Below are 55,846 nucleotides of genomic sequence, written 5' to 3'. Positions count from 1 at the left end.
AGTTCAAAGTTTCATGGACCCTATAATACTTGGGTGGAACAATGACAGGTTTCAGCAACCGTCAAAGGAAATTGCTATATGTCCAATGGCTATATTCACTCATCCTACACAAAGGGTGTGTGCGTGGCGTGCTGTATTCACTCTTCACAGATGTCTGGATACAGCTATGGCTAAAAGTTTTGCATCAGCTAGAATTTTAGGACTCTTTTTTTTAAGATAATAAAAAAAATTAAATAATATAATAATAATCTTTATTTTATAAAGCACCTAAATGCACGCATCTCAAAGTGCTGTACAAACACAAAAAAAACACAGAGAACCATCTATATATACATCATATTAAGAGTATATGTAAAATAAAAAGAAATGACACAAATCAAAAAACCAAATCATGATAAAAATGCCTGATAGTAAAAGTGTGTCTTTAACTCTTTTTTAAAAGCATCAAGGGTCTTTGCATCCCTGATAGACTGAGAAAGGTCGTTCAAAGTTTGGGCACATAGCAGCAAAAAGCCCTATCACCCATGGAGCGAAGTTTAGTTTTTGGGTATTGCCAATAAACCCGAGGATGAAGAATGCAGATTACGTACGGGTGTGTAATGTGTAAACAATTCAGCAATGTAACATGACGCTAAACTGTTCAGAGTCTTATAGTTTAACAGTAGTTTTAAATCAAGCCTGCTTTCAACCGGCAACCAGTGCAAAGAAGCAAGAACCGGTGTAATATGCGCGCCGAGTTTAGTTAAAATGCGAGCAGCGGAGTTCTGAATATATTGTAGCCTGCTGATAGCAGTCTTGGAGACACATGCAAACAACGCGTTGCAATGACTGAGCCGGGAAGAAACAAAGGCATGAACTAGCTTTTCTGCATCAGGCACAGACAGCATGGGGCGCAGACAAGCAATGTTACGAAGGTGAAAAAAGGATACCTTGGTGACATTGTGGATATGTGACTCGAAAGTAAGGCTAGGGTAAAAGATCACACCAAGATTCCTAAATACATGAACATAATATAGATCTTTTATTTAACATCATGTAATCAAAGAAACTACAAAAAGATACAGCCATAGTCTAGGAAGGCATAATAGTAGTACAGTGGTATTTCATGTTAGATTAGGAAATGTTGTAGTGTGTAATTCAACATGTTAACGTAACATTATTCAGCAGGTTTCATTGATTTTATGAAGCAAAATGTAATTGTATTGGGTGGTTCAAAACTTTGCTAATCAGTACTGCAGCTGAAATGGAAGGCGTCAATAAGACAGCTGGCCTAGAAGATCAATTCAAACACCTTTTTGTGTCTTCGATCCTTTCCAATTAACATTAATTGCACAAAATGGGTGCTTGTTAGGACCTCTATCCTACAACTATACTGGCAAATCTTCTCAATAATGAGCCGCAATTATTGTAGTGGCTTCACCTTTCAATCCTTTTGAACATGTCCTGTTTTGTTATCTGCTGTGCAATTGATTTTCTGTTGATAAGCAAGACTGTAATCCATGTGCAATCTAACATTTACACATACACGTGCCTTTTGTTCCTATATCACTGATTATTGACTGAACAATGTAATTCTCACACACTGAGGTTTTCATGAAGGTATATAAAGGATGAGTTCTAATAAAATATGCACACTGCTGTACAGTCTATTATTTCTATAATGTTTTTGGAATTAGTTGATAAACAGAAAATTGTTAAAAAAATGACATTGAAAAGCTGCACTGTTTCGCCATGTTCAGGTAGCATGATGGAGTTAATTTATAGTGGATGGGCAGACTGATGATGTTATTTGTCAGTCTGAAGCTACTTGAGAAATCACACTAAGTGAAGGTTCTGCTGTTTATACTGATGACACATTGTACACTGATTACTCCTCTAAGAAAACAAACCATGTATATTATTATTATTATTATTGTTTATTTGGCAGATGCTTTTATCCAAGGTGACTTACAAGTGTTACACGGCAGTACAAGGTTACAATGCAAGATTAGTATTTAAATACAGTATAGTTTCCAGTAAGTGCAAATAATACCACTAAAATACAATATGAAATAGGATGCTACAAGTTAGGATTGCAACAAGTTATATCTACAAATACATATTAGTAGTGCAGTAGTGTAAGGACAGTGCATTAGCTGAAACACCTTGTGTTTTTGTGATTCTGAAGTCAGATGGGTCCAGTGCAGAGCCTCCCATATCCCCCTTGGAATTCAGTCTCCTATTTTATATTTATACATGTTAAACAGCTCTAAACAGTCAGCCCTTTCAAATCGCTTTCTTTTTGCATTTCCAGTCCCGTGTGTCACAGGGAGCTTTCATTTTCTGCACATGCAACCCATGATTAAGTAGCATTGGCCTGACACAGTATAATGGGGCATCTTTTTTTGCTGCATCTAAAGCAGTTGTTCATTAATACTGCATCAACTTAAAGGACAGCTCCTACATTTATTTTATTATTTTTATTTAGGTCTCTTCATCCTAAATACTCTGCAGCCATGGCCAAAAAATATCAAAACAATCAGAAGGATGTTTAAAAATATATTCATGCTGTACACAGGATACAGTAAAAAAAAAAAAAAAAAGAAAAATTACAAGAACGACATTGTGTTCTGTAACAAATCAATACTAAAAACAAACCAGCTGGTAACCCTTATACAAATTTACCACAGTATTTTTGCAGTTCTACCATGAGACGTAAAACGAGGTCCTATTGTAAGTGACTCTGCAGCAGCAGCGGCACATTACAATTAAACTTATTTATAAAAAGTTCCTAGCAGTATTTTCCATACTAAAAACTATCACAAGATGCTTCTGATTATTATTCCCCACCCCCCACCACGGTGACTTTTTGTAGCTAAATTAAAAAAACAACACATAATAAATCCAGTACATTGCTTCAGAACAGCAGACAACCATTGACAAAATAGATGCTGATGCAGAAAGCTTATACTGCACAGAATTATATTCTGTCAGTGGTGGAGAATGAATCCAGTGTGAAACAACAACAACTTTGATTTGTATAGCACCTTATCACGTGCAGACCTGCACACCTCATGGTCCTGGAAAATGTGCTATGGTGAGTATCATAGATGGGCACACATGCTGTCTCTGGTGATGGTTTCATACATTTATTAAGTCTCCATGCATTGAACCTCATTTGTTCTTGCTCTGGTCTGGATACCACCACCCTGGGAGAGCTGGATTGATCCTACATCTAAGACGTGTATAAAAAAAACAAGGTGTGTAACAGTGCTCCAGCTTTAAATGGGTGTTGGTAAGAGAATAATCCCATACATCCTACATGATGTGACTATTTTATAACATTCATTACAAAGGGCTTATGTGTGCTATTTTGAAGAAGAAAAAATAGCCACTGACTTGCTGTGTGTGTCCCTGAGCAAGTCCCTTAACCTCCTTGTGCTCCGTCTTTCGGGTGAGACATCATTATTATTATTTATTTCTTAGCAGACGCCCTTATCCAGAGCGTCTTACAAGATATCACATTATACACTATTTCAGATTATACAGATATCACATTATTTTTTACATACAATTAAGTTGGGTTTTTACTGGCGCAATCTAGGTAAAGTACCTTGCTCAAGGATACAGCAGCAGTGTCCCCCACCTGCGAATGAACCCACGACCCTCCGGTCAAGAGTCCAGAGCCCTAACCACTACTCCACACTGCAGCTGATGCATAGTTCACACACCCTGGTCTCTGTAAGTCACCATGGATAAAGGCGTCTGCTAAATAAACTAATAATAATAATAATAATAATAATAATAATAATAATAATAATAATAATAATAATAATAATAATAATAATAATAATAATAATGTATACATTTTCTTAAAGGAAAGAAAAAAAGTTTAGCAAAACATTTGCCAAACAGAAAGGTTTGAAAAATACCACTGGGTTTTATAATATAACAAATGTTGACGTTTTAAAACACTGTACATATAGAACACAAAACTAGTGGTGAACAAAAACACAGACACAAGTAGCAAAGACCAAACTACAAAATAAAAACAAAGCTACAGCTATGACCAATAGTTTTGCATCACCTAGAATTTTAGGATTGAGACTTTTTTTTAACTATATGAACATAATTTAGATATTTTATTTAACATTGTGTAATTAAAGAATCTACAAAATTATATCACAAAAGTCTACCGGAAGCCATAATAGAAGTACAGTAATATTTCATGTTAGATTTCGAAATGTCACACTTTTCAATTTTTTGGCAGTTTTTAGTTATGTATATGGAACTACGAAACAGTATGTAACTCAATATGTTAATGTAACATCATTCAGCAGGTTTCATTCGACTTTATGAAGCAAAATTAGTTCATTCTGTAGGGAGATGCAACACGTTTGGCCGGAGCTGTATGCTTTACCATGCTTTATTACGCTTTGCTGTTCATTTACTCTAGGAAACCTTTACAAGGATGGGAGTGGAAATCTGCAGCCCTCTGTTTGTCGGATCAGCTGTCTTGAAACCTTTCCTTTGAACGGGGAGATACAGTAATATTCCAATTACACACTACAGAAACAGAGCAGCAAATAGAACAAAAAACATCAGGGTGTTGACACAGAAGAGAGGCAGACCATTACATTGAATTCCCTTTACATTGAATGATTTATATAATAGATGTATACTTCTAAATACGTTCCACATTTTCACTGCCTCTCCACTTGTCCATTCATTCAGCCTCCATTCATTGAACCTCATTTGTTCTTGCATTGTTCTGGACACCACCGTCCTGGGAGAGCTGTATTGATGTATAAAAAGAACAAGCTCTAATTGGATGTTGGTAGGAAAATAACCCCATTATATATATATATATATATATATATATATATATATATATATATATATATATATATATATAAAACATTCATTACAAAGGTCTCATGTGTGCTATTTTGAAGAACAAAAAAAAGTGTTTTAGTAAGCATGTGTCTTTTTAGAACTTAATAGAATTCCCTCTATTAAGTTCTGTTGAACATGACTTTAAAATGTTTATTTATTTATTTATTTATTTATTTATTTATTTATATATTTATTTATTTTATTATTATTAGTATTATCGATGAAAAGAATGCATTGAGAAAATAAATTTCCACTCAAGAATACTTGCATGTTGTATCTTGTATTAACAGCTGCTTTTACAAAAAGAAAAAGCATTAGCATACTGTGTACATGTTTTCGAAGGCTTTTAGCTCATCTTTTGTTTGATAATTGTAAGTGCACTTGGGTAATTATGTGCTACAGAAAAAAAGAAATGCATCCAAAAAAGAGCCTCACTATAATAAGCTATAATTGCGTTTAATGAAGGATAAAAAATAACCCTGTATGCGCTAATGCCCTCGACCCCACCTCCCTCCAGAGCTACCGTCCTGTCTCCCTCCTACCCTTCCTCTCCAAAACCCTCGAGCGGACTGTACACCGCCAGCTCTCTGCTTTCCTGTCCAACCACTCTCTGCTTGACCCTCTCCAATCTGGCTTCCGCTCTGCTCACTCCACTGAAACCGCCCTCCTGTCTGTCACCAACTCACTTAAGTGTGCCCGAGCTGCCTCTCTCTCCTCTGTCCTAATTCTCCTCGACCTCTCTGCTGCCTTTGACACTGTTGATCACTCTATTCTACTATCATCTCTTGCTGACCTGGTTCTCCTCCTACCTCTCCAACCGCACTTACCAGGTAACCTGGCGTGGAGCAACCTCCACACCTCACCCTCTCTTAACTGGAGTCCCCCAAGGGTCAGTCTTGGGTCCTCTCCTGTTCTCTCTCTACACCCGCTCCCTGGGCCCCCTCATCGCATCCTATGGTTTCTCATACCATTTCTATGCTGATGATGCTCAGATTTTCCTCTCCTTCCCCACCTCTGACTCCACCATCCCCTCCCGTATCTCTACCTGTCTGTCTGCTATTTCCTCCTGGATGCACTCGCATCACCTCAAACTCAACCTCTCTAAATCTGACCTCCTTTTCTTTCCCTCCTCCTCCCCCTCCTCTGATCTCTCCATCTCTGTTCCTCTGGAATCTACCACACTCTCTCTCAATAGCAGACAGACAGGTAGAGATACTCTCTCCCTCTTCCTCCGCTAAGTCACCCTGGACCCCTGCCTCTCTTATTCCCAGCACATCTCCACTCTGGCACGCACTTGCTGATTCTTCCTGAGCAACATCCGAAGAATCCGACCCTTCCTCACCAACTATGCTACCCAGCTCCTGGTCCAGGCCCTGGTACTCTCCCGCCTAGACTACTGCAACTCCCTCCTGGCTGGCCTCCCTGCGTCCGCCACCCGTCTGCTCCAGCTCATCCAGAACTCTGCTGCCCGCCTGGTGTTCTCTCTGCCTCGCTTCGCCCACGCTACTCCACTACTCCGCTCGCTCCACTGGCTACCGATCACCGCTCGCATCCAGTTCAAGACTCTTGTACTAGCCTACAGATGCCTTGACCAGACTGCACCCAGCTACCTCCAGACCCTCATCTCTCCCTACACCCCCACTCGACCTCTCCGCTCCGCCTGCACTAGAAGTCTGGCTCTACCTCCGCTACGCTCCCCTGCCTCCCGAGCCCGCTCCTTCTCCACCCTTGCTCCGCAGTGGTGGAACGACCTTCCTACAGATGTCAGGACTGCCCAGTCCCTGACCACATTCCGGCGCCTCCTTAAGACTCACCTCTTCAAACAGCACCTGTAGAACTCCTCTGTTGTATCCTGGGACACTATCACCCTTCATTTAAATATGCTTTATTTTGCTCTTATCTGCCCCCTATTTTACTACATTTAATCCTGTACTTCAGAATATTGTAATCTGCCAAGTGTTTAACCTGTAGTATTTTGTACTTAATCATATCCTGATGTAACTATCACTATTTAATCATATCCTGATGTAACTTTCACTATCTGCTGTATTATTGAATTGTGGTTTGTCACACTTGAAAAAAAAAATAAAATTGTATTTCTTGCTCTTAATGTATGACTTGTATTGTAACACTTGAATGTATTTGTATTTGCTTGCGATTGTAAGTCGCCCTGGATAAGGGCGTCTGCTAAGAAATAAATAATAATAATAATAATAATGATTGTTTCTGACCACTGTCACATTGCATTAAAATACCAAGATTATGGACTATGAACTTTCTAAGAACAAAGAAGATCTTCAGCTGAGAAAAAAGTCCAGATGCTTCTGTACACATAAGAACATAAGAAAGTTTACAAACGAAAGGAGGCCATTCAGCCCATCTTGCTACACAAGTCAATGGAAGCAATATTATCATCTGATTATCAACAACGCATATGGTCACTTCAAAATGGTTTGTCCAGCAAATTTCTAGCAGTCTCTTTAGGAAGGGCCATTGTACTTTTGAGTAATGTAGTGCCGATGAAAGAATGCATACAGAGAACTACAAAGATCAAACAATCTCTTTGCACATGGTTCACTCTGAATTGCATGCACTAGTACTAAGTGGAGCTGATGGTTGTAACAATATATGTACAGTATGTGTCTTCCTAGTTTTCTTTGCAGTAAAGCCTGCACACCTCCATTAACCCCAATCATCACTGATGCACCGTTGAAGCACTGGCTGATGGTGTTGTCAGCATTAAAACCTACTTCCGAGAGGTGTTGAAGTATTTGAGTTGTAATGTATTCTGCATGTAACTGATGCAGTTTAAGAGGGTCAATCAGATGCTCCTCAGGTATTGAACCAGTAACAAATCTTACCATGATGAACAGATTTTCTACATTGCACTTATCTTGTGTCCCATCACTTTTGATACAGTACCCACTACAATCAGAATGCATATGGTAAGCTGGTGCGGGGTTGGGGTAAGTATAGATTGTGATAGACAGGTGGTAAGATGCAAAACACCAGACACTGAGAGATTGTAATATGGTTTGAATAGCACAGTGTCTGTATATTTAATTGTTTTCCACAGTTTATAGCCTTCCAATAAGGCAGCCGATTACATTTCTTTTTAAACTGCATAGCAGTTTCACCCGTTTCAGGTTTTGCTACACGCTTGATCAGCCACATGTATGGATAACAAGTTCAGGTGTATCTTTTTAAACTCGCCGTAAAACCAGGACTGGATCAAACTGCTATGCAATGGGAGTCTTATTTCCATCCCTGATGTACCGATGTACTGGCAGGGGAATTAAAGTAAAGTAATTACAATCTTCTACTCTTTCAATCTCTGCATTTCTGCCATCTTTCTTTCTCACATTCTCACTGAACTGGGATACATGAAACTTAAATGGAAGTATAACATTTATATGACTAAATCCACTAAAAGACAAAGTAGAAATGTGAGCTATATATAGAATGAGCTCTTGTGAGCTGTGTTGCAGAGGCGCTCATAAGATTACAATGGCTCACCACTGTTTAAGCACTGCAAACACTGCAAATCTCCTTCACTCTAACAGTAGTTTGAAATTATCATCCAGGACTCAGAAAGACTTAAGCACCCTTCTTCAGAAAAAATACATGTCATACATAAATTGTCGTCCCAGACAGAAGCACTTCCATGTTTATTTTAATACACTTAAAGGTTACTAACTGAACATGAAAAGTTCTTAAATATATACTGCACAGTACCTCTTTATTTAAGCTCTTCTTTAAGCTGGAAGGAAACAAATGTCCAGTTATGTTGTACCAAAAAATATCTGGTGCGACAATTCGAGAAAGTCCGGTAGCAGTATATAATAAGGTCCAATAATAAACACTTTATTAACTCTAGATGATGAATACATAGTATATGAAACTATGAACAAGCAGGTTATAAATATTTATGAAGCACCTTATTCAGCCATTATTAATGCTTTATAAGGTCCGCTAAAAAATCTCTATCAACCATTTATTAATGACTAATAAATGCTACATAAATATGAAAGAGCAAACTATAAATATCTATAACGCCATTTATAAATTAGGTTATTAGGGAGAAATCAGTGTAGGGAGCTGTGATTAGTCAAGCACATTATAAATGTCATTAATAAGTATTAAAGCACTAGAAAAATGTGACATTTTGAATTCTAACATGAAATGCTGCTGTACAACTATCATGGCTTCCGGTAGACTTTTGCAGTATATCATTTTGTAGTTTCTTTCAGTACATGATGTTAAATAAAACATCTAAAATTATGTTTGTATAGTTTTTTTTGTTTGTTTTTTGTTTTTTATTTTTTCTCAATCTAAAAATTCTAGGTACATGGAAAATATTTGGCCACAGCTGGTATGTAGCTCATGAAGTGCATGAGACATTGTTGCTTTTGATCTTAATTTTTCAAAGTGCAAATGACCATTTGGTTCCATTTTGGTCCAAATAAGATTCTTTTCAAAAAATTCAACCAGAACTGAAGTGCTGGCCCCTATTTGTTTATTTCCCATTGTACATTATCTCCCAGCTGTACTGTGTGCCCACTTAGAAAGAATGAGAATGCTAGCATCAACGTCACATGGCAGTAGAAAGAGTGGAACATTTTCTGAAGCAGCAAAACAAATCTGTTAAGTCTTCATTATTATACAAAACATTTGGAGTACAGCTCTCAGATAAATGGATTTCCTGATTAAAGTCTTTTTTGTTGGTAGCATGGAACACAGCTGGTATTTCTATAGACTTATTTAGCCAGATATGGATACGTTTCCAGGTTAAATGCTACCAAATAATCGTCTAATATAAAATAATAAATAAATGCAAATTTATTACCCTCTCACAAGAGCAATAGTACCCAAAAATGTTATTGCTTTCCTAAGAATGATGAATGACCGGGAGTGGGGTGTTTATTTCCCTTTTTAACCCCAATCGGACCCTTGATTACTACATTTCTCAGTATTGCTGAATAGATAATTGGCCCATCAACAGGCAAAAGACACTACCCATTTACTACCACTGTAGCATGACTGGGAGGAATATTTCCTCTACATTTGTATCCCAGAAAATTAATTTCTGCAATTATTAATTAGTCATTTTATCCAAAGCAACTTACAGAGACTAGGGGGTGAACTATGCATCAACAATTGCTGCTGCTGCAGAGTCACTTCTAATAGGACCTTGTTTGTTTTATGTCTCAAACAAAGGACGGAGCACAAGGAGGTTCAGTGACTTGCTCAGGGTCATATACACAGTGAGTCAGTGACTGAGCTGGGATTTGAACCAGGAACCTCCTGGTATCAACCCCCTTTCTTTAACAAGCTGAAACTTGGAGAAGCTGATTCAAATTCCGCGCCATTCTGAGGCACGGGGGAGGGGCGGAGCCCGCAGCAACGCACAAACAAACAAAAGGCTGCCAGTTTGCAGAGCGACAGCGTGTGGGAGCGACAGCGTGGGAGAAGTATAGTCGTGGACAAGTACAGCGCAGTTTGAAAGCAGGTTGACAGGTGCAGAAGCTAAACTGAACTTCCAAGAAAAAAAAAACAAAACATGGTCTTCAAGCCAGTAATCTGTGACAACTGCAAGATGTGGTAAATCCGAGAAAACCCAACAAAGCTCACCCAAGTTTGTATAAAGTGCTGCACGATCCAGGACTTGCTTCAACGAGTAAGTCTGTTAGAAATGCAGCTGGAGGAAATGAGACAGCAACAGGAGCTTGAGGAGCTGAAACACCCACAATTCATGGAAGTCTGCACCCCTAGCAGACTGAAAGCCACCAGGGAGATGGAAGAGAGTCGAAACAGCTGGGTTCAAATAGGAAGACGCAGGGAAAAAAAGAAACTTCGTCAAACACAACCACCAGAAATCCAAACGTCCAACAAATTTGAGCCACTTCAACATTTTGATGACCAAAACCAACATCAAGAGAATGAAAGGAACAACATCCAGGACCCTATAAACAGTGCTGACCAGGCAGCAAAAAGAAGGGAGATCATGATTGCTGGGGACTCCATATTGAGAAACACAGCAAGTTTAGTTTGCAGTTTGGACCCCCTTACTACAACAGCGTGCTGTCTTCCAGGAGCCTCTGTCACGCACATCACTGGGAACTTGGACAGGCTCCTAGAATGAACAGGAGACGACCCGGTAGTAGTCGTCCACATCGGTACAAACAACATTGGAAGAGACAGAACAAGATCCCTGCAAAACAAATTCAGGGAGCTAGGAAGGAAATTAAAAGACAAGACCAAAACTGTGGTATTTTCTGGGATACTGCCAGCACCTTGCAAAGGACCCTATGGACAGCTGGAAAAAAAGACCTAGGAGTTTATGTTGACTCAGAAATGTCTTCATCTAGACAATGTGGGGAAGCTATAAAAAAGGCCAACAAGATGCTCGGATATATTGTGAGAAGTGTTGAATTTAAATCAAGGGAAGTAATGTTAAAACTTTACAATGCATTAGTAAGACCTCACCTAGAATATTGTGTTCAGTTCTGGTCACCTCGTTACAAAAAGGATATTGCTGCTCTAGAAAGAGTGCAAAGAAGAGCAACCAGAATTATCCCGGGTTTAAAAGGCATGTCATATGCAGACAGACAAAAAGAATTGAATCTAATCAGTCTTGAACAAAGAACTATGCGGCAATCTGATTCAAACATTCAAAATCCTAAAAGGTATAGACAATGTCGACCCAGGGGACTTTTTTGACCTGAAAAAAGAAACAAGGACTAGGGGTCACAAATGGAGATTAGATAAAGGGGCATTCAGAACAGAAAATAGGAGGCACTTTTTTACACAGAGAATTGTGAGGGTCTGGAATCAACTCCCCAGTAATGTTGTTGAAGCTGACACCCTGGGATCCTTCAAGAAGCTGCTTGATGAGATTCTGGGATCAATAAGCTACTAACAACCAAACGAGCAAGATGGGCTGAATGGCCTCCTCTCGTTTGTAAACTTTCTTATTTTCTTATGTTCTAACCACTGGGCTGGCAAGTGTGACTGCCGAGACAGGTACAACATTCAACCACCACTGGCGTTAGTTTTTTCATCTAATTCATATATTTCATTCATCATAGTTTTGCCTGCATAGGTGCAGCTAACGAGCTCCAATGGACAAGGCCATGGGCCAAATTCAAATAACAATTCAATTAATTATTATTATTATTTGTTTATTTAGCAAATGCCTTTATCCAAGGCGACTTACAGAGACTAGAGTGTGTGAACTATGCATCAGCTGCAGAGTCACTTACAACTACGTCTCACCCGAAAGACGGAGCACAAGGAGGTTAAGTGACTTGCTCAGGGTCACACAATGAGTCAGTGGCTGAGGTGGGATTTGAACCGGGGACCCCCTGGTTACAAGCCCTTTTCTTTAACCACTGGACCACACAGCCTCCTAAATCATTCAATTCATTCCATTGGTGGTTGCCTCCTTTCTAAAATAATGTTTCCATTTCAAGGCTTGTGTGAAAAGCCTAGACAGGTTTATTTTTTGCTTTCAAATAATAAAGTGTTCTCAACGCATCAATTATTTTCAACCATTGGCTGTCTGTACCTTTAGATTTAGACTCGAGTGCTGTTAAGTAACATACAAAAAGATTTATTTTTCCTTATGACTGCTAACACCAGTGTGAATGATTGTTTATTTGAATCAAATGCTAACTCTTATTCCTGTTCCCATGCAGTTGTATCTGAGTGTTACTGTAAGCGTTCACTGTATTAAACTTGGGAAGACCCTGTCCTTTATTGTGCAACACCACTTGTAAAACTGTAACACACTGGGCTCTGATTCCACCTCCTATAAAGATAAGGGTGAATGGCACCTATTATATTCATCCAGGACGCTGACATAATATTTACACAAAGGCTGTGCAAGTGTGGAGTAGTGGTTAGGGCTCTGGACTCTTGACTGGAGGGTCGTGGGTTCAATCCCCAGTGGGGGACACTGCTGCTGTACCCTTGAGCAAGGTACTTTACCTAGATTGCTCCAGTAAAAACCCAACTGTATAAATGGGTAATTGTATGTAAAAAAAATAATGTGATATCTTGTATAACAATTGTAAGTCGCCCTGGATAAGGGCGTCTGCTAAGAAATAAATAATAATAATAATTACACATAAATTGTGCAAACATTTTGATAAGCAGCAAAGGGCGTCTTGCCACAGCTTAGTCAGTCACAGAAGAAGAAAAAGAGAGTCGGAAGTTTTCCTTGTTTCTCTTCCATTTTTTTATTCTTCATTTTATTTTTAAGGGTTGAAGCTAAAGGGGTCTCTAAGTATGTGTACTGGAAAGTGTTCCCGGCTTATTGGGTTGGTGTTGATCCCTGCAGCCTTTGCTTGTATTATATCAAACCTGCTTCTGCTGTTTCCAAATGCAAAGTCGCTCGACAGCAACCACATCACTCTGCAAGCATGGCTGATGGGAGGAATAGTTGGTGGCTGCTTATTCATAAGTATTGTTTCATTTTTAATTTCCAGATTTTCCGTACAGCTCTGGCCAAAAGTTTTACAGCACCTAGAATTTTAGGATTGAGACATTTTTTTTTAAAAACTATATGAACATAACATAACTTATTTAACATCATGCAATCAAAGACACTACAAAATGATATTGCAAAAAAAGTCATAATAGTAGTACAGTAGTATTTCATGTTAGATTTCGAAATGTCAGATTTTTAAATTTGGGTCGTTTTTCGTGAAGTATATGACAAAACTACAAAGCGGTGTGTAATTCAATATGTTAACGTAACATTATTCAGCAGGTTTCAAAATGTGTTCATTCTATAGGGTGATGCAAAACATTTGGCCACAGCTGTATATATAGGTTATGCTTCAGGGGACCCAAATATCTGTCCAGGCTAACACACAAAGAGATGTTTATTAAGGAAATTACTTTCAATCAAAAATCCAATTCCGGATTAAACATACGCTGAACTGTAAGAAAGGAAATGTATACATTGAAGATTGAATTCATACACAGAGTGCTTTCATTTTAATATGCGTCAAGTTACCAGTTTGAACACACTTTTCAAAATCTGTCTGTTTGTCTTCCTTCTCTAAACTTGATTTAACAGTGATTCAATTTGCCGGAGAAAATGTTAATTTTCTTAACAAAACATATTGTTGTTCATTTGTAGTTTGGACTTATGGTTACAACTATGTACAGCTATGGCCCTCAGTTTTGCATCGCCTATTTAGGACTGAGACTATATGGACATCATTTAGATGTTCAATTTAGCATCATATAATCAAAGAAACTACCGGAAACCATAATACTAGTACATCAATGACGTTAAATAAAATATCTAAATTATGTTCTTATAGTTTTATTTTTTTAAATACATCTCAATCCCTAAATTCTAGCTGATGCTAAACTTGTGGCCAGAGCTGTACTTATTTCCCACTTAAAACGTTTCCAGCACCAGCACCCACATTCTTATTCCCACGTACTTTCACATTTCATTATTCTATTTCCACTCTCCTCACTGTAAGAAGTGGCTCCCATACATACTAGTTTTCTTGTCTGGATGTTTGCTTCTGTGAAGGTTCCCGACTCTTATAAGCTCTGAACGGATTGATCTGAATTTTTTTTTTCTATATCTTCATAATGTTGGGGATTAGCAAAAACAGGCACTTGGCACATTTTAGGCAAGTCTAATTCTACAGGCATAATCATTTTTGTACTGCACATTGTATTCACTAGGATACACACTTCAAACTTTTTTTAAACACTTTTTTTTAAAAGTTACAACAACTATATGTTCAGAAATATGCGTTTGTGTGTTTACTGGAATAACTGTATACCATTTTAAAAAAATCACATCCATGCCACCTTTCTTATTCAGAAGTCGCCATCTAGTGGACATATAGTATACAATATTCTTTCAGTTCCTTCCAAAGGGGCTTGAATGACAGCACAAGATTAATCAGCTAATGCTCATTGAAACAATGTACCGATACTTTTATTCTGACCCCTAACATGGTATGCATTGAAAAACATAATACATAAATGTGCTAAAAAAAGAAACTACAAAATGATATTGGAAAAGTCTACCGGAAGTCATAATAGTAGTACAGTAGATTTCCAAATGTCACATTTTTCAATGTGTCAGTTTTTTGTTAAGTATATGGAAAACTACAAAGCGGTATGCAATTCAATATGTTAACCTAACATTATTCAGCAGGTTTCATTCGACTTTGTAAAGCAAAATTAGTTAATTCTATAGGCGGATGCAAAACTTTTGGCCATAGCTGCGAGTTTTGGTGACTGGTATTAAGTCAGGGCATACTAAAATGCAAATATTACTAACAGTAGGATTTTTACTAGCATTAAGGCAGATGATTATGCTTCTGTCAGTAACTACAAAAAACGTTTTTTTTTGTATAATTACCCATTTCCCCTTTACTAAACTTAAGGATGATAAAATACATAGATTTCTCTTTCTTCAGCCATGATTTTAACTTAGCAGTCATTTGTACTGCTAAACCCAAAAAGGCTGTTGCCAGTAATATTTTTTGCTGCTTCTAGTCACTAACAATTGACTATTAGAAAGAAAGGTACACATCTGTACTTAAAAAAGGTACAAATGCTTGTCTCTGTAGAGGTACCTTTCAAGGTACAATATATGTACTTTTTGGGAGGGTGCAAATTTATACCATCTAGTTTTGTACCTCATGTGGCAGTTCTGTACCTATTAATGGTACTAATGTCTTAGTATTTATAATAAACACCCACTGTGAACAACTTGTACCTCTTCCTAATGTACCATGACGGGTACAAACACTTGTATTTGTACCTTTTAAGGGAACTATAATAAAGGATCTAAAATGTACCCCATAAAAAAGATACAGATTTGTCACTTGGTAATGGTATTACTACAAGGACAAAACAATTGTATCATTATAGGTACTGGACAAGGCTCCAAATTTCACTATGTTCTTTAAGTACAGGCAGTCAACACTACCAATTAAACAGTCATAGCTGGCAAGTAAAAAAAGAACAAAGTTAAGAATAATGAAATTTAATGCATTCAAGTATATGTACAATGAATGGCAGCCAACTTTAATACCTCTGCAAAAACCATTCACTCAAGGACTATTCATAGTAAATATGGGGACAAACATATTGGAAATTAAAATAAAAAGCACACATTCTAGCTGTGTGTATTCAAACTCCATGGCTTTTAAAAATAGGTGGCATCAAGCGGCAGCTTTTCTACTTCACTTCTTATTAACTGTTATACTTTGATCATTGTAAAGATACAGAGGAAATGTATTATTATTTTATTATTTGTTTATTTAGCAGACGCCTTTATCCAAGGCGACTTACAGAGACTAGGGTGTGTGAACTATGCTATGAACTATTAGCTGCAGAGTCACTTACAATTATGTCTCACCCGAAAGACGGAGCACAAGTGACTTGCTCAGGGTCACACAGTGAATCAGTGGCTGAGGTGGGATTTGAACTGGGGACCTCCTGATTACAAGCCTTTTTCTTTAACCACTAGACCACAGTGCCTCACTACCAAATTAATTGCCAAGTCCAGTTGCTAGACAAAGGCTCTGTGGTCCAGTGGTTAAAGAAATGATCTTATAATCAGGAGGTCCCCTGGTTCAAATCCCACCTCAGCCACTGTCTCATTGTGTGACCCTGAGCAAGTCACTAAACCTCCTTGTGCTCCATCTTTCGGGTGAGATGTAGTTGTAAGTGACGCTGCAGCTGATGCATAGTTCACACACCCTAATCTCTGTAAGTCGCCTTGGATAAAGGCATCTGCTAAATAAACAAATAATAATAAATAAACAAATAATTGTTTCACAGTATTTATATATATCTATTTATTTTACAGACGAGTAGCCCCCACCTCAGAAGCACTTTCTTTATATTTACCCACCATCTCAAAAAGACCTGAGGGAGAAGAATTTGGCCACCGTCTTGTGTCTGACGAGCTGGTTCGCGTTGCCCGGCTCTCAGGTACCGGAGCTGCTCGTTAACAGTGACGGCACGTTCACGGCCTGGGGTCTGCTCGAGCTGAGCGGCGATGCTTGGCACGAGGGCGCGATGGTCACCTGCCAGGTGGAGCACGAGAGCATAAGCGCCGAGGAGACTCTCACGAGAACGATTGAGATGAAGAAAAAACGTGATTATTATTATTATTATTATTAGTTGTAGTAGTAGTAGGCACAATAGTATTTAAATAGGAGAAATGGAGAGAACCCGATTTCTTTATGTATCTGCGAATATTTTAGTGTTTCCTTTTTTTATTGCAATATCATTTTGCTGTTAAATAAAATATCAAAATTATGTTTATATACCTTTTTTTTTACTCAACCCTCACATTGTAATGCACTTTTTTTCTGGGATTCATTTGGTATCTCGCTTGCAGCTTATTCCGAATGCTGCTGCAAGAACTCTAACTAAAACCAGAAAAGGCAAACATATTACTCCTGTCTTGGCCTCCTTACACTGGCTTCCTGGGCAGTTCCGAATTGATTTTAAGATTTGATTTTGAATTTATAAAGCCCTTAATGGATTAGCAACCAGTTATTTACAAGAGCTGTTGATCCCATACATTCCTAAGCAGAATCTTAGCTCTGAACCCAAACCCAAACCCAATGCCAAACCACGGGGAACTTCACAACCCACAGGGGAAAAGCTCCAGCCGTGCCAAGAATTTAAATTATACCCTCTTGCTTAAAAATGCTTTTTTATTTTGTGGGGGGAGAGGTGTGGGGAAATGCCATTGCCTGTCCAGCTTTGATATTTCCCAATTTGCATACAGCTCTGGCCAAAAGTTTACCATCACCATGTAGAATGAACTAATTTTGCTTCATAAAGTCACGTGAGTCCTGCTGAATAATGTTACGTTAACATATTGACTTGCATACCAAAAATTGAATAATGTGACATTTTGAAATCTAGCATGAAATACTACTGTACTGCTATTACGGCTTCTGGTAGACGTCTGCAATATCATTTTAGTAGTTTCTTTGATTACATGATGCTAAATAAAATATCTAAATGATGTTCATATAGCCGACGCAAAACTTTTTAGCAATAGCTGTACTGTACTAGATTTTACATTAGAAGGACCTTTACTGTTTTCAATATTTCAGATTTTTTTTTTTTTTTAATTTAATTTCAAGTTCCAACAAATAGAAAAGTGTATATGGCAGTACATTGAATCTTGTATAGAACATCTTTTCTTATGTCTCTTTGGCTTAAACAACCTGGTACACAAGCCCCTCTGATAGAAATTATGAGATGCAATCAAAAAAAGTTGCATCACAACATCAAAATCAAGCGCTTCACTAAAACTAAGCTACTTAAGTTTCCTTAATTTAAAGTTTAAATGTTGAACATAATCCTGCATTAATAAAGTGTTAAATATGAATGGGTATTCATTTATTATTTGTTTATATATATATATATATATATATATATATATATATATATATATATATATATATATATATATATATATAGGGGCAAGAGAACATCAGGCATATACTGTGCCTCTAAGCAATCATTGCACCTAGAATTTGTATAGTACAAAAAATAACGGTTTACTGTTAAGAAATACTTTATATTTTTCAGTGTTTAAACTGTACGAGGCAGCCCATGGTGGTCTGTCAACACTGAAATACAACAGACACTAGAGGGCGCCCTTACTACACAATCCCTGTAGGCAAGCCCTTACAGCTATGGTCAAAACAAAGTTTTGCATCACCCTACAGAATTAACTAATGTTGCTTCATAAAGTCAAATAAAACCTGATGAATAATGTTACATTAACATATTGCATTACACACCGCTTTGTAGTTTTCAACTTAACAAAAAACTGAGAAAAAGTTGAAAAAAAGTGACATTTCGAAATCTAACATGAAACACTGTACTATACTATTATGGCTTCAGGTTGACTTATTACATTATGTTAAATAAAATATCTAAATTATGTTAATAGTTATTTGTATTATTTTAAATTGTCACAATCCTATAAATTCTAAGTGATGCTAAACTTTTTGGCCACGGCTGAACAGAACAAGCTGTGACGGTTTGCTTGCACTGTGTGATGCAGCGGGGAGTGTTACAGGTGTCACTAGGACAAGTTCGTAATACCGGGGTAGCAACACCGTGGAAATGCAGACAAGGAAGCCAGCCAGACAATAAAATTTTGAAAGGGATTAATTTAATTATTAAAACAATCAGATTAAAAACACACTACAATGGCCAAGCACATATACAAAATATAACTAAATATTGGTCGCAATAACAATAGCTGGATCAGTAGCAGCAGTATTCACAATGATTATCACAATTCAAATATAGATTTAGCTACAGCAATAGCAACAATGGACAAATAGCTATATCCATAACAGCAGTAACTATCACAACTTAAATATAGGTTCGGCTACAGCAATAACCAGCTAACTATATCAATATCAGTAACGTTGGAAATGGTTACAGCAGCAAAGGTAATGTAATTGTCTAACAGCAGCAATCAATAAGAAATGTTTATAACAATAAAAAGTCCCAAAGCCGTCTTCTCTGTGTTCCACGGTAGCATTAGCTGAGACTCGAGTAGGCTACAACAGCTCTGGTTAGGGAGGCCCGTCACTGGAGACGTTTCTCTAAGAAAGTAAAACAAAAAAGAACTTCGGCTAAGCAAGCCACATTGTTGAACGCACAAATTGAAACTCTCGTTTATATTTATTTATTATTACTACACAAGTAATCTACTACGTGTAAATTAACCCAGTTATTTTATAATTCAGTTAAATGCAGTACAATCTAAATGTTTATTTACTTATTTATTTGTAAGCAACTCAATTCCTGGCAGCTTTTCATAACTGTTACACACACAGACAGATAAACCAATAACAGAAATGTTGAACTTGAAAGGAGATTATAATTATTTTTTATTTCCCATCTGAATGCACACTCATCAACTTTTGTCACTCTGCTGTGCATTTGCTCTCAGTAAACAAGGGGGCACCATTTCCTCCAGGTGCACAGTTTTTTGCAGTCACTGGAATATTTGGTGTCCCCTCTGTAAATCAAGCAGGAGCTTGCCAAAAAATACCAAACTCATACTGTTAGTGTCTCTCTCAGCTGCATACTCAACTTTTTTGTGATCAAATGTTTTTATTGGAGGAGCAAACAGTACAACATAAAAAGGATTGAAACAAAAACTCCCCCCCCCCTTTTTTATTCCCCCCTTCCATAAAAATCTAGAAACCTAAGCATCTATTTCCAACTATTTAGTAGGAGTTGAAAGAAGAATCATTGAAGTAATAGAATTAACAGTAATTTTACTGGCGGGGGCACGGCTCTTGCGCGGCTGGCCCAGTTGCGCCTGCAGTGGAAATGAAGCATCTGTGTGTCCTCACATTGTGCATGCTGCACAAAAGCTGACCTAAGTTGATGGCCGTGAAACACGTGGAGGAACCACCTGCTGCAGCCATCGCACGCAATCTGAAAAATACAAAGGAAAGTAGAGGGTGCAGAAAAACTAATGCAGTGTAGAGTTTAATTAGGAAATCATAACGAAGTATGGAAACCATGGACATTTAATTTGCATAAACTTTTAGAAAACATCTACTTCTATTTCTGTATTTATTTATTTTTAATTTTGATTAGAAGATGTTTGGAGTTGCAGTTGAAAAAGTTTAAAAATACAACTAAAGTGTTCACTACTAAATTACCCATTCATCTTGTGACACTGCATCCCCCAGAGTGTCCTGCTCTCCACAAAACAGACAGACTGCTCAGATCATTTGTGCAATAATCATATTTGGGTGCATATTTTAGAACGTGCACTAATAGGTACATCTCAGGTACTCTTACCTGTATCAACTATTCATTCCTGAAAACAGCAACTTTAGTGGCCCCCAGACATTGCAGTCTCACATGCAAGTTAGAAATAGTTAGAAACTCCACCACCAGACTGTTTCACTACTGTAGATGAAGTAGTTTGTTCTTCATGTATGTATTTACCAGTCATTTTAAATGTTTAGCTGCACAATTTTTTTTATTCATGTACAATACAAGATTAACACGACAACGCTGCTGCTCACCCAACAAAGTGCAATTAAGTGATCAATTTTAATGCAATGAACCTGGCTAGATTTAACAAGCTCACTGAACTATTACTGTATTGTCAATTGTGAGAATTTAAGCTAAACCTAACTTAAAGGCAGCTTCATGATCCAGGCCCAAAATTAATCTGTGCAGTAAAAAGAGCTTAGAATATTACAAGTGCATCATCAGTGCCTTCGGTATTAACTCTCATACTGTACTATTACCCTTTATACCTGATTCCTTAAGAAGGCTGATTGCCATTTCCTTTCAGATAACGGCAATGGACTCCCTTCGGGGGGAAAAGTTGCTCTGTCTGCCTTCAAGAACATCCTCTACAAACTGAGAAAATAGAGGGGTTTTTTTAAATGTATTTTTTAAATCATAAACTGGTAAAAGCTATGTGGATAGTTTGTTTTATATTACTTCAAGAAACCCTTTAATGCCACCCAGTGTGGCTGTATTTAAATAATCACTGAAAAACTGATATAGTAGCTGTACTGTATGCAGACCTTAAACAAAAACACCCCACGATGTGTCATCTGAACCCACACACAAACCCACCATTTCTACCCTAACATGCCATAACTACCACCCCTAACACATCCTGCAATAAGATCTAGAAGTTATTTTTTTATTATTATTTTCTAGCATTTAAACTCTCCCCAGCCATACCAACCCTGTCCTTCCATACTTTCCCTGCAATACCACACCTTGTCATACTATACACCTGTACAATTTTAGTAGTATTATGTTAATATTAAGTCTATGAAAATGCTCTTACATGCACACAATGTATACTTTTGTGATGCTCCAAATGTAACATTGACAAAACATACATTTGTATTATTCTGTTTGGGAACTCTATATTATTATAGATTGCTAAAGAGTCTCAAAATAGCAATGTCATTAAGGGCAAAATGAAAGATTTATCTTGTTGTCTCAAGGCACTTCCTCACTTTCTTTGGACTCTCCCAGTGGATCCAAGAAAATAGTCTTCTTTTGGGATGGATACAGAACCTGAAAATAAATGAACTTGTTTAATATATCACACACACATGCACATACATACATATCATCCAAAAACACACACCATCTCTGCCACTCATGCTTATACTCACAGCAAGTGTCCAGTGGTGATGTTCATTTATAATGCCCAAAATCAAACTGTACTTGCTGGGATCAAGCTAAAATGGATGGAGATAACAAATTAATAACAGCACATAAGGTATCCAATATAAACTTTTTGTAAAATAACATATCCATTGATTGATTTTTATCACTCAAGGTGCTGTATTTTGAAGTGAGGCTTGACGTACCTCTCAGTGTTTGATATGAGCCCCGCCATATTTTGCTCATGGTGAATGATTCAATGAGGAAGGCTTTTTCGTCCCCTTCAAGATTAAATCTCCTCACCAGTGCTGTTATATATGCATTTATTACCTTAAAGGATAAACATGTACATATATATGATGGTGCATTTTTGTCTCTAAAATATGTCTTACATGCCTGCATTAATCTCTGAACGCAGAGGAAACCAAAAATATTCAAACCTAAATACCAAATAAAATATTTATAATGCTGACTAGACAGCAGGCAGTTCGTTTTTAAACTTATTTTATTCATAGCCTTTTATGTCTCACACTAGCTGCCAGGTAAAATCAATAAAAGAAAGCAAGTTAATACAATACATTTTACTTACTTGAATGCATAAAGTACATATGAAACCATTAATTGTTTGTTTCAGACAGAATCAAAATGCAGCATACATCACTCTCAAGCTCACTATCAGGGGCAAAGCGCCCTACGTCCAAATAAAATAATTTATATGGGCCAATTTTTGACAGCAACATATGGCTTCCTTTCCCAGACCAAGCTGCTTCAAGAACTGCAAAAAGTTTGCATATTTTGAGACACATTAAAAAGTACACTTACATCGTACTACAATTTTGTATTTGTTCTATTACAGTTCGTTTGTTCGAATATTATATGTGAATGGTTTATGTTGTCAAAAAAGTTACCCATGGAGAGTAATTTAATATGCACAGTTGTATGGCAAGAAAAACTTTACTCAACTCACATTTCTCAAGAATAACTGGACTGACTACAGCTGGGGCCGGAGATCCTCGTCTGACCACAGCTGGGGCCGGAGATCCTCGACTGACCACAGCTGGGGCCGGAGATCCAGGTCTTCCAAGAGCAACCCTAGAAAAGTACTTTGTGTGGTAAACGAGGAACCTCTTCTGTATAGGGCACCAAGTGATCCAAGCTGATACTTGGAAAGACCTTTCCTTTCTCATCAGTCAAATCTGCACTTTTGCCCTGTACAGCCGTAATGGTGAAAGGGCCCAGAAGGTCCCGATCCATTTTTCCCCCTTTCCTCTGCTGGCTCCTGCGGTTCTTCCTTAGTACCTTTTCATCTAGAGTGAATGTTTGTCTTGCTGCCACTGCTGCTTCTTTTCGGGCCTTTGTTTCATTTACTGCAGTTTGTGCATTTGCCCTCACAGTCTCAAATTTTGTCCTTTAATTTTATACCTGGAAACACAACCTCTTCCCCAAGCACATCCTCAACGGTTCTGTTCACCTATTGAAAAAGGTATACTTTAAGTGTAACTAGATTCTACAGAGGTGAAAGTTTGTATTGATTAAGATTATATGGCTTTATTTTTTTCTTCTCAGGAAATTTTATTCTTTGTCATTGTTACATTTTTATCTGTAGCACCATGTGGTATAATAGTGTTTAACTACAATGGACATTTCTGGATAAATGTGATCTCTGTTATGAAGAGTTATTTTTAAATGTTGCTTACACATATTGCACTGTTCAAAAGAACTGTTGCGTAAAAGTGAATTGAAATAGCTTTTAATACATTGATTCAAAATCCCATTTATATAGACATTTAAGGCACTACTTCATTTGACCTTAAGAAGAGGTGAGAGACCACAGAGTTATATAAGGTGTTGTGAGCTGTTACTGCATTGTTCTCCATGAAACTGAAACATTGTAGCCAGAGGGGTAGTAACATTTGAAATGTTGTTACAAAGTTTGTTACATTAAATACAATGTTACTAATAGTCTGGGGGGGGGACAAATAGATTTATTTATTTTTTTCACCTCTCTTCTTGAAAGCACTTTTGACGGATTAGAAATTGAACAAGTATATAAATGTACGGAATACCTATATTGATATACATTTCTGTGGCGGAGTGTCCCTCCCCTATATGTATTATTTGTGTTATTATTGTTTGCATTGCGGATGAAAGCCGTCATTATTTGATTAAAACCTTGTGAGGATGTGTGACTGATGAGCCTGCAATTTATTTTTCTAGCTGACAGTCACGCATCCTTTTTAAACTTGTGCAGACTATGGCCGAGGGGTAATAGGATAATTAATTAATTGCTAGTTAACCCCTCGGCCAGAATATAAAAGCCTGCAGCTGTCTGCGCTCAGGGTGAGGGTGTTCGAGAGTGGAGAACAAGTGAGGAGTTTGGAGGTAAAGAAATTAACACAAACTGCTAAGCGTGCTGGTTTTTACACCAGCACGATACTTATTTGTTTATTTCTGTTTGTTCGGCCGACACGCCTTTTTGTTTTGTTTTGTTTGAACTGTTGGTTTTATTATTTAATAAAACCCTGAGCGCAGTTGCGCTCCAGTTTTGCACCTCCATTCCTTATTTTGGTTTTGTGTTCCTGGTCCGTGATGTCACCACACCTGCGCACGGCAAGCCATACTGTCACAATTTTTAATGTTTATGTGGCTACACTATGTAACACAATTTTAGTTCCTGGGTAGTAAGTGTTATTTCCTAATTGCTTATGCCTCAAAAGTATAGAAAATGGCTATTATTCCCAAACTTTGCTTTTGTGACCAGGACAGTGATATTTTGAAATTTACCTATTTCCAATGAGAAAACGGGCGAATGTGTGTCTTTTTGTTCACATAAAGTCAGAAAAAAACATATGACTCCAAATTAACATGTATTTATACTAAAGTAATACAAAAATGAATAGAAAAGATTTAGAAGCGAGTAGTTTGAGATTTACGATTATACTGTAAATCACTTTCACGAATCAGCCCCCAAATGTAGTCTCCCATCATGTTCTCGTTATACTGTCCTTGGTAGCGGCGTTCAAAGTCCAGTATATCCTGGTGGAAGCGCTCGCCTTGCTCCTCCGAGTACGCTCCCATGTTCTCCTTGAATTTATCAAGATGATTTTCAAGGATATGGACTTTGAGGGACATCCTACAGCCCATTGTGCCGTAGTTCTTCACCAGAGTCTCAACCAGCTCCACATAGTTTTCGGCCTTGTGATTGCCCAGGAAGCCCCGAACCACTGTGACAAAGCTGTTCCAAGCCGCTTTCTCCTTACTAGTGAGCTTCTTGGGGAATTCATTGCACTCCAGGATCTTCTTTATCTGTGGTCCGATGAAGACACCGGCTTTGACCTTTGCCTCAGACAGCTTAGGGAAGAAGTCTTGAAAGTACTTGATGGCTGCCGACTCCTTATCTAGAGCTCTGACAAATTGTTTCATAAGGCCCAATTTGATGTGCAGTGGTGGCATCAGCACCTTCCAGGGGTCCACCAGTGGCTCCCACTTGACGTTGTTCCTCCCCACAGAGAACTCTGTCTGCTTGGAAGGGTCCACCATGCAGAAGTAGCAGTTGCTTGAGTGGTCAGTTGGTTCCCGCTAAATTCTTGGGATAGCGAACTTCAATGCTCTTTTCCCCTCTGTACCATCCTACAAAAATACATTTATTTCACCCATGACTAATGTGTAAGAGATTCTCGTAACATTTCTCATATATGATATTTTTTCAACAACATTGAAAATTGTAAAACATTTTAAAATTAAAAATTTACAATTTTAAAAATTAACAAATTTTATAACATAAAATTCCGAGCAACAATTGTCCATCTTACCTTCCAGAGTTTTTTTGCAGTGCTCGCAGGTGAAATGAGGTGCCCAGGGTTTGTCTTGATCCCCGACAGGCATGCCGAAATATGCCTTGTAGGCCTCGCACATCTTAGCAGATGCTTCCACAGAGTACTTTTTCACTCGTCTTGATAAATTGGCCGCAGACATAGCAAAATGCGTCTGCTGGATGCTTGCAGCCTCTTGATGCCATCTCAGAAAAATGCAGATATGTATCCACTTAGGCAGCTGGAACTAAACTGAACTGGTGGGCTTAAGGCCCCTGTATTTATACTACTATTTATATTACTGGAAAGTTCGATAAAGTTCTAGAAGTTACTCCAAGTTTACTCAGCACTGAATCTCTCTGGAATGTTCTGGAAAATAGGTAAATTTCAAAATATCACTGTCCTGGTCACAAAAGCAAAGTTTGTGGGGAATAGCCATTTTCTATACTTTTGAGGCATAAGCAATTAGGAAATAACACTTACTACCCAGGAACCAAAAAAAAAAAAAATTGTTACACGGTGCTATCATTAATAAATTATTTAAACTTGCTGATGACAATGCTACAGAGAACAACAAATACTGTTACTAATGTCATACAATTGTGTTTGTATTTTTAAATGATGATTTAATTGAAACCTTATGTTAAATACTAGTAAAATATATAGTACTAGTATGCTGAATTGCATGTTGATGGGTGCAAACCTGCAGGATGAGATGTGTTTACAAAGAGGTTGGAAACAACCATAATAATGAAGAAACTGAGAGTAAACAATGTCTTTGTTACAAAGCAGACTGAATGAATACCAAATATTATAACTGTGATCAAGTAAAGAAAATCAACTAACATTTACAAATTTAAACCTACCTCAATAAGATTCTGGAACTTCAGAGGGGTAGCGGGCCTCTCGTCCAAACATGATAAAATATGGTAAATGACGTGTGGTCAACTTTTTTTTGTCCTAAACCCAAAAATAACCGCGTCCAGATGTGTCCCAGGTCTCTGGCTTCTGCTGGCAAAGTTTGCTTAGAGCTCTGAAAATAAACAGTGTAGAATATATTTTTCAATTCTTATTTATATTTTACATAAAACTGACAACTCTAAACACATTGCATCATATTATAACTTTAGGACAGGGCAAAATATATTTTTCCAAATCTCCAAATACTTGGGCAACTGATGGCAAATGAAAACAATGCTTATTCTCATGGATAGCTAATCACAAATTGGTAGTGGAAGTTGTGGGATTATTGATGTTGTGTGTATTCAATATCATAAGGAGGCTGTGTGATCCAGTGGTTAAAGAAAAGGGCTTGTAACCAGGAGGTCCCCGGTTCAAATCACACCTCAGCCACTGACTCATTGTGTGACCCTGAGCAAGTCACTTAACCTCCTTGTGCTCCGTCTTTCGGGTGAGACGTAATTGTAAGTGACTGTGCAGCTGATGCATAGTTCACACACCCTAGTCTCTGTAAGTCGCCTTGGATAAAGGCGTCTGCTAAATAAACAAATAATAATCATGCTTCAAAATTACAGTTAAATCACTCTTACCTCTGTATGGTGCCATTCATTCTTTCCACCAAACCATTCGTTTGAGGGTGGTAAGGTGAGCAGAGGCTTCGTTTTCTATTCAGGAGTTCACAAACTCCTTTGTTGACCTTTTGATAAGAAAGTGAGTGGGGGGGGGGGGGGGGGGGGTTGAGGAGATGTTAAAACACAGTACAAACTTAATATAAACTGACAGTAGCTTAAAATAACACTAATATTTGTTTAAATATCTTTCATTTGTAAGAAATGTATACCTGTAAAACTTAGATAAATTAAAACAGAATAAAATAAGCGACGACGGCTAAAGTTATTTATGGAAGTTGAAATAACGCATACAATTACAGAGATCATGTAAAGTAAACATTTAGAAGTAGTGAAGACCAGATATACACCTGATTAATGATTTCTCTCCCTTGGGCTGTTAAAATCCTTTTAGGAGCTCCAAAAGTGTAAGAGGACTTTATGTGTAAGGGGGGGTTCTCTTTTGCAGTTAATTTTACTGGATAGGAATTCCTTTATACCTGTGTGTGTGTGTGTGTATATATATATATGCAAACAATAACTGCATACCATGGGCAAGAAACGTTTTCCTGTTCTGGCAATTGAATAACAAATGCGTTCTGTAACAATATGTTTTAGGATGAGATGTCAACGAGTAAGAAAATTGCTATTTTTTATTAAACTGCCCCAAATTTCTGAAAAACTTCTGAACGGCAAAATAGCACCACCTTGTGGACCGCAGTGGAACTTACGTTTTTCTTCGTTTAAACGTTCATATATTACCAAATGCAACGATGGGGCTGATTCTGCAAACAGGAGGAGAACACTTCTCAGAGAGAGAGAGAGAGAGAGAGCGAGCCTGCAGTAATGTGGTGAGAAAGATACTCAGGATTAGAGACCATGTGGTAAAAAAACACAACGTACTGACGGAGACTGACCCAACGTAATGACGGATATAATTAACCCCGCCCCTAGAGGAGTCCTTGCACAGCTGTCTCTGTCAGTGCCTAAACCATCCGGGCCACTTTGGTTAACCCTTCGTCTTCCAGGATGTGCTGTGGATGACAAATGAGAGGAGAGAGAGAGAGAGAGAGAGAGAGAGAGAGAGAGGAGAGAGAGAGTGTTAGGAGGCTGGACTACACAGCATGGGCAGCTCTGTTCATTGAGTAGATAATGCTGAACATGCAGCTCCTCCCCAAAGCTAATCTACAATTCTTTGGTTCCAGGCAAACACCACTGCTTACTCACCCAACCATTTTTGTTGGTAGTGTTTGAGGACTGTACATTGACTTCTATAGTGTAGATTTCCTATTGTAAAATCCAGAGGGGATCAATGCACAAACCCAGGGAGAGGCAGGGGGAGCAAAAGTGTTGGGGATTGTAGGTCAATTGGGATTACCTGGGTTGGGATTAGCCTGCTGTAATCCCCACCCCTCCTTCCTCAGGTTTTAATGCACCTTCACATCTGACATTGCCCTGTATCAGTCTGACTCCGTTCCCTCCCAGTGAGATTCAAAGCATGCAGTAATAAGATCATGGGTACACCCCTACTCTCTCTCCACTGCTTCAGGGATCACTAAAGAAACCTTAAAAGACAGACAGAAACAGCAGCAGACATGCAAGAGCTGGTGCAGAACGAGTCAGTGTGGAAGAGGGGTGTAGCGATATGCTCACATCATGATATGTATCACGATACGCAGGTCCTGATAGGATATGTATTGCAATACGCAAGTCTTGATGCGCTGCTTGTGTGAAGCACATAAGATCAAATTATTACTGTTCTTAGGAATTTAGCAGACTCTTATCCAATTTAGAGACTAGGGGGTGAGCTATGCATTAGCAGCTGCTGCAGAGTCACTTACATTTATTGAGGTAGGAAGTATGATAAACAGCTATAAAAACACTTTATAAAACAGCAGCAAAAGACAACAGACTTTGGTGATTTTTTTTATTAATTTATCTTTACAGAACATATAACATATATATATATATATATATTTTTATAGAAACTTACATTCAACTTTAAACACACGTGTATTGTAATATAAATATTACAAATAGAAACGATCCATTATGATCTTGCGGTATCACATTCTGATCTTCCCTCCCTTAGAAGACTAAACGTTTATTATTTTATCAAAATAACTTGGACACTGCAGACTACAGGATCAGACAGTGCTGAATTGGCTGGCTCTCTGGATATATTTTGAAGTGGAATGGGAAAATGATCCAGACATGTGCTTTGCATCTTTTGAACGGGGCCCAAGAGAACAAACAAATACACACTTGTGGGGGAAAAAAGTTCTTTGAAAAACTGCAGATCAACCAGCAAGAAGACTTTAAATCTGGGATTCAAGCTGGCGTTTTGGTGCTGATGTCCTTATAGCGGTAGGTTAGTCAGTTTTAAAAACAGATCCTTTTTTTGATTATTCAAGTAATCAAGCTCTTCAGCTCTGTCTAGCTGTCGGTGAAACACACAGCTGGATACCGAAGAGTGAGTGAGCAAGTCAAAACCGCCGACAGCTGGAGTTCGTTGATATTGATCAGAGAAGATTAGTTCACAGATTGTAGATCCCACTAAAGTTTTTGTACACTGTGTTGTATGCGCTCCGTGCGCTGCCATTGCTGGTAGAGTCACGTGAGCGGTTCAGTGTGTTGATGTGTAAATAAATCCTCTTCACCTGCGGGGGGCGTATCAACTTGTAACGGTCACCCTACACAGTTGATAGGCAACTGTACTGTCCTCCCTTAGGAGATACTACTGGCCAAATAATTAAAACTAAATAAGTCAGTAAGGGTGACTGACAGTAAAACAGGGTCGTCACAATGCGTCAATTTAACTACACAAACACTGGTTTATTCCAAAGAACACAAAGCTTGACAAAAAGAATGACTAAACAATTATAGAAGAAAACAACACAATTAGGGACAGAGTGACAAGGAAGAGAATATAGTGTAAACAAATCCAGGAAAACAGATAAATGAAGATACACAGCAGAGTTTAAGAATATAACCACAACAATTTAACAATTACTGACACGGAGGATGATTAATATACAGAATGAATAAACAATGCAACACAAAATATAAAAACAATAGTAATGGAGTCCCAAAAAGTAACAAAAGAAAAAAAACAACAACGATGACAGTCAACGGAAAGAGCTCACCAAACCGGTATGGAAGTCCAGTTAATTACTTGGGATGAATGTGAACGATGATGTAGAGGTCTTCAGGAGATGAAATTGCGATGAAATGGATGTTTGATGAAAACTGAGGTTGCAAACAGTCCAGAACAGATGCACAAAAACATACAACCACACACTCCAGCAAAAAACACAAAAAGAAACTACCCCACCTAATTAAGCAAAAAATGGTAACTAGACAATAAACTAAAGCAGCAGACAAAAAGAAAACAAAGGCTAAAGAATAATATCTAGCTAACAGTATAAAGATTAGGTTTCTCAAAAAGGTAGACAGACTCTCACCAAGGTGCTAGCTACAGAAAAAAAACACCCTCCCAACCCCCCACAATTAGAGAAATGAGACAGGTGAAGATTGACAGAGGATTGGTGGATGAAATTTTGAATGGACCAATGGGGTGAAAGAAAGAAATGGATACTGGGAAATGTAGTTTATAGGTTGGCCTGGCCAGGCTACTGCCTTTACTTGAAGAGACAGGCGAGTGAAAATTACACCCACATATGTAGCAACAGTGCTACAAACTTCAACCTCAGTCTCGATCTCCTGCCTGTCACTCAGCAGCGAATGCACGCACCCACACGGCAGACAACTACTCTGTCACAAGCATTTATACCCTGTATCTTTCTAAACCAGGTTTTTAAGGGAGCTCCCCAATAAAAGCTGAATCTCAAAACAAGAATTGTTATAGTATACTATAGTAACAAGATTCATTTATCTGACTTTACATATCCGCCCTTACCCTGGTCCCACCGCAGTACAGGACAGCAGCACCATAATAACATTTTTTTAAATCTCACTTTCATGTTCCCAAACATCAGCTGTTTTATTAAAACAGAGACTGTCTACCTCAGAATGCCAACAGGATATTTTTATAATGCAATACTGACATCTTGAGGCCATATACAGAGTTGTACCATCATTTGAAAGATGGATTTTTCATATTCCTCTAGGACTGCGCTCATTTCAATATTAATAATAATAATAATAATAATAATAATAATAATAATAATAATAATAATAATAATAATAATAATAATAATAATAACAGACTTCATTGAGGGGAGCTCTGAACCCCAGGACTGGGTGCAGCAGCAGCAGGGCTAGTGTGAGTTTGTAACCCTGCTCAAACTCCTGGCTCCTGATCTTTTCAATATTAATAATAATAACAGACTTCATTGAGGGGAGCTCTTGTAACAACCAGACTTAAGACACAAGCCAAGACTAACTGATTTAAAAAAACATAAAGACTGATTGACAGCAAATAATGGGACCAAAAGTTCATGGGTAAGAGTGTTATAATCTTCAGTAACCTCTTTATAGTGGCAAAAAACTGTAGAACAGTACAATGTCAATACAAAGGAAGCAAAATATACCTTAAACATTGCTCTAGGAAACCTCATAGCACAATAGAATGCATAGTGTATACACGGATATAAATATTTTGGCAGTGAAACAGCAAGTAATACAGCAAAGAACACTCACAATGACCCTGTTAACCCTGGATATTGCTGGTATGGTAAAAACGATACACAAAACAGTTTGAAACACAACGAAAAAGTATTAACAAAAGATAACCAGTCCATATAAATTAATGCCATTATAAAGTTCCTTATTGCAGGAGAAAAAAAACGACAAACCAAACAAAGTCAAATTCAAAAAACAAAATCAAACGTGCTTCAAGACAAAACAAACTTGCAAAAGAGACATACTCCAGAAAAAAATAAAGTATCAAAACAAACGCCCATAGTACTATAAAAAAATAAAAAAATTGTAATCCAGCATTGTCCAACACAAAAAGGAAAAGTCTACCAGACCGTCTCACCCCTTCCTGCCGTGTGTCCGATGACCGGCTGCGCGTTGTTCCTGGGTTGTAAATCGATCTCTGTTATCTTCAGTTTCAAATAATCCATCTATCTATCTATAGATAGATATATATATCTATATATATATATCTATATATCTATATATCTATATATATATATATATATATATAAATGAACAGCATTCCAGAACTGTATTCGTGACAATTAGCTCAGTGCTACTCCAGAAAAAAATGTTTTTAAATAAGCTTAAATAATTTAAAAAGCAAAGCAGAAACCGCAACAAAACCTGCAAACAATCAGCTCTCCTTTCAGGCCATTTTTTCCCGTTTCCCACAATACGCTCTTTTTATCAATGAAACCCAGGTGGCTTTAATTAAAACAATTACCGTAACTGGCATAATAGAAGAACCTTCCCATAGAAAAAAGAAATAAAATGAACCCCGATAAATCCCCCTCAAGCCTGGACAACTAAGCCAAACGGGAGATAGGCTAATAAATAAGGCAGAGATGAACAATGTATTTTAACCTGGCCAGGTGTAATCCATTCTAATTAAAGAACAGATAATGATGTATTTTTAACATAATTTATGTGGTGGTCGCCACACTCTGAACCCCAGGACTGGATGCAGCAGCAGCAGGGCTAGTGTGAGTTTGTAACCCTGCTCAAACTCCTGGCTCCTGATCTTTTCAATATTAATAATAACAGACTTCATTGAGGGGAGCTCTGAACCCCAGGACTGGGTGCAACAGCAGCAGCAGGGCTAATGTGAGTTTGTAACCCTGCTCAAACTCATGGCTCCTGATCATTTCAATATTACTAATAACAGACTTCATGATGCAAAACTTTTGTCCAGAGCTGTAGTTTTAGGTGCTTCGATGGCCATTAAGCTAACTGTAAATGGCTTGTTGACTGTGCAGTGTGTTGTGTATACTGCTCAGTACATACAGAATATCATAATCTGGTTCTGTGCGATACAAATAGAGACCTTTTCACCTTTCTGGAAGCCGTGACCTGGAGTGGGTGAACATCACTGTGTCTCTTACATTGCACCCCTAATAGTATATATATTTAATTGCACAAAGTTCACTAAGAATAATTAAACAGCACAGCTGATCTTAATGGCTCGTCATTGCCATCGGACGCTAACTATTTGTTACACAGAGATTTCAGACGGCTGCATCACATTCATATCGGGGTCTGCTTCATGTTACAGCATCTTTGTCCTTTGGATATTTATAGTGGTTCATTTTGAGGTCCTTGACAATTATAAAAAAAAAAAAAAAAAAAAAGAAAAAGAAATAGGAGTGTGATGAGTCAAAGGGGTTTCGGTCTGTAATTCAGCCTCCCGACAGTAGAAGGCAGCAAACCAACTCGGGACTTCCCTTACCAAGGTCTCGTGACCATGACGAAAGTCATCTTTATGAGGGGCGGCACCTTGGTGAGGGGCGGAAGTGCGAGTATGTAAATTCCAGCCACTGGAGTCAAGTGAGTTGTAAGGACACTTGTCAGTTTGGGATTGGTGTTCCACTGACTACAGGGGCGAGGCTTTGCATACTAAAGGAAACGTGCTGCTGTGTTCGGGGTTGGTCCTAAAAAGCATAGGCGGGGTGAATGGGCAGGAGGGAGAGAGGAAGCATTGGCTGGTGGTAGTTTTTGTGTTTGCTATCACAGGGCGGAAAATTCATTAACCTTTTCTTTTTTCTGTTTTACCCCTTTAAGTCCAGGGATTTTGTGAAGAGGAATAAGGAGTTTCCGTACCCTTCGTTTTATCGTTATTCCAGCACCCCCCTCCCTCACGCCATTCTTTGTTTTTTTTTATTTTTTTTTTTAATCGTGTAACAAATAATATTAAAAATGTATTTTGGTTGCACGTAAATTACTGCCTGGACAATCCATTATTACTCACACGCCTCACAAGGAGGCAGTGGATATGAAGAGCTTTTTAGTGTTTACATTTGTCACACACACATATATACATATACATCCCCATTTTGACTGTGTGACTCCCCCCCTGCACACCACGCGGCCGTGCCTTTACCAGGGGACCCTCAAGGACCCCTGTGCTCCCCTGACTGTGACTCCCCCCTGCACACCACGCGGCCGTGCCTTTACCAGGGGACCCTCAAGGACCCCTGTGCTCCCCTGACTGTGTGACTCCCCCCTGCACACTACGCGGCCATGCCTTTACCAGGGGAGACCCTCGGGGACCCCTGTGCTCCCCTGACTGTGGGACTACCCCCTGCACACTACGTGGCCGTGCCTTTACCAGGGGAGACCCTCGGGGACCCCTACGCTATCCTGACTGTGTGACTCCCCCCTGCACACCAAACAGCCGTGTGTGGTGGAATTTTCTGCATACAACCGAGCAGGCACCGGTCCCGTACCGAGAGAACGATTGAGACAGAGACAAGTCGGAGCAACTTCACACTTTATTAGTCTGCAGACTGGAGCACTCAACAAAGTAACACAGACTCTGCAAGCAACCGCAAAGAAAGCTCAAAATACACCAAGTCAAACAGTTCCTTATATAATCAGTTTTTGCACAGAGTTCATGACTTGTGGTAATTCTTATCTCCCTTAGTCAGCTCAAACCAACCTTGTGGTATTCTTGATACTGTTGCCTACCGACTTTTCTGATTGGTTGATTTTTCTAGTTGCCAGGGAGAGAGAGTGTCTGTCAGGTCCCACAAAGTTGATTCCCCTAATACAAGAATATTAGTTAAGTGACTGGGGAGAAAAGAGGAATTATCGCGGTCTCAAAATATTATCATTTGAGACAGTGTCCTATTCTCATGTCGCTGACTCATGCACTTCTCTGAAAACAGGGCTGCTGACCCTTGGCCACATTCCAGTGTGTTAGTTCAGCATTGTAAATCTAATACTTTGTTAACATCAAACTTCATATAATATCATTATTCAGGTTATACAAATCACAGAGATCACCCAAACATATTAGATTAGAACTCTTCGTGCGATTATTCTATCATTCTTCTATCACACGTGCCTTTACCAGGGGAGACCCTCGGTGAACTGTTTATGTAAACCATTGGTACGAAAAGTTGCACTGCCATGGTCCTGAAAAAATAGGTCAGCATTAAAAAAAAAAAAAAAAGTATAGCATAGCTGGAAAACTTAATATGGTGCAATTATAGATATTGAATGACAAGCTTATTGTGTCGGCCCCCTGTGAATGAAGAGACCAGGACAGGAGGGAAGTGGATGACCAGCTCACCTCAGACACTCCCAGGTTTCTGCAGGCGTCGATGAAAATTCTGCACATTCCGTCTGCTTTTGGCAGCGCTGATCTTCGGCTGAAGGACAAGCAAACAAGCGAATGAATTCCAGTACAGACGCAGTGGTGTCGTGGAGCCGGCACGCAGCTCCTCTGGTTTTCTGTAGGCAGCTCGGACATCCTCGCTCTGCCACCTGACTGACACACTGACCCGTAAAGTAAAGGCATTCTGACAAGAGGGAGAAAGACACAGAGGAAACACTCACCACGGCGGGGGAGGGCACGTGGATGATGGCCTCATGTGGTTGGCCAGCTGGCAGAGGGTGGCTCTGTTTGAGAGATCCTCGCCCAGATCTTCAGGCAACGAGTGCCGTAACCTTAACATGAGGGTCTGAGAGAGAGAGAGAGAGAGAGAGAGAGAGAGAAGAGAGAGAGAAGAAAGAAAGGGAGAGGGAGCGAGAGAGCGAAGGAAAGAAAGAAACAGGAGAGAGAGTGAGACAGACAGACAGAAAGAGAGACAGAGACGGAAAAACTTAATAAAAGACATTGAGACACAGGGGTATTCCGTTACTGGACCACTGCAAAGCCACACAGAGCTGACAATTTTTCCAGCCTATCACATCCATTGCCATCAATTTGTAGATCTCACATTTTCAAATATGTGATTATTTATGGCAATACACAGCTGTGGCTCAAAGTTTCGCACCACCTAGAATTTTAGGATTGAGACAATTAAAAAAAAAACCACACATACAAAACTATATGAATATACTTTAGATCTTTCATTTAACATCATGTAATCAAAAGAAACTACATAATGATATTGCAAAAAAAGTCTACCGGAATCCATATTAGTAGTACAGTAGCATTTCATCTTAGATTTCGAAATGTCATCTTTTTTAATTTGTCAATTCTTTCCGTTAAGTATACAGAAAACTAAAAAGCGGTGTGTGATTCAATAAGTTAACGTAACATTATTCAGCAGGTTTCATTCCACTTTATGAAGGAAAATGAGTTATTTCTATAGAGGATGCGCAGTGGCAGAGGAATAGGCGGTACAACTGCACAGGAGCCCACTGACTCAGAGGGGGAAAAAATGAACAGTGACACTATCCCTCGCATAAATATCTGCAGATGTTACAATCTTCATATTCGTGTCATTGCCTCAACGATCCTGAAAGTACAGCATGACTTACTACGGGGAAAACTCTCCTGAAGTGGAGTCCAGAACTCCTACAACGCAGAGAACTAAATATTGTTAAAATACTAAAACACCTGACTTGGCATGTTTAACAACTTTCTCTTCCTCCGCCACTGCTGGGGCAATGTTTTGTTTTTTTAGTTTTTTTTTAAATAATCGCGCTGCGATGCGGGACACAGCAAAGGGAACATCATGAGATTCTACTGAACCCCGCAAAAGGAGTTCAGAAGACTTTTTTATTATTATTTTTGACAGCAATCGTGTTAATATAAATCCAGTAAACAGCTTCAATAAACTCAAGACTGTCCTCCACCTTTCTGAGCTGCGCTATTAACTCCTTCTCTTCTGGTAGGTGCTCCCACTAGCTCTGTGATCGGAGTCCTGACTTTGAATCAGAGATCTCCGTGTCCACCAAGGAAGTCACTGAACCTGGATTAATATAAAAAACAGACGAGGTATGACACAGGCCCAGTTTTTGCGATGGAACCGCATAACAGTCTCGCGTTTTGATTGGTCCATGTCTGTCACATGAATATGTCGTCACACGAATGGAAAAGCTTGCAGGGTTTTTAACATTGTGATCAGAGCCAGAGAGTGATCTGCTTTCCACAACCTTACCATTAAAATATAATGTGGTATTACGCTGTACTGATATAACAAACTATGGGTAATTACTTTATATGAATTATCATGTTATGCACAAATGTAAGAATTGGCTTTCTGTAATGGCGTACTTTTTAACATATAATTGTTTACGCGATATATTTTAATATCAAATATAGTGTAGCGATCCATGTATTGCGTTTGTGTACTGTATTCCCTCTTGTTTCTACTCTGTTAATGCCACTGTATTGTGTTCCTTGCCCCCCCTCCCCCCGGTCTGTATTACCGGTAGCTGCGGGCTCGCTCTGTCTCTGGCTGTGTGAGCTGTCCCTGTCATTGGCTGTTTGTTGTGTGTGCCCATTGGTCCTGGTGTGCAGCTGGGGACCAATGGGATAGCTGTTCACTCTGGCACCCGATTAGAATAAAGGGGCGGGGCTAAGGTATAAAAGGGGGCGTTGCAGCGCATTGTGGTCGGTGCAGAGCAAGTGGCTAGAGCGGTGGGCTCTGAAAGAGATTCATATATAAAGCGTTGAACTTGGAAACGGCGTGTTGTCTCTTTCTATCCTGCCCACTGCGTGGAAACGCTGCAATATGTCTTCTAAACTAATACATCCTCTAACAAAACTGTAATAGTGTGGATCTAATGTAATCACAGTTGTACATATAGACTGCCCATGTTTTCATTCACGTCCCAAATTCTGGCCCGCTTTGCTTTTCAGATAACGTCCCAAATTCTGGGCCGATTTGGTTTGCAGATAATGTCCCAAATTCTGGGTTGCTTTGGTTTTTAGATAACGTCCCAAATTCTGGGCCGCTCTGATAACATCCCAATTTCTGGGCTGCTCTGGTTTTTAGATAACGTCCCAAATTCGGCATTTTCGAATTCAGGCCAGTTTTTGAGATATTCTGCTTAGCTGACAGCTGAGTTTCTAAGTCATGCATGCACAGTTTACCATAAACTGGACCGTTAATTCATTTAAGAGTAACCCTTAGTACATGAATCAAAGTTAATGTATTTTTTACTCTCCCAGAAAACATTTAGGAACATGGTATACCAAAAAAAAAAAAAAAAAGGACATCTCATTTGCTTATGTAATGTCCATCAATATATAGTGAGGCGTAGGGGTTTATCAGAACTTCTGGGTTTAAGAGACCAGTGCCCTTCTATCTGGAGGTTTCAGCTCGAGTACCCCTTTACAATTTTCGCTCAACTGAACGGTACCTCAGTTACAATAAAATGGAGAATAATCTGATGACCCCCTCCCCCCCCCCGTTTATTTAATAAATTTGGGTGACAGACTGCTGGTTTAGGACAGAACAAACAGTAGGCTTAATTCTTAAAACTTTTAACTAGAAGTATTTGGATGCACAGAATTAAAAAGACAAGTATTGGGTTAGGAGCACACCTGTTTTTGTAACTGATGGCCTTTTTTAAATTTTGACAGCCTTTTGTAAAAGTGAAGGCCTTTTGATACCCAGCATACACTGATATACTGATAGCACAGCAATTGAAGTTTGAAGTTTGTAATTGTTTGTGTTCCTCAAATACACAGTAAAAAATCATATTGATAGGGTATACAGTTATACAGCGATACAGTGGTTTCGGACATCTAAGAACAGGTACTGCGAGCATCTGGATTCATACCCAGAGGTTCTCTGTAGCCTCCTGGGACATTCACAGCTTGTTTGACACCCTCTTGTAGTTGCCCGTTTCTGCATATAAAGCAAAATGCTGTTTGTCAATCTCTCTTTTCTTATAAATCATTATTTGCAAGAATCATTCCAAAAACACCTGAATCAGTTAGGGACTACCAGTCTGACACTACAGGCCTTTAAATTGCAGTACCAATTTGGTACCAGTACCAGTTGCTAAGTGGTTGCGTTCCTCAAATTTGCACTGCAAAGTGATATTTTAAAGAATAGGGTATATAGTGCTTTTTTTCGCCTCTGCTCTCTTTTGCTCCGATACACTCAAGCTGATACTGTGATCACAAAACACTTGGAATGGACTTAAATTGGGCTTCTGTTGCATAAATACACTACAAAATGTGCACATTTCAGGTCTTGTATATAATACATTCTTTGTATGTATTTTGCTATAGGAAATCGCGGTCGGGGGGGGGGGGGGGGGGGGTCCTCCTGTCGTACCCCATGAGTCCACAAATCCTGGGCCAACAAACTCGCTAGTACTCTTTAGATGCACAACAGTCTTAGCTAAAGAAAATTGGCTTCGAGTTCGTACGACCCACGACCGCCATTGGCCGAGCCTTACCCCAATGTTTTTTTTATAATGGGATTTGCCATAGGGAAGGGGGTGGTCTCTTATCGTACCCATATCTCCACGACCCCTGGGCCAACGAACTCAGAAGGGGACTCTGTGTGCACAAGAGTCTTAGCTAAAGAAACACATTGGCCACGGGTTTATACACCACCCCACCGCCAGATGGTGGCCGTTGCCCCAAAGGGGTTTTATAATGGGATTTCCCATAAACATTTTTCAGGGTGCTATATCTCCGGTTCCGGGGGTCCCCGAGACTTGAAAATCGGTACGGAGGTCCACCTCGGGGCCCATGTCGATTTCTCCAAGCGACATGTCCCCAGCTAGAAAGGACACCAGTAGACTTTTTTTTGCCAACCTGGAGCTCAAAAGCGATTGGAAATGCAACCTTGACATGCCATCATGCTGAAAATGTACCATTTGAAAATGGGTGGCTCCCTGTGAAAGAGGGCCCCCATACATGACCCTAGGAAGTTCAACCCGGTTTCTAGGCCCCAGGGTCATGGAGATATGACCCCGAAAAGGGTAGTTTGGACATTTTTGACAGGGTGTATCTCAGGTTCTGTGGGGGTTAGGAACTTGATTTTATTTTTTTGCAGCGCGGCCCCATGGGGTCCCACACAAGGAGTCACCATTTTCATGGTTCAGATGCCAGGACGGCTTGGCAAAGTGAATTTTTTCATCATGACATGAGTTTTTGGGTGAACCACTACACCGTTTTAGGGGGTGGTTTGGGGTGCTCCCCTGAGTCTATATCACTTTGAATGGTGGTTCTACGTGCTCGGGTTCGAGAGATATGCCTGAAATGTGTTTTTCAACCCTGCTATAGACATGAATGAGGCTGAACACCCTGAAAATATTTTTTGCAAATAATTGCTATGAAACTGGGCATATTACATTCAGGCTGGTCTAGAACCCTTCGAATGGTGGTTATAGGTGCTCTGGTTCGAGAGATATGACTGAAAATGTGTTTAACACTGCCATAGACATGAATGGGGCTGAATACCCGAAAATATATTTTGCAAAGAATTGCTACGGTGGGTGTGTGCGTGCCGGGGTTGCATGGTGGTGTGTGCGTGCCGGGGTTGCATGGTGGTGTGTGCGTGCCGGGGTTGCATGGTGGTGTGTGCGTGCCGGGGTTGCATGGTGGTGTGTGCGTGCCGGGGTTGCATGGTGGTGTGTATGTGTGCAGGGATTGCATGGTGGTGTGTGCGTGCCGGGGTTGCATGGTGTGTGTATGTGTGCAGGGATTGCATGGTGGTGTGTGCGTGCCGGGGTTGCATGGTGGTACACGTGTGTGGAGGGGAATTGGAGTTCAGGTTTTGCGCAAAAGAGGGGCGGGGAAAAGACTGGGAAGGGTAGGGTAAAAGAAATATTACTACAATCATTTATTTTCACCTTCGACTCCCAGTCTCCTTTCCCTCACTTTATGATTTTATTTTGTGATTATTTAATTATTGTCAAAATAAACGGCCTACATCTACTCACAGTTGCAGTCTCATTTCTGTCCAAAAAGAACTTGAAACACTACAATATATTGATGGACTTTACATAAGAAAATGAGATGTCCTTTTTTCGGAATACCATGTTCCTTCCCAAAAATGTGTTTTAATATTAGCCTTTAATAAAAGGAAAACGACTGCTTTAATTAATTTTCATGTATCTATTTCAGTGTAGTTTTTTCACATAATAAGAAATACGTTTTTTTTTTTAACATTTACATTTTATTTCTGTTTTTTCAAAAAAAAAAAAAAAAGTTTTCTGGGGAGAGTATAAAATACATTAACTTTGATTCATGTACTAAGGGTTACTCTAATGAATTTACAATCCAGTTTATGGTAAACTGTGCATGGATGACTTAGAAACTCGTCAACTGAGTCCCCAAAACAGGGCTGAATTCGAAAATGCAAAGCGGCCCAGAATTTGGCACGTTATCTAAACCAAAGCGGCTCAGAATTTGCGACAAATGAAAACAGGGGCAGTCTATATGTACAACTGTGATTACATTAGAGATAAACCAATGTATCCTGTAACAAAACTGCAATAGAGTATACATTTTATATTAAAATATATAGCAAAAACGATTATAGATATATGCTACTTGAAAGAAAAAAGTACACCACCACAGAAAGCCAATTCTTACTTTCGTGCATAACATGATAATTCATATAAAGTAATTACCCATAGTTTGTTATATCAGTACAGCGTAATACCACGTTATATTTTAATGGTAAGGTTGTGGAAAGCAGATCACTCTCTCGCTCTCTCTGATCACAATGTTAAAAATCCCTGCAAGCTTTTCCACAAGTGTGACGACATATTCATGTGACAGACATGGACAAATCAAAACGCGAGACTGTTATGCGGTTCCATCCCAAAAACCAGGCCTGTGTCATACCTCATCTGCAGTGTTCGCGCTAGGCCGCGCCATTGTGCCAAGGCCCCCCTGAAATAAAAAAGGCCCACTGAAATTCTCTTAACGCGCTCTTGTGTCCCTCTTCCCAGACCAGACGCAATACCAATACGCAGTATATTAATGCATTTTGTATTACAATGACATGTCTGACGACATGCTAATCTTTACTTGTTTGTTTACACTTGCATTTTCATAATTAAACTCCTGTGTTTTTATTCTCCAGTCCATTAAGATGCGCTCACACCCTCCCTGGTTACAGTCAGTTTCACAGTAAAGCCTGGACGACAACATCAGGCTTGTTAACAACATGGCCCAGCGCAAATATAACCTTGTATCCCTGTTACACCCGACCATTACTTCTGGAAGAATAAGTAATAAGCTTTGACAGTAACTGTTGAAATATAGGTTATTATAGTTGCTTAAAAATACTGTGTGCAGAAGATTTGTGAAACGAAAACGCATCATTAGCTAAAAAAAAAAAAAAAAAAAAAAAAAAAAGCCTACGGTAACGTTAAAATATGTGAAATGTGTCTTTTCTATGACCAAAAATGCTAAAATTCACGGCCAAAATGATTCAGTATGTGTTAAGCACCAACTGACTCTTGACCATTTTGCCAGTAGGCCTATAACGAGCATGATAAAATTATATACAGACAGTGTATGTGGTTTTATACGGCACTGTATATATGCCTACAATACATCTTGCATTGAAACACCACTGGAATCGGAATAAAGGAAATTATTATGTAATACAGTTCATGTGCAGCATGGTTTTGGTAAGTAGCATTTTCTAAACTATATAATTATGTGCAGTATTAAAATAAGTTATAAACATAGCAAATCCACAAAACCAACGAAAAACAGAGTGTATATTTGACATTTTATTTGTAGTGTTCTGTGTAACACGGGCCATCGTTTAACCTGAAGCAGATATACGCGTTTATCATATTATCAACAACACCAACGTGTGTTGTAAAAATAGAGCAACAATTGTTTTGAAAACTGTCCAAATATTTACTTGGTGGCTAAGAATGAAAAATGTCAAGATAAAAATGCCATTATTATATGGAAAGTGTCAAAATAAAAGGGGAAGCTGGAAGAATTTACCAGTCAGGACAACGGCTTTTAAATACTACTACTATTAAACTGTATCTGTTGGTAATGTTGTTTCTTCTAGCGGTTTTCAAACTGGGGTACTCGAGAAAAATTCTGAAATGGCAGACAACGCATTTTATTCAGTACCACTTGCCTATCTATTGCAAACTTTTGTCATATAATCAACATTTAATCGCTAACACCAGACTGATGTGCTGTGACAGAGCGTTCAGCGCACACACAACTAATTTACATATTAAATATGTACATTTTAAATAAGCCCTGTTGTTTAAATGTAATATAAACAGTTGGGCGGTTACTGCAGTCTGTCTGGGATACAAAAAAAGACATTTTAAAAAACTAAAAGCCTAGTCTTTAACTCGTTTTATTTCCTGTGTGCGTTCATGCCTGCAAGTCGATATTTATTTGTTTCAATGACCCGATTAAAGTTTATTGTAACTTAAGTACTATTGGTTCATTTCAAAATACAGAATGTATGGCCAGTCAGAAACCGCAGTATTGCCATGCGGTCTAGTATTGCCAAGACTACGTCTGGTGTGAGAGTAGCAAGAGTTTTTAGCTTCCAATCCAGTGAAAAAATGTGGATTGTTTGCTCATTACAAGTACATTACTAGCAAAGGGCAATCAAGACGAAATACCATCAAAGATTAAAAACGCCAAAAATGTCTTGTGACTGAAGCTCTCTCCAATTTCCCTGCCATCATCAGTGATTTGTGTGGTAACAAGCAGGGACATCCATCACACTGGTACTTGGTAAGCGTTTTATTATTATTTTTTAATTAGCATCAGTACTGTAGGTTTTAATCACCAATAATTTAAAAATGCCACACTGTAAACCCCGATAAGGTCTACTAACTCAAAAATTGAGGCAACTGATTGCCTTTGATTTTTTGAGTAATGAAACTTAAAATGAAAATGTATACAGTACTTACTATTCTTAGTTAATATAATTTTCAAGTTTAATTAAACTATACTTTAAAATAGTATGATGATGAACTCAGTTATTTTGCTAATTAAAACTCAATACATTGAATTAACAACAACTTCCCATTTGAAGTGCACTTAATGTATACATATTATGTCGCCATAACTTAATGTGTTTGTGTTCTGCTTACTGATTTATTTTCTTACACTTATTCTTATTTTCTTTACTTAACATTTTTAAGTTGTGGTAACTTCAATGTAAATTAAAAAATATAACTTAGTGGAACTCAAAAGGCAATTGTACGGTTAATCCATTTTTTTTAGGCAACCGATTACCTGAGGTTAATTGAGTAGCACTAACTCAAACTAAATACATGCAATATATAAAGTTAACCCAAATAAAAAAAAAACATGTTCAAATGCATAATTAAAACAAGAATGTTTTATCGTAACGATAACAATTTGAAAATTGTGTTTAACAAAAGGTGCAATAATGGTGTCATAACCACATAAAGTATTTGAGAGGTCTGTTACTTTACACAGTGCAACTTTGCTTTGTAGTGTGAAAAGAGGTTAAATGATCCTGTCTCTGAATCCCAAATCATCGCCAAGCCCCTACTCTATAGATACTCCCATAGAGATGCTAGGAGAAGTGTAAACATGGTAAAATAAAAAAAAATCCGTCCAGCCTGTCAGAAGTCAGGGTGGGGTTGTTACTCAGATCTACATAGGAGCTAGGGGTCTATTTGGGATTCAGAAAATGACTGACCATTTTGAGGTAGCCTCTGCTTCCAGATGTTGATAGTCTGAGAAAAAATAAAAAAACATTTACCGTGAGCTTAGTGCTTTTCAACAATAGAAATTCTCTAGAGAAAGCTCACCAGAAGCATGTTGGCAGAGTATGTGAGCAACCTAAAAATTAATATTAAGTAGAATTAACTGCATCAAATGATTATCAACAAACTAAAGCTGGGCTCATAGGTGCTGCCCACAACTGTATTACAACAATTCTGTTACGTCACCTTCACCTTCCACTCACCTGCCTTAGGCCATATGACTAAAGTAAAACCCTTCTGTGGCCTTTCCCTGTTAGAAAACAAAAACTCGATTTGTTCTGTATTCCAGCTACCATAACAGCTCTTTCAGTATCCTAACTAAGATCACAAGAAAATAAGAGAAATGAAACTCATACACTGGCTGCAAACTCAAAATGTCTTCCACAGTATAAAAATAATGCATCCACCAGAACCCAGGCGGATCGTGTCTTTGGTCAATCACTACACGTGTATCAGCAAGTCATTCTTCAAAGCCTGCAGTCTTCGCTTAAGTGTCCCATCTTCTAGACCCAGCAGGATTTTCTGAACGAACTCAAAAGTGTTGGCCAGTTCTTTTGGATAACTCAGATGTAGAGCATAGATCAGACCGAACATTACCAGGAAAGCGTCAGCCAGTCTGGGTAGGTTGGTCACCATGACTTCACTCTCCAGGACAATGGAAATCTTGATTGGGTTGAAGTGGACCGGCTTTTCAGCGTCATCACTGACCACTGCAAGGATGGCGACTGGTGCATCACCAACATCTGGCTCATCAGAATCCTCCACCTGAAATGCACAAATGACAGGAAAAGTAGCATTTAGAAGACCAAGGTTAAGACTTCAGTGACTGAAATAGCTTTAAAAACTTACTGTATAACAACCAGAGATTGATATAATGTTGAATTTGAAATGCGCACAATCAACACACACACACACACACACACACACCAGAGGGGCAAAAAACTAACCCTGCATGTCTTAAAATCCTGAGACCTTCTTGCGCAGCAACACAGGAAGGGCATGGAGCACAGTGGTACGCCTTGTGTGGACATCATGTTGGTCCTGAAGAGGTAATAATCCCAAATCCATTTTGAGACATAGGTCTAATCTCAACATCAAGCCCAAGCCCTCACGCCCTATGCACTCTGGAGATCTGACAAGATTTGGCAGGTGACAGCAATATGCCATACATTCCAACTAGCCTATCAGAGGTCTCTATGGAGCTGCTAGCATATTGCCTACACCTGTCACATCTTTTCAGATCTCCAAAGTGCACAGGGCAGGAGGGCTTAGGGTTGACCTTCATATTGGATCATACTTGTCTACCTGGCACACAAATCTTGTGAATAGTTAGAATGGATACATCATGCATCACACAAGCACCAGTACATGAACCCTCAGATCACTAAAGTGATAACAATGTAACAAAGTATTCCAACCAGACCCGAGTCAAATAGATTATGCTTGATTTACTTTGAACCAGGTCTGATTCCCATCTTTAGATATGCAGTGACCTAATGACATATGCATTGACCATCTTACCTGTAGATCATGAATCCTCAGAATGTCAGCCAAAGCATCAGATGTCTTTCCTGTCTCTGATGCCCTCTGTCGGTATAAGGTCATCAAGCGAAGAGTGTGGCGGTCAAGCTCTTCATAAAAGATGTTCGGCAAGTTCTGGTTTGTGATCCGTTGGAACTCTGCATACACCTACACACAGAAACGACAGACAAGTGACAGTATTCAAGACAAGTTATTTAATTAAAATTATATGGAAAAACAAAATATTGCTGAAAAAACAAAGCTGTGCAATTTTACCTGCGACTCCAAATGTAGAGCCGGCTATCGCTCAAGGATATCTCACAGGTGGTCTGTTGGTGACTACCTCCTGCCGCCGCAGGACAAATGTCGTCTGCATCATCCTATCGATGAGGGGTAGGGTTTTCTCAGTCTTCTGAACTTCTTGGATTATCTCCAGCCTCTGTCTTTCAAGACTTGCCATGTCCTGTCCTTTGGGGAAGTCAGGCAAAAAGTTCACTTCAGCACGCTTGGGTCTCTGAGTGCGATGGTTCAATCTCTGGATTACTTCTGCTTCTTTTTCCTGCGTTTATACTGACCTCTTGACATCCTGGTCTCCTCAACTTGGTTCTGTAGTTACCCAATTTGTATTTTATGCTGTTCTTCCGTCCATACCAGCCAGTCTCAGATCCAAGCTCTTTCAGGCAGGGGTGTTTGGAAACAAGTGCTTCAGCTGCTTTGAAACTAAATAGTAGCTGCAAGTTTCTCTAGGATGTCATGCTTTTGATCTCTAGATAACTGAAGACACTTTCTGTTTCTTTCAAAGACAGTGTTACCTTCTCTGAGCTTCAATTCTACCTCATAAGCAAACGTGGGCATGGGGAAAAATACCTGGCAGCCATCTACTAAGTCGCTCTGGAGAGGACACATCTGACAGCAACTCTGTGTCTGTAGTTGAAATAGAACTGTTTCCACCTCTGCCATGAAAAGTTTCAGTGTAGCTTTCTGTGGCAACTCGTCAATGTCCACTAGGGAGATAAGTGTACCATCAAAATCAGGGTCTTTGTACTGCAAGCTAAAGTCTGCATCCAACTTGAGCTTGTCCTTCAAAATGCTTTTCAGGTCATCAACAGACTCGAGGAGGGTGTCAAGTTTAATCTTCCTTATACTGTCAGCTTCAACAATGACACGAAGTTTCAAGGCTTGAGAGGATACGGCTGCCATATTTCTGTGGTAGGATAAACAGTTTCAACAGTTTGCATACCCAATATCAAAACATAACCTTATCAATGAGGCAATAATAAGGTAGTTACATAATGAGCTCAAACCAAAGTAATTTTACAATTACACCGACTTGTAAAAGACAATGTGTCAGCAAAAGTACAAGAACAACTCCTTCACTTTAGAAACACAGCTGATCTAGGCACAAGTATCACCTTAGGGAAAAAATATGTTTTTAAAAAAAGTTGTATCACTAATGAACCAACAGATTACTCACTTCAAGATTAACTCAGCACTCGCTCAGTAAAATGTATCTCTTGGGGGTCAACAGCAGCCGGCCATCAACGGTGCAAGCAGCAAACGTGACAGTGTCGTTGAGTTCAGATAGCAGGTGGACAGACAGGCTCCCTTGTGTAAGTGACAGCTCGTAGGAATGCAGATGTTCAACATACCATGACTCAAAGTGACTACAGAGAAAGGAAACATTGTAATTCACAAGATAGATCTGAGCAATGTTGCAGAATTGAGGCAGACTGCCATTCACTCCAACAGATAGAAACATTCCAGTAGCACAGTGAGTGCTATTAACAGTGACTTTAGATGTACTGTAGATTGTGTTACTAGCGTGCACAGTGTGGTATCATGATAGATGAGTTTTGAGTCCATTGAATGAATGAAATGTACAAACACAATCATTGTAGAGACACGGAAGTGGACTGACTCTTGAATAGTGACTATGTTGCAGGCGATAGTGTTTTAGCAACTCTGTCCTGGAGTGAAGTATGGCCGCACACAACTTACAATTCCAAGCCATTCCATTCCATCAGCAACCCAGAAGCATAACAAATGTTGTTACCCTACATGGTAAAGATAAACATGTTTATCACAAATGTAATCCAATGTGTTTTTGCAAAGTGTACCTTTCACTTCTGGGATATAGTATAGGGCCTAGGCTAGCTAGATGAGAACCAGCATCCTTCAGGTCAAGCCTGTAGAGAGAAATAGAGATCTCATTAGCAAAAATGAATTGATGTCTTAATTCCTCATTTTGAAACATGACAAATAATTTGAAACCTAAAGTACTTGGTCAACTATGCATTTTTATTCAAAGCCAATTTAATCAGAGCTCAATGGCTAAATTGACCTGCAATAGATTGTAACATTGACACTCAGAGTAATTGAGATTAAAAAATGTCAAAGAAACATGGCAAAATATCAATGTCACCGCCTTACCTCTGTCCCTCCCCAACAGTTTCAAAACAAAAAACAAAATACCTTTACTTGATAATTATCATGGAGCAAAATACTCAGCTACACCATGTTAAAGGCTGCTAACGTTAGACCTATCTTGTCATAGCCACCAGGTCTACTATAACCCACCATTTTGTGCACCTGGTGCCACCATGCGATTTCATCAAAAACGTGCATGGCCATCCGACATTACAAGTTTCTTCTGGCTTTTTCCAGGCTAGCTAGCTACTAAAGTTAACAGGCTAGCAGGAATGGCTTCCATAGCTACATGCAACCTATTTGAAATGAATGGAAGCTTGAATTATTTTGCTAGCTACCCAGGTTGATAAGTAAACGACAGGGCCGCCGAGAGCCGTCATGGGCCCCGGGGAAGGACTGGTATGTCTCGCTACCGCGTGTATAATAGTCATTAATCTGAAGCTTACTTAACATCAAATAACATACGTTTTTAGCATAAACTACATTAATAAAAGATGCAGTGTTGTCAGACCTCGAACAATGCAAAGAAAATAAGTTCATATTCATTTTTAAACACCACAATACTAATGTTTTAACTTAGGAAGAGTTCAGAAATCAATATTTGGTGGAATAACCCTGATTTTCAAGCACAGCTTTCATGCGTCTTGGCATGCTCTCCACCAGTCTTTCACATTGATGTTGGGTGACTTTGCCACTCCTGGCGCAAAAATTCAAGCAGCTCGACTTTGTTTGATGGCTTGTGACCATCCCTCTTCCTCTTGATCACATTCCAGAGGTTTTCAATGGGGTTCAGGTCTGGAGATTGGGCTGGCCATGACAGGGTCTTGATCTGGTGTCCTCCATCCACACCTTGATTGACCTGGCTGTGTGGCATGGAGCATTGTCCTGCTGGAAAAACCAATCCTCAGAGTTGGGGAACATTGTCAGAGCAGAAGGAAGCAAGTTTTCTTCCAGGACAACCTTGTACTTGGCTTGATTCATGCATCCTTCACAAAGACAAATCTGCCCGATTCCAGCCTTGCTGAAGCACCCCCAGATGAGTCCAATTTTCAGCTTTGCCCAACACCTGGTCGTCTAATGGTTAGACGGAGACCTGGAGAGGCCTACAAGCCACAGTGTCTCGCACCCACTGTGAAATGTGGTGGAGGATCGGTGATGATCTGGGGGTGCTTCAGCAAGGCTGGAATCCGGCGTTGGGCCCCGGGGAAAATTTCCCTCTCGGTGGGCCTGGTAAACGTTACATAGTCCAAAGCTGAAGACATGTTAGAAAGCTGCCAGTTAGTTGCGTTAGATAGCTAGACATTTAACGTGTTAGCATAGGTATGCACAGAATTCAGATCGTGATAGATACTGCTCTTGACAAAGCTGAAGGCATCTAAAACATAGCAAATATATGTAAACAGTGCTTACATCATTGAATCATTAGTCGGTTGAGAAGCTAATGCAATCAACATTCGTACTCACCGAGACCTTATCCGGGGGTACACTGCTCGTCAAGTGTGGAAAACAAGTGTCCAGGATTGCAGTGAGACACAGGCAAACCAGCCAATCGCACCGATGCGTTTGTCCAACGTCATGCAAAAAATACACCCAATTGGCTAGCCTGCATTTGAAAATTGCCTTTCGTAAATTTCAAACAGATTAGTTTAAAATAAAAACTGAAATATTTTAGATTTTTAGCATCTGCATCACAACACAACTATCCTGGTACTTATTCAATTCATTCTCAACTCAACTGTGATAGCTAACTAGCTTTCCGGCTAGTAAGCTGATTTAGCGGGCTGACAGCTGAGCAGAAATGAACTGTTAAATTTGTAAAATTATAACAAACGATACAGACTTGATAGTGATTCGAAAGTTTACCGTATACAATTTCTCCACCGCCGCAGACAGAAGAGATTAAACGTTTAGTTAACCTACAATATTAGTCGAACTCCAGGAAGACCAGCCATGTTTTAGATGATTTTTCTCGACCGTGCCAATGACGTTTGTGACGTCACACGTTAATAAACTCAAACTGAAAAGATTTGTGTGTCAGCAAATCTAATATCAGAAGTTCTCTTTACATAAAATCCCACATAGTTAATCTGAATCAAACATAATTGCTACAAAATCAAAACTGAGTTGCAAGTTAAGGGAACCCAAAACGTTTGTGTCAGTACTACTATTTTATACCTTTTGTGTTTCCAATACTTAATTTATTCAATGAGTTTAACTATTCGGGTTTACAGTGCAGTAATATGTTTTCATATTGAGGTGAGCTGTAGAGATGCGTGGATAGTGAACTTTTCTTTGCCTTCTTTTCTATAACTATCATCAATATAAATACATGATCGCAGTAAACTTGTGCGCGCGAATTAAACAAAACTGTTGGCCAATACTGTAAAATGTCGCAGAAGAAAATCCACTCGTTTTTTCAGCGCGGCCACAGCAAGAGTGAAATAGAACAAACAGAACAACAAGTTGTAGAAAATGAAGACTTGAATTTGGAACACCAGAAAAAAAAAAAGTACAAACAAAGCTCACAAGCGTCAGAAAAAAGAAAAAGAAAACAAGCAGCAAAGTTTCAGCCTTATTGCAGAACTCTGTTTCCATGGGTTGTATACAATATTCTAGCACTTTTTTCTTTATTGTAAAAAGACATATATGTTATAAGTAATTCATAATGCATTCTGTGTCTGTATGTAGCTTTTCAGGGCAAATAAATCTGGTTCTTGAGTTTTAATATTCTAAAACTTTACAACTGTAAATTACCAATGTATTTAAACTGTAGAGCATTATTAAAATGGTTTAATTAAATAATTGTTTTGGTCAATACAGTGATTTAAGGTATAAAATAAAAACAGGATTCATAACACCCTTGAAGACTTGAGCTGTGCGCCAGTAGTGACTACTGAATATCTGGAGTGACTAATGTTTTTAGAAAGTATTAGTCACTAGTGAAACCCAGGGGAAACCCTGATCACAATCCCCTAACTAACCTACTCATGAGCCGGTATTCATACAATGACTCCTGCTGCTTCATACGGCCTTGGCTGGGAATTGCCTTCACAAGCACCGCTTGCAGTCTCAAGGTTGCGTAGCTGTCGTTCCTGCAGAGCGGACCCTCTCCTCCCGAGTATACGCCGCGCCCCTCTGGCAAGGCGTTACAGTCGCCTCGAACCATATCCCGCGGATGTTTTTGAACTGATGGGCACTCTGTCAAGACCCGCCCACCTGCCGATTGAGGTCCAGCACAGCCAATCACTTGCTGCCCTTCCCCTCAACCAAGCCTAGCAGGCAGCAAGTCTAAATCGAGCGCCCGTCTGTAAACAATAAATGTAATAAAACAAATCAACTCCAAAACACACAATAAACCCATTTCCCCATAAAAATTATACCAACACTAAACACACGTGCAGGGCAATCACCCTGCTACAGACACAGTAAACACAGATCTCTGCTTTGCATTGGAAAGGTTAAGTGGAACAGTTGAAAAAGAGCTGGATAAATTTGGGGACATCTACGCATATGGAAGCGAGAGGTTTGGAGTTGAAAAAAGGAAGGAAAAAAGTACAAACTATTCCTGGAAAGTCTAGACGGCAGCAGGAGATTGAACGCTTAGAAAAAGGAAACAGCTGAGGAAGCAATGGAAAAAAGCAGAACAAAGTCAGAAGGAGGGACTCAATCTTTAAAAGGGTCATAAAAGATAAGCTTGCAACATTGCGCAGAGCTGAGCGCCTACGGAAACGCTACTAAAAGGAGCGTACGAGAACTAACTTTTATAAAAGACCCATTCAAATTTGTAAAGTTATTCACAAGTGAGAAGAATGGCACACTAAAAGCATCTAAGGTTGAGCTGGAGAGATATTTGGAGGAAACACATACAGATTCAAAAAGGCAGGAGCCTATGTCAATTCCTTCAGCCATCCCACTTATCATTCCACCAGAATACCAAATGGAGGACTGTGCACCTAAGTGGAAAGAAGTAGAGCAAGCTGTGAAAAAAGCAAGGGCTTCATCACCACCAGTTTCACCCTATTTCCCTATTAAATGCAGAAGGCAAGATTTTCTTCAGCATTATTGCTCAGAAATTGTCAACTTACCTATTAAAGAACTGCTTCATTGGCACTTCAATACAAAAGCGGGCATTCCATGGTTTCACAGGATGCTTAGAATACATCAATGTGATCTGGCAACAAATTCAATCAGCTAAAAAGGAGAGGAAGGAGCTCCATGTGACATTCCAGGATTTGGCTAATGCATATGACTCAGTGCCACATGAACTTCTTTGGGCAGCATTTGATTTTTTCAGCGTACCAAAGACAATAACAAATTTAGTGAAAGCCTACTTGAGATTTGCAATTTAGTTTATCAACTTCAGAATTCAGCACTACATGGCAATGCCTAGAAGTTGGAATAATGGCAGGATGCACCATGTCTCCACTGGCTTTTACCATGGCAATAGAAGTAATCATTAGGGCATCAAAATGGGTAGTGGGAGGAGAGCGCTTGGCTTCTGGAATGCGACTACTGCCAATTCGAGCATACATGGATGACATGACAACTATGACTACAACAGTAGCCTGCACTAATCGGTTATTGGGAAAATTTACCAATAACATTGAATGGGCACGAATGCAATTCAAGCCCACTAAATGAAGGAGCATCTCTATAATTAAAGGTAAAGTAGTAGACGTTCTTCATTAACGGTGAGGCAATACCAACAGTGTCTGAGGAGCCAGTGAAGAGTCTTGGGAGATGGTACGAAGGGGATCTAAAGGACACAGTTCATGCGGGAGAAGTTAGACAACAAGCAGTGGAAGGGTTGAAGAGCATAGACAGCAGCGCTTTACCAAACTAAAACTCTGGTGCTTTCAGTTTGGTCTACTGCCGAGGTTGCTGTGGCCACTGACTGTGTACGAGATTTCTTTGACAACAGTAGAGAAGCTGGAAGCCTTAATCAGTTCATACATCAGGAAATGGTTGGGAGTTCCACGCTGCCTAGGTAAAGTGGGACTTTATGGTAAAGGAATACTGCAGCTACCAGCATCCACTCTAACCGAGGAGTTTAAGTGCGCCAAGGTCAGACTGGAAATGACATTAGTAGAGTCACGTGACAAATGCGTAAGGGAGGCAGCACCTGTGCTGAAAACTGGAAGAAAGTGGGTGGCAAAGAAAGCTGTGGAGGATGCAAAGGCTGCCCTTCGAATTGGTGATATCATGGGGCAAATTCAGCATGGAAGAGGGGGTCTTGGTCTCAGTTCAGCTCCTCCTACACGGCACAAGGCAGCCCCAGCTCAATGGAGGAAGATGGTAGTAAACGAGGTGCAAAAGCAGGAGGAGAGGGTAAGTTGTATAAAGGCCATTTCCCAGGATAAGCAGGGAGAATGGATGAGATGGGAGAGTGTGGAACAATGCAAGATTGGCTGGCAAGACCTATGGTCAACGGAACAGAGCAAGATCAGTTTCCTCATCAGGTCAACATATGATGTTCTCCCATCACCACAGAACCTAAACCTCTAGGTAGGAGAGGATCCCTCATGTCCTTTGTGTTCATCACCTGCAACATTAAGGCACATTTTGACACGATGTAAGGTGGCTCTTAGCCAACGGCGGTTTACTTGGCGCCATGACCAGGTGCTGCGATGTTTGGCCTTAGCATTGGAAGACAAGTGTAACATGACCAATAAGTTGCCACCTGTTCCATCAAAACATTACACACAAAAGACAATATTCCTCCGCCCAGGAGAGCAACCACCAAGAAAAGGTGTTAAAACCAATCCTCGCTCAGGACAACTGGAAGCTGCTAGAGACTGGAAAATGCTGCCAGATGTTGGTCAACGACTTATTCTTCTACCTGAGTTTGCCACCACTAACCTTTGACCAGATATTGTCTTGTGGTCTGGATCAGCACGCCTTGTTCACCTGGTAGAGTTAACAGTGCCATGGGAGGATGCTGTAGATGAGGCGTATGACAGGAAGAAACTGCGGTATGCTCAACTAGCCACTGAAGCGGAACAGCGAGGATGGAGAGTCCGGGTTTACCCAGTGGAAGTGGGTTATCAAGGATTTGTGGCACACTCTACAACCCGGTTTCTCAGAGACGTCGGATTCAGTGGCCAAGAGTTGCGTCGCACAGTGAAGAACTTATCTGAAGCAGCAGAGAGGAGCAGCAACTGGCTGTGGTTGAGACGGAAAGATTCTGGCTGGGGATCTCAAGCACAATAGAAAGAAAGAAACGCTGATGTACGGGTAAGTAAACTGGGCTGAGTTGAGTGGGGGACGGAGGGGGGTGATGCTGGGACACCAGAATCACCGTCGAGCCCTCTTGAGGTGTCGTGGGCTAGTTGATGAAACAGAGGATGGAAGGTGCCCACTTGAAGACCCCAGAGATGTACCCTACTTAGCTCAATCCTGATGGTTGTCATGCTGATGTGCTGGGGAGACCGCACTGGGGTTGATCCCTGGAGCCAGCATCGCGGCTGTTGTGTTTGCTGATGCGCCAGGGAGGCAAATAAGCTGATCCCTGGTGCCAGCATTACACTTCAGCCATCAACACCAGACAGAAGGATATCTACATCATTATATGGAAGGAAGCGCAAATGGATGGTGACACACATGGATCACATTAGTTTACTGTAAAGCTATGTCTTAGTTGGTGCTTATCTTGGCGAGAGCCGAGTTCAAATCAACATGAAGTTTTAACATCTACTCTCGTGTAATGGAAATCATTATAGTATTACTAAGGGATAAGATTTGTACTATGTTAAAAAAGGACCCTGTCAAATCCTCTTGATAGGACAAATACAGAAATGAAAAACGTATGCCATGGTAGATATGATTGCTCGT

General features: G+C 39.4%; 1 protein-coding gene across 16 annotated transcripts; it reads right to left on the bottom strand.

Annotated features, from left to right (window-relative positions):
- Positions 1 to 19,058: 19,058 nt before the first annotated feature.
- On the bottom strand, positions 19,059 to 55,839 carry LOC131733175 (uncharacterized). Of its 16 annotated transcripts, none has more exons than XR_009326090.1 (11): positions 35,694 to 35,949; positions 28,361 to 28,491; positions 27,440 to 27,546; positions 26,756 to 26,922; positions 23,045 to 23,548; positions 22,284 to 22,407; positions 22,086 to 22,151; positions 21,924 to 21,984; positions 21,201 to 21,306; positions 20,303 to 20,361; positions 19,059 to 19,517 (listed from the first exon to the last, which is right to left on the bottom strand). XR_009326090.1 is itself a non-coding variant. In XM_059021131.1 (9 exons), exons 1-6 carry the CDS (start codon positions 46,597 to 46,599, stop codon positions 28,444 to 28,446), a joined length of 525 nt encoding a protein of 174 aa, XP_058877114.1. In that variant the 5' UTR covers positions 46,600 to 46,728; the 3' UTR covers positions 23,043 to 23,548; positions 26,756 to 26,922; positions 27,440 to 27,546; positions 28,361 to 28,443. The 16 variants fall into 16 exon arrangements, 9 of the variants coding, with proteins under 9 accessions (XP_058877114.1, XP_058877112.1, XP_058877111.1 ...); XR_009326086.1 differs by having other exon boundaries at positions 20,203 to 20,361; positions 35,694 to 35,947; XR_009326085.1 differs by having other exon boundaries at positions 20,203 to 21,306; positions 35,694 to 35,950.
- Positions 55,840 to 55,846: the final 7 nt, after the last annotated feature.

This window comes from Acipenser ruthenus, unplaced genomic scaffold, assembly GCF_902713425.1.
Source record: "Acipenser ruthenus unplaced genomic scaffold, fAciRut3.2 maternal haplotype, whole genome shotgun sequence".
NCBI classification, from domain to species: domain Eukaryota; kingdom Metazoa; phylum Chordata; class Actinopteri; order Acipenseriformes; family Acipenseridae; genus Acipenser; species Acipenser ruthenus.
This window is presented reverse-complemented; position numbering and strand designations above follow the sequence as displayed.

Coding starts and splice junctions, on each gene's coding strand:
- LOC131733175 (XM_059021127.1), bottom strand. Junction 45,833..46,014: donor AGGATTTTAAGACATGCAGG/GTTAGTTTTTTG, acceptor TGTGCATTTCAG/GTGGAGGATTCTGATGAGCC. Junction 36,085..45,664: donor GACTGGCTGACGCTTTCCTG/GTAATGTTCGGT, acceptor TCTCTCTCTCAG/ACCCTCATGTTAAGGTTACG.